General features: G+C 50.9%; 2 protein-coding genes and 1 pseudogene across 2 annotated transcripts; 2 read left to right on the top strand and 1 right to left on the bottom strand.

The window, feature by feature from the left end:
- Positions 1–13078: 13078 nt before the first annotated feature.
- Positions 13079–40927, top strand: LOC135326334 (olfactory receptor 14A16-like). The gene is made up of 3 exons (XM_064504215.1): positions 13079–13107; positions 39651–39714; positions 40046–40927. Exons 1-3 carry the CDS (start codon positions 13079–13081, stop codon positions 40925–40927), a joined length of 975 nt encoding a protein of 324 aa, XP_064360285.1.
- A 22329-nt stretch (positions 40928–63256) lies between these two features.
- On the top strand, positions 63257–63979 carry LOC135326333 (olfactory receptor 14A16-like). The gene has a single exon (XM_064504213.1). The coding sequence runs from the start codon at positions 63257–63259 to the stop codon at positions 63977–63979; it is 723 nt and encodes a 240-aa protein (XP_064360283.1).
- Positions 63980–64926: 947 nt separating this feature from the next.
- Positions 64927–70576, bottom strand: part of LOC135326332 (olfactory receptor 6E1-like) — a 6300-nt pseudogene continuing 650 nt past the window's right edge.

The following is a 70576-nucleotide window of genomic DNA, read 5'->3' as shown; positions in this document are numbered from 1 at the left end:
AAATGTCCAACAGCAGCTCCCTCAACGAGTTCCTCCTCCTGGTGTTTGCAGAAAAGCGGGAGCTGCAGCTCCTGCACTTCTTGCTCTTCCTGGGCATCTACCTGGCTGCCCTCCTGGGAAATGGCCTCATCATCACAGCCATAGCCTGCAACCACCACCTCCACACCCCCATGTACTTCTTCCTCCTCAACCTCTCCCTCCTTGACCTCAGCTCCATCTCCACCACTGTCCCCAAATCCATGGCCAATTCCCTGTGGGACACCAGCACTATTTCCTACTCGGGGTGTGCTGCCCAGCTCTTCCTGTTTTTCTTTTCGGTTGGAGCTGAGTATTCTCTCCTCACAGTCATGGCCTATGACCACTATGTTGCCATCTGCAAACCCCTGCACTACGAGGCCATCGTGGACAGCAGAGCCTGTGTCAAAATGGCAGCAGCTGCCTGGGCCAGTGGTTTTCTCTATTCTGTGCTGCACATTGCTAACACATTTTCAATACCACTCTGCCAAGGCAATGCCCTGGACCAATTCTTCTGTGAAATTCCTCAAATCCTCAAGCTCTCCTGCTCAGATGCCTACCTCAGGGAAGCTGGGCTTCTTGTGGTTAGTATGTGTTTAGGCTTTGGGTGTTTCATTTTCATTGTGCTGTCCTACGTGCAGATCTTCACTGCTGTGCTGAGGATCCCCTCTGAGCAGGGCCGGCACAAAGTCTTTTCCATGTGCCTCCCGCACCTGGCTGTGGTCTCCCTGTTTGTCAGCACTGGCATGTTTGCATACCTGAAGCCGCCCTCCCTCTCCTCCCCAGCTCTGGATCTGGTGCTGGCTGTTCTGTACTCGGTGGTGCCTCCAGCAGTGAACCCCCTCATCTACAGCATGAGGAACAAGGAGCTCAAGGAGGCACTGAGGAAAATGATTCAACTGGTACTATTTCAGCAGCAATAAGCTGCCCACCTCTCTTCACAAGTCATTTCCAGTTTATCTCAGGCAGCTCTTTTGTTTTGCACATTCTATCTGTGTTACTCATGTTTGTGCACAAATGTTTGAATGCATCCCACTTCTCCAGAGATACAAGCCCGATCTGTCTGACCCGGAGGCCTTCTGTAAATCTGCCCATCACTGTGTCAGAGCTGACCACTCACGCAGCTTCTCTGTAATAAAAGGGGATTTTCTCAGTACTCTGCCTAAATGATGGGCTCTTCTTCCCATCTGGAGCCAAGAATGCACTCAGGGAATTGCGCCTGAAAAGGCCCTGTTGCTGTGCCTGGGTTTTGCATGGGCTAAGGGGCATCAGCTCGTAGAATGATGTGTTAGGGAAGGAGGGCTGGATTCAGCTGTCCCTTGCGGGTGGCCAGTGCCCCTGGAGGGGGTGAGTGGTCAAGAGGTATCTGCCGGGGACTGTCCCACATATTACAGGGCTGGTGACAGATGCCCATCCTGCTGGAAGGGGATATGAAGCCACCCAGGGAGCACAGAGGATCTGCAGGGCCAGCATGTGCCTGGAGTGGGCAGGCTGCTCAATCCCTGGGGCCGCAGGAGGTGCCGGAGGGGCTGCAGGCAGCCAGGTTAAGGATCTCTGGTCATGAGAGCAGTGGAGACCTGGAGTGCCTGGCCTCCATTGCCTTGTGCCATTGCTGGTCCCCAGGTGTGGGGCTGATGGGGAGGCTGACACCCCTCTCTGCCCCCCAGCAGCTGCTGTGGCCTGCAGAGGGGCTGTGGCTGTGGGGTGAGTGCCCAGAGCTCTGCAGCCCCCTGCCACAGGCACTGCTGTGGGGCCACCCCAGCCTGGTCTGCTGTGCTGGGTGGGCTGGGGAGAGGGCAGGGGAGGTGGGGAGAGCTGGGGAGGTTCTGGTCTGGTCTGGAAAGGGCCCAGGAGAGGAAAATGCCATCAGGCAGCTCCTGCATGTGAACAGCAGTGTGGGAGCACACAGCCATGGGCTTGCAGGCAAATGCAGGTCTGCTGGGAAAGGCAGCAGGACATGGCAGGTGCAGGAGAGAAGAGCCCAGGTTGCTCCCTGTGTTGCATGGACACAGTGGGGAAGCTGCTGCAGGGCCGTCGTCCCAGAGCAGCCCCTCACATCAGCCCTTTCCAGCACTGGCTGCTCACCCCAGCTGTGGGGTGGTCCATGGCCAGCTCCATCCTCCTGCAGGTCTCTGTATCCCAACAGAGGGTAAAAGACCAGCCTTGCATGGCCTCTCTTCTGCACCAGACACCAGCGGATCCTGGAGCATACCACTGGCTGGGCAGTGGGTGGGGGATCATTTAGGAGTCATTTAATGACAGCAGTTGCCATGTCCAAGGCATCTGGTTGCAGCTCCAGCCAAGCTCTGGCTTTCCTCACTCCATCCCTTTGTGCACGGACAAGGTCTCTTCCTGGGGGCAGGCTGCATGTGGGGGTGTGCAATGCCGAGTGCAGGACAATGACACCTCTTGGGGTCCCCTGGGGGGCAAGTGGCCTTCAGGCTTGCCTGTGCCCTTGACTCTCTCCACCACAGGCTGTCCTACACTGTCCCATGCCTGCTGCTGTGTGCCTGCACACTGTAAACCTGCTTCCCCACCTTGCTCTCACTCCAGGATCTCCCTGCCTTTACTGGTGTCTCTCCATCCTCACTGGCTGTTTCTTGAAACACAGGGCCAGGGGCTGATCACAGACTCCCTCTGGGTGATCGTTGGCAGCACAGCACTACTCCTCGAGTGACATTTATTCACATTAATGTCCAACCTGAACCTCCCAAGTTGCAGTTTGTGGCTGTTCCCCTTCTCATGCTGTTTCCCACTACCAAGAGAAGCTCCTGGGAGCCCCTCATGGGGACACACTGCTGCAGCTGTGGCCACCCCAGTGCTGAGTTGAGGGGGATAATGGCTCCTTTTGTCTGCTGGCCAAGCTCTTCCTAATGCAGCCCATAGACCTCTGGCCTTATTTGCAATGAGCATGCCCCACTGGCTCGTGTGGGATTTCTCACGATGGCCAGGCCCATCATGTCAGGGTCACTCCTCAGCTGGTAAGGTCCCATGCTGCCTTGATGCAGGGAGTTATCCTTCCCCAGCTGCAGGACTTGCCCCTTTTCCTTGTAAAACTTCAGGAGGCTTCTGTTGGCCAAACCCTCAGGTTTCTAAAGGTCCCCCAGACTGAAGCTCTCTTGTGTCAGCTGTGAATGTGTGTGTGTGCAGATGGCTCCCCCTGACTTGTGGTGTCTCTAAGTAGACAACAGCATGAGGGATTGCAGGATACCACCACCAACTAGTAAAAGGAGGTTCTAGTTCAATGGAATTCCTGGCTGAAACAGGAATTACCAGGGCAATAATCTCAGAAACACCAAATGAGGGTGCAAGGCAAACAAACCCAGGGCCTGTGGGAAAAGTGTAAACAGAAATGTGCTGTTTTTTTCTGAGAGGGTATGAGGATGATGTGACTGCAAGGCAGGAAAGGGAGGGTCAGATACTGGTGTAGGGACACTTGAGGTTCGTGAGGGGTTAAACAGAGTAGGTTTAATGAACTGGGAGCTGCATGGGGGGGTCACTGATGGGAGGCTGCTGGACGCACAGGTCAGACACCCAGACAGGACTCACTCTGTGTATCCTAAGGGCCTCTTTTATCTCCTAGAACTATTTCCTTCTCTCAGCTGAGCTAACCTTGAGCAGCTCCTGCCTGCAAAGCAGTGAGACATTGTTGACAAAACGGAATATGCATGTCCTGCCTTGAGGGGTTTCGGTCAATGTGCAGAGAGCACACGCTGGGGCTGCGATCACATACTCTGCCAGTCCCCTGACTCCTCACCAGATCTCCCGCAGATGTTCTCACTGCACTCCACCCCCTGACTGACAGAGACGTGGTGTTGGTGCCACCAGTGTGTAGGCAAGGTTTGGACATGCCTTTCAGGCATTAGTTTAACTGACAGCTAAGGTGTACAAGCAACTAAATTATAGCAAATATATGTAGTAAATTATAACATACATGCATGCAAAACTAATCTGCCCAGAAGACCAGGAGTTTAATGCATTCTCCCATTGTCCTAAATTCGACAGTCATGATGACAGTCACTGCCAGGGGTTGTCCCACACTGATTCTTTGGATTTTGCATCATGTAGTCCTTGGAGTAGGCTCATTATCTTCTGGACGTTGGGTTTGATGTGATTAATGCAGGTTCATCAGTGTCCCAACTGCTGCCAGAGTACAGGGTTAGGATGGAGAGCAGCAATGTTGTGGCTCCACTCAGCATAGTCATCAGGTCTTGGTTCTCTGGGCAAGAGTCTCCTGGAGGGAACATGGACTGGAGCACTTTCCCCTTTGATTAGTACCATGCGGGTGTCTCCTGGCCCATCAGCAATGATTTCCCCCTCCAACTGTTTGGGTTTAGTCGGATCATGCACCCTGTATAGCCAACACCACCTGGATGCTGAGTGGGCTGCAAGAATCTCCTGCCTGGACAGTGGGGACCCCTATCTGCTCAGATATCAGTTGGGCTGTTGGGTCTCCCTGTGCACATCGCAGGGGTTGGGATCTGGTGTAGTGGATCGCAATTCTCACCCCCTCGAGGACAGCTCAAGTCAATGACACCTGCAACGATGTCCACCCTCACCCCAGAGAGCTAAACTATTGCAGGGCACCAAGCGACCATAATGCTCCTGAGGTATGGTGACCACCAACCGCACACTCACAAGGTGACGGCTCTCCAGTTCCAGGGTTATTTCTTTGTGTGGCAGTCGCAGACCCAACCCTGCACTCCCGGGCTTGGCTCGCATGGGGAGGCAGGCTTAGGGGTGCAGCCGTTGCACTCTGAGCACACGTGGCTGCTCCATGGATTCCCCTTGGAAATGAGCATACGGGATAGAGCCATGTGGTGGGTGGGTGGTCGTTGAGGCAGGCAGTTGTCTGATGAATGCTTTTACTCCAACCTGTGAAGGTACCAGCAGAGGACAATTTATGCAGCTGCTCTTTGAGCAGCCTGTTCATTCGCTCTGTCAATCCTGCCCTTTGCGGATGGCAGGGTATGTGATGTGTCCAGGCTATTACCCACCCTGCAGCCCAATTCCAAACATCATTCCCTGTAAAATGAGTGCCCGGATCACTTTGGCTTTCCACTGGGGAACCATATAACCCAATCAAGTCTTCTAATGCCTTAATGGTGTGAGCCTGGGTAACTGTGGCACAGGAGTGGGTGTACAATGGACCAGAACATTTATCTGCAGCAGCCAGGACATGTCTGTGCTGCTGTCTCTCTGCTAAGGGTCCAAGATCATCAATTTGCCACACCTCCCCAGGCTTTTGTCCTCTGTGGATCTAACGCTTTTTGGTCGGCAACTGATGCAGAACTAAGCGGGCACAACAGGGGCAGCACTGCCTGGCCTCTGTTTGTGCCACTGGCAGCTCCCCCTCCATGCACGCTACTGGTGGGGCAGTGGGTGTCGTGGATCTCCCTTGCGCTTTCCTGGGACCCTGGGGCAGAGATCCCATCCTACCAACCTCTTTAGCAAAATGAACCGCCTCTGCCTCATCATCCCACAGCCTGAACAGCCACTCTAACAACCCTTCATGGGGCTGCTGCCTGCAGCGCCCTGCACATCCTGCAGTTCTGATGCTTTAAATCACCAGTAGTTGTGGTCCCTTGCAGACTGGCTGCATTCGGTGCAGTGAGCAGCTGCTCTGCCACCGGCCAGGCAGCTGCCTCCTGCTCCTGCTCTGTGTCTGACTCCGAGCTGGGTGCCTTGTTGGGGTCCCAGATATTGCCATCCCAAGTTTCTGGATCCCAATGCACTTTTAGCACCTGTGCCTGCACCGCCAGGGGACAGACAACTCACCCACCCCCCTGTCACCACCGGCAATCTGCAATGCAGGTGGCCAAAACGGCTTGTTGGTGCTCCAGCTTCTCAGCTCCATCTGTGGTTGCAGTTGCAACCTCCTGGGTAGGTTGGCGAGCCTCCTTAGCAGCTTTGAGATCACTTTCCAACTGCCCATTTCCCTGGTGCTGCATCAGTAATGCCTTGTCCAGGGTGCGGAGAGCAGTCAGTAGGCTCCACCCCAGATCCCCTGCTACCTTTCACACTGCCAGCCCTGCTTTTTCCAGCTGGAGCTAGGAAACCAGTTCCAGGAGCCACTCTGGGGATGCTGCCAGCTCACCCTCTAGCTCTGGCCATGCGGTGGGGCAACCCACCCACCAGCTTGCAAGCCCACCGGGTGCCAACCGACCCATAGCAGCCACCCAGGAGCGTGGCTCCCCACCTACCCCTTGTCCTTTTGCCTCCAAAGAGGCATCTCCACAGCAGTCTCCTGCCAACTACACCAAATGTGACCACAAGGTGGGCAAGAGAAGGTTGGATACTGGCAGAGAGAGACACTCAGCGTTCATAAGGGGTTAAACACGATAGATTTAATAAAGGATTTACACTCCAAGCTGCATGTGGAGCCCCGGGAACCGTGAGGAGAGGTTACTGGAAGGAGACTGCTGGAAGCAAGGTTTGGATGCATGGGTTGGACGCCCAGGTGGAGCGCCACTCGTTGTATCCTAAGGTCCTCTTAAATCTACTAGAACTATTTCCTTATCTCAGCTGTGCTAACCTAGAGAAGCTACTCTCCGGGAAGCAGCTAGACGTTGTTAACAAAAGGGAATATTCATGCCTGGCCCTGATGGGAATTTGATCAGTGTGTAGTTTCACATGCTGGGCCTGCTGCCACGTACTCTGCCAGCCCCTGACTCCTTGCCAGGTCTTCCACAGGTGTTCTCACTACAGTGGGGAATGGCCAGTGCTGGAAATGGCTGGTACAAGGGGCTGGGTGTGTGAGGAGTTTACTGGGACAGCTTCTCCTCTCTGTTCATGCAGCAACAAGCTGAGCTGGATCTTTGGTCTGAGGCACCCTGCTTGAGGCCCCCCACAAGCTGAGGATGGCCTACAGACCCAGTAGATCTCCTCTGCATGTTTCCTGACAGCCCTGCAGAGGACACGGGAGAGGGCTCGTCCTCCCAGGGCTCACAGCAGGACATCCAATCCTCCAGCTAGGCATGGAGCCTTGTCTGGGTGTGACTTTTGGGGTAAGCACCAGTGCACAGGGTGGTGGAGACTGTCACAAGTACATGTGGGGACAGCAGCAAACTGATGTAGCTCCCAGGTCCAGCTTCTTTCAACGCAAGCTCTGACAAAGGGTCCCAGGCTTCTTTTTGGTGCCACCCATCAGGATAGACAATGTCATGATGAGCTGGGAGGGTGGGGAGCATTAATCCTTCTTCAGCCACTTCCCAGGCCATGTGGAGGGCCAGGACAACGAGGGCTTCTGGCTGTGCACTGTGAGCTCACTTTATTGTACCCACACTCTGAACATTGCCTTGGATTAAATGTCAGCTTTTTTCTCTCCAAGACACTTTCAAACCCAGTTCCACTTTCTTTTCATCTCTCCCAAAACCTCCTCTGATCCTGCTGGCCATTCCCACACCCCTCCCCTGTTCTCATGGAGCATTTCCAAGGGTGCTAGTTGTGTCCAGGTGCACTTCCAGATCCCGCCCCTGGTATTTCACAGAGGGTGACTTGAATCACTCTCCAATCTTCCTTCCGCGTGACAGCTGAGTCTTCACTGCCTCTCCTGGGATTGCAGAGTCCTCCTTTGCCCACAGATACCTGGGTTTAGCACTTTACCTTTAGGTGACTCCACCTTGGAGGATCTCTCCCTTTGTGAGGCTCCCCTCACTGCCCGCACCAGGCACACACTGTCCCAGGAGATCCCCTGGGCTCTCCTGGCAGCTCCAGCTTCCCCTCCAGAAGGACAGGCATCTGACACTGGGCCCTAACATGTGGCACAGCTCTTGGTATGCAAATTGGTGACCATTCATCCCCTCCGCTGTCACTGGACACCGATGGGTGAGTCCTAAACCCAGCCCTTGGTCTCTAAGAGATCGTTACATGATTATGAGCTTTTTGCTCTTCAACCCATGGAGAACCCCATCAGCAGCAGCCCATTTTGGCATGATTTCCCTGGGACTGTTCTTGACACCAGCTTTGGAGGAAGCCCAGCCTTCAGGCACTGCACCAGGAAGAACCGACTTTATTACAGAGATACTGTGGGGGAGTCAGCTCTGACTCAGTGTAACACACAGTTTTACATGGGCACCAGGTGAGAGAGAGCAGGCTCAGTAAAGGTGGAATGAATCCAAGTATTTCTGTAGCAATATGATAACAAATACTACTACTGTACTACTGATAGTAATAATAATAGTAATAATAAAACTAAAGTGAACAAACAGCACACAGTCCTGGTAAGGGATACAGTGGGAGTCATTTGTGGAGAGTAATGGCAATGTTACCACTACGGAAAAATGTCCATGAAATCACTTTCCTCAGGGCATCTTGGAGCTCCTTGTTCCTCATGCTGTAGATGAGGGGGTTCAGTGCTGGAGGCACCACTGCGTACAGAACAGCCACCACCAGATCCAGAGCTGGGGAGGAGATGGAGGGGGGCTTCAGGTAGGCAATCATGACAGTGCTGACAAACAGGGAGACCACGGCCAGGTGCGGGAGGCACATGGAAAAGGCTTTGTGTCGTCCCTGCTCAGAGGGGATCCTCAGCACGACTATGAAGATCTGCACGTAGGACAGCACAATGAAAATGAAACACCCAAAGACTAAACACGCACTAACCACAATAACCCCAGCTTCCCTGAGGCAGGCGTCTGAGCAGGAGGGCTTCAGAATCTGGGGAACCTCACAGAAGAACTGGTCCACTGTGTTGCCTTGGCAGAGTGGTATTGAAAATGTGCTCCCAGTGTGCAGGAGAGCATGGAGAAAACTACTGCCCCAGGCGGATGCTGCCATTTGGACACAAGCTCTGCTGCCCATGAGGGTGCCATAGTGCAGGGGTCTGCAGATGGCAACGTAGCGGTCATAGGCCATAACTGTGAGAAGAGAATACTCGGCTGCGAACAAGAATGCAACAAGGAAGAGCTGGGCAGCACATCCTGAGTAGGAAATGGCCCTGGTGTTCCTGAGGGAATTGGCCATGGATTTGGGCACAGTGGTGGAGATGGAGCCAAGGTCCAGGATGGAGAGGTTGAGGAGGAAGAAGTACATGGGGGTGTGGAGGTGGTGGTCACAGGCTACGGCTGTGATGATGAGGCCATTGCCCAGGAGGGCAGCCAGGTAGATGCCCAGGAAGAGTGAGAAGTGCAAGAGCTGCAGCTCCCGTGTGTCAGCGAATGCCTGGAGGACGAAGTCATTGAGGGAGCTGCCGTTGCACATTTGGCTATCTCCAGGCATGGGGGAACTGTCCAAAGGAGAAAAGACATTGAGAAATTAGGACAGAATCTTCAAGCAAAAAATCCCCCAAATGTTGCAATTCTCATACAACTGCCCACATTGCATCTCTCTTTCCTAGAGGATCTTTGTGCAGCTCCCTTGCTTCAGTTCCACTTTGCAGTGGCTGAATGTGCTGCTGTGAGGAGCAGAGGCTTCTACCCGTGGGCTCCAGAGGAGTCAGTCCTGCTGTGCAGCAGTGGGAACAGTGGAATAGGGGTGACTAGCTCTGATACTCACCATTTCCGTCAGCTGAAATACACTCGTCACTCGTAGAAGGGCTTTTCAGTGTCTTCACTCCCCATTCTAAAGAATGAGGTTTGAGGAACAGAGCTTTAGGGATTTTTTCTTTTCTCTGAGATGTCCTTGTCACCCCTGGGCAGTGTTCCTCAAAGGCAGAAATCCTTGGCATTTCTACTGTGAGTCCTGAGAAAAATGGATTCATTGTCCCTTGTTGCAGCGTGAGGACAGCTAGTCTGTCTATTAGTCTTGTTCCCAACTGTCCTGTGCTCCCCTCGTTGATCTGGTGGATGATCGCACTTATATGTTGCCCTAAAAGGAAACCAGCCACTGCTGAGAACAGAGGACTCCACTTTCAAAGTGCAATCTCCAAATTTCTCTCCCTTTCTCCAGGCACCAGAGGGAGGTCTCCACACTCCCCTTCTAGCCAAGGACACACTGGGCTCTTTTCAGATGCCCATATACAGCCTCCCACCATCATCTCCATGCTCTCTGCATCTCTGTACTGTCTTCACAGCCTCTCAGATATCACAGATACGCTATGAGACAGCAGTGCCTTTCTGGAGGGCAGCTCTCAGCCTGGCAGGACACCACAGGGAAACAGTCAAAGGACCATTAGGACTGAAGATGGGCTCTCCTTAAGGGAGGATCAGCTCATTTCCCAACCCCACAGACTGCATTTCCTGGAGCTGCACTGCTTAGGAGGGGGCTGTGGACCCCCCACGTCCATGCAGACCCCTCTGTTGCCCAACTCGCAGTGGTGGTGTCTGAACTGCAGCTGAAAACCCGTCCACCCCAGAAAGCCCAAGGGAAGAACAGGAGCAGCATGGATAGGAGAGGAAAGAAGAGGCAACACCATGATCCTGCTGCCAAGAGAGGCAAGGAGAGAGACAGAGGGACACTTGGGAAAGCCTTCACCTAACCCTGCTGGGCATGCCACCTGGCAGATGGTGACATTGCAGGGCAGCAACTCTCAGCCCCTTTGCTGGGCAGCGCTAAATGGGCCCCTGGCAGGAGAGATTCCCCTCTCCTCTGCTGGAGGTCTGGCTGCAGAGGACGTGACTCATGGCCTGGACTCCATGGCTGTCAGGGCAGAGGCTCTGCTGGGCGGGAGCAGAGACATGGGGGGCTTGCTCAGTGCAATGTGCTTGCCCTGGAGGGACTGACCATGACTTGCCCAAATCCATCCTCCCACGATGATTCTGTTAGCAGTTCCCTCTCCTTCCCTGCCTGTCTCTGCTGCCTGGAGCAGTCCCTGCTGGCACCTTTCTCCATCCCAACATCTTTTCCCAGGCAGTGCTCACAGACCGCGTCACACCTTTTGTGTGCTCAGATCTGCCCAACAGAAACCTCCCGGGACAGTGCACTGTCCAGAGGCGTCTCTGTGCCTACAGCTCGTAAGGAGCAGGTAACATAAACCCCAGGGAGACCACACAGGTGATGCCAATGCTGTCTGTAGGAGGAGGTGGGGTTGAAGGGGTTTGCTGAGCTTTCTCCCAGACCTCCTGATCTCTGAGAGGGGAGGTGTGTGAGTCCCAGTTCTTTCCTAAAAAAGAAAACTCTCCTTTTTTCTCCCTGCCAAAATTAGGGAGAAAACAGAAAGCAGAGACACCAGAAGGAGAGCTCCTTCCCTTGGGAGTAGCCCTTCTCTTAATCTGCCTCTTGAAAAGACCCCTTGGACATGTCCTGTGCATGAGCTAGAGGTGGGAGCATCCTTGACCCACAAATGAACCTGCCTGGCCAGGGTCAGTCCTCCCACCCAGAGCTTCTCCCTGCAGCACCATGGGGAGCTCCCCAGGCAGGCTGAGTGCTGACCCTTGCAGGCGGCAGAGTCACTGCCCTGGGCACACAGCACCCTGGGGCACAGGGATGCTGCTCTGACTCACTGCCCTGTGGAGACCTGGGTGCCCACCCCAGCAGCACACCACTGCAGGATCTCTGGAAGAAGGTAGCAGAATGTCCTGTCCCTGTGATGGTGTGTCAGGGAATCCCTGCTCTGAAGCCCCTCCTCCTGCTATGCCCTGGATAACCCAGGAGAGAAAGCATTAAAAATCCAGTCAGCCATGGTCTGGACTAAGTTCAGAAGACCCCTCCAGGAACCTCAGTAGCTTTGCCCTGCAGCCAGAGACTTACCGTGTCAAGGGCTGTGAAGATTTCTCCCACAGTGAGCTCTCCTCTGTCCTCCCACTCCACACTGCCTTCCACTTCTCGCTGCCTTCTCTCAGCTCATGTCAGCAGCAGCAGGCAGTGCCCGCAGCCCTGCTGCTCTTGGCAGAGGAGCTGCTCCTGCACACAGCTGTGTCTGGGCAGTGCTGCCAGGTTGCCATGAGCTCCCTCCATCCCAGGAGCCTGGCCCCACTCAGGAGCAGAGGCCCAGCTGCAGACACCAATGCCTCTGTCCCTTGTGCTCCCTCCTCCTGGGAAATGTTCACTGCAATAAACTAAAATAATCACCGATGGTCCCTCTCTAAGCACTGAAGGAAGACTGATTCCAGCATTGCAATTTGTCTCATCAGAGGATGGTTATTTGCAAGAGGTGGAAATGTCCCACTCTGGAAGCCCCTTCCCATGTCTTCACTGGGCAGGACACCTAGACAGAGACGAGAAGGGATTCATTGATGCCATGGTTCAGGTATTGATTCGGATGAGTCAATCTGGGCATCTCATGATGGTTTAGAAGACTCTGGGCTGCAGTGGGATTCAGATCCCTCCCATTATATCCACAAACACACAGGAGCTGAGATTCCCCTTGCCTAAGCTGAAGTGTGCACAACAGAGAGATCTGTCCATGAGCTCCTTGCCTAAGCTCCCATTGGAATCAGTGGAGATGGAGAGTGGGAGTCAGTTGCCCACACACAAACACCTCGAGACATGTGAAGAGACAGAGATGGTTCAAGGCATGTGCCAGTGTCCGCTTCCTTTGTTGGAGTGACTGTGACACTCATCCTTTTGGAGCCTCCGGTGGGGGCCAGATGGGGAATTTCCTGGGCCATCTCAAAGGGCACTAGATGCCCACTACTGTGAACCAGCTCAGGCAGCAAACCCCTCTCCTGCCATTCCTGCACAGCCCAGCTCTGTTTTGCCCTGGCCTTGGACACTGCAGAGTTTGCTCTCTTAGTGGGAGCCTCCTTTCACCATCACATTGCCACCTGCTATCTCTGCCAGCATGTCTCTGCTCTGAAGTGGGGCCATTGCACACACGGTGTCTCTGGCTCTTGGTAACAGGTTTCACCATGACCAGTCTGCGCTCTGTGCCACAGCTGAGGCTCTGCAGCCCAAATATATGCAAATGCATGCATCCTGGGGTACACACAGGAACAGCTGGAAGTGCACAACCTGTCAGAGGTCTGAACCATCACTGGAATGACTGAGACATGGTGGGATCCCTCACAGGATTGGAGGGTGATGCTTGTAGGGTACAATCTCTTCAGGAGAGACTGTCAGGCAAGATGAGGAGGGGGGATGTCTGTTGTGTGAAGGGGCAGCTCGGGTGTGTGGAGCTCTTGCATGGGATGGACAAGGGTTTGGGTGGGTGCTTGTGGGTGAGCATCACAGTAAGAGTGACATCATGATGGAAGCTAAAGACCACCTAATCAGGTAAGGGGGTGGATGCAGTCTCCTATAAGCAGTGTGAGAAAGTCTGTCGATCACAGGCCCTGGTTGTTGAAGGGGACACTTTAATCCCCCTGACATGAACTGGAAGGGCAAACCACAGAGTGCAAGCAGGCCAGGAGGTTTCTGGAGGGCATCAAGGATAACTTCTTTGCACAGCTGCCAGATGAGCCAATAAGGGTGATGCCTTCTTGTATCTGGAAATTTGAGACAGGGAGGAACTGAGCAGGGATGGGATAAGAAGTGTCAGCCTGGCCTACCATGACCCTGAAAATGTGTAGTCCCAGATCCTGAGGGGAGTGAGGAAGGACAGTAGCAAAGTACAGACCCTGGACTTCAGAGGAGCAGACTTCCTGGGCTGTTCAGGGGACTGGTGGGGGATGCCATGGGAGGCAGCTCTCAGAGGCCCAGGAGCTCAGCAAAGCCAGCAGGTCTTTAAGGACAGACCTGCCAAGCACAAGGATGGGCCATCCCGCTACTCGCTAAAACTAGCAGACACCTCAGGGGACCAACTTGGCTAAACAGGGAACTCATGGCTTAGCCCCAGGGTATTAGGGCAGCATACAGCAGGGGGAAGAAGGGAGAGGCAAAAGAGGAATTTAGAAATATTGTCCCATGTCATAGACATGGTGTTAGGGAAGAAAAAGCTCCCCTAGGATTGACCCTTGCAGGGGATGTCAAGGGCATGGAGATGAGCTGCTACTGCTCCAGTAAGAATGAAAGAACAAGAAGGAAAATGTGGCCTCACTGCTAAATGGGACAGGGAATCTTGTAGCAGCAGATGCAGAGAGGTCTGAGGAACTCAACCCATGGTTAGCTTCCCTTTCCACAAGCAAGGTCTCCTGGGCTGTTGTGCCTTGAGTCAGGACTCCAGAGGAGAAAAGCAGCCAATGGTGGATGAGGTTAGTGAGGGATTCCTTGTGAGAACTCAAACTACACAAGTTGTTGGATGGTTGGGTGAGCTGCATACGAGGATGCTGTGAGAGCTGACTGCTGTCACTGCAAGGCCACTCACCACCATTTCTGAAAGGTTGTGGAGATGGGGTGAAGTCCCAATGACTGGAGAAAGGCAAATGTTGCATCCCTCTTCACAAAAGGCCACAAGGGCAACCTGGGGAGCTGCAGGCAGTTCAGCCTCACTTTGGTGAAAAGGACCTGAGGGTCCTGGTGGACAGAGGCAAAGCATGAGCCAGCAGTGTTGCCTGGCAGCAAAGAAGGCCAGAAGCATCATGAGCTGTCTGACCAGGAGCACAGCCAGGAGGTCGAGGGGAATGATGATCACCTTCTATTCATTAGACCACCTCGAGAATACTGCATCCAGTGTTGGGTTCCCAGAAAATGAAAGAGGATGATAACTGGGAGCAAATTCAGCCAAGGATCCTCACAGTAGCCAAGGAGCTGGAGCACTTGCTCTGAGAGGAAATGGGGCTGGTTCAACTTGCAGAAGAGATGGCTTTGGAGGGATCTCACAGCAGCCTTCCAATGGCTACGAGGAGGTCATCAACAAGATGGAGCTAGGCTCTTCACCAGGGTGCATGGTGGGAGGACAAGAGACAATGGGCATTGGCTGAAAGAAGAGACATTCATGCAGGACATAAGGAAAAGCTTTTCCACTATGAGGATGGTCAAGCTTTGGAAGTGGTTGCCCAGAGAGGCTGTGCAGTCTCCTGCCTTGGAGGTTTCCAAGACCAGACTGGAGGAAGGCCAGAGCAAGCTAGTCTGACCGCAGAGCTGACCTTGCTGTGAGCAAGGAGATTGGGCTAGAGACCTCCTGAGGTCCCTTCCACCCTGAAGGAGTCTGTGATTCTTTCCACTCTCGATCTTCTCTTGTTGACGTCAGGGAAAGGACGCTGGTTCCCTGTGACAGTGGAATTAGGCCACCTTTCTTGTGCTCCTCCAGGCAGAATTGTTCAGATGCAGGGCTTCTTGGCAGGAATCCCCAAGACAGCCCTGATCCATCCTTTGTTTCACTTTTAGCTTCCTTTTTCCACCCCTTTTAAGTCTGTCTCTTTTACCATCCTGATCCCTTCCCATACAGCCCACCCCACGCCTGCTTACCCTTAACTCATTGGCACTGTTTTTTTGTTTTGTTTTGTTTTATTTTCATACAGAGGCACTTCAGTCCCGAAGGCTCTTGAGAAAGTCGGGTGATTCAGACAACAGATACCTCATAAAGATTTACAAGAGAAGTGTCAAGTCCTGTGCCTAGTGGGGGAATAAACCCGTCCATGGGGAGAGGTTGAGGGACCTGGGCTTCTTCAGCCTGCTGAAGTGCAGGCAAAGGGCAGTAGAGTAGGAGCCTGTGACTGCTTGAAGGGTGGTTTCAGAGATGATCAAGCTTATCTTAGGAGTGGGAAACAGCATGAGAAGGAGAAAAAGCCACAAGCAGCAGCTTGTGGCGCTTAGATGTGACATTAGGAAAAGAAAATGTCACTCATAGAGTACTGCTGTGGTACAATAGGTCACCCAGAGGGACTCCACGATCAGCCTGGCTTTGTGTTTCAAGGAAAAGCAAGTGAGGACAGGAAGACATCAGGAGAGGTCGGGAGACCCCGGGGTGAGAGCAAGGTGGGGAAGCAGGTTGGGTGTCTACAGTCTGCAAGGATACAGGCACAGGTGTGGGAAAGCATAGGACAGCCTGTGGTGGAGATGGCCAAGGGCACTGCCAAGGCTGAAATCTCCCGACATAGATAGGTCTTTCTCCTCTTGGCTTTGGATGGAGTCTCTGCCACTAAGCCCATGAGAAGGCACCATTCCTTAAAGCACTGTGGCCTTGCTGCCTCCTTGTCCCTTGGGAGCCCAGCAGGTGCCGTATCATGGTCCGGCACTCGGCGTTGCACACACCCACCCACACACTGCCCCCAGGAAGAGCCCTGAGCAAAGCATGATGGAAAGCATCACCCTACCCAGGGGCTGGCTGTCAGTGCCTGGCTGCTCTGCTTGATAACACACATCCAGGCTGACTTGGCATCAGAGCCACCTGCACATTGCCTTTGCCTACCTGCAATCAGGGCCTCCAGCTTTCTGCTCTAATCAGACCCTGGGGAGGCTTTCTTGGTAATTGCCCTCAGTAGGACCTGTTAACGCTCCAAGAAACTTGGGATTTGCTTCTGACTGTAACTTGTTGAGAGATTTCTTCAGTCTCTTCTCAGCATCTGCAGTTCATGGGCTCAGAACCAAATACACTCGAGGGGTCATGAAAATACCAAAATCCCTAAGGACCAATGCCTGCTTCCATAATTTCCTTCAGTTCTTCAAGTCTTGTGTGGCTAATTGGGAAGCTTTCAGGAGAGTACTGAGATTAGGCAGATTTCAATGAGCACCTGAACAGGAAAAAATGTCTGCTTCTGAAGCTTTCTTTATTCTTCAGTTTTCAGAATAAGCCATACCCACGTTCTCCAATTCACACTGACCCACTGGATGCCTGAATGAAGTCTGGACATGTAGGAAAAACAGTAGTTTGGATAGGAGACACGTATGGACAAATTTCCTCCCCAGCTCCCCAGCCCTGCCAGTTCCCAAATCAGCCACTGGGAACTTAGATCACCCTGGTTAAGATCTAAGGTTTTTCCTCTCAAGTCTGTAGCTGAAGGTTACAGCTCATGTGCACCAATTCCCACCTGCTTTCCTTAGAGAACTAGCTGCAAAGAGACACAGAAGGGTTTGTCTTAATTGCGATCAAAGAAAAATAAAGTTTGAAACAGTTTAATAAAAGATAAAAGACCCTCCTCAACTCTATGCCAAGTCCAAGCTGCCTCCAGTAAGCTCCACTGCCCACAAGACATAACCTTCCTTGAAATGTTTTCGACAGATAGATAGGAAAGGATAGACAGGAAACAGAACAAAGGAGCTGGCTAAAGAGACAGTGAGACTGCTGAAAGCTGAGGCAAGCTTCAGACTCCCAGAAGCTCAGTGCAGCAACTGGAGAGTTGAGAGGCATCGGAATGATAAAGAGCAAGGGGAGGAGGAAAACTGGGAAACTATGGAAAGTGTGTACACCCAGAGAGTCTGATGCGGATGACTTTAGAAATGACCAAGTTAATCAGGTCACATGCAGATATGTGAGAGATCACTGAGATTACATCCACAGCCTAATAGACAGAGCAGTGGAAACACAAGGTGAAGGGCAGATCGATATTTCTTCTCCTGAGATTAACACCCTTCCTGAAGATTTCCACTCTTTCATCACAGGAAAACATTGACATTAAAATTAGTCAATCATCTGAGCTGATGAAAGTGGGCTCATATTTTTTCTAATGTTGAAAAGAGTTCTTCCCCTTTCCAGGCAGAGCTCAGGTGTCCAACCACAAGCACCCAGTGGCACTTGGAGTGGCCCCGGTGTCTATGAGGCACCTGCCTGGGCCTGGCAGCTCTCGCAGGGGACCTGTGGGAGATCGGAGCCCCTGGGAGCTGCAGAGGGAGCCTGGGCAGAGGGGACCAGGGCACCTGCAATGGCATCACATGTCCATGACCCTGTGACTGCATCCCAGCCCAGCTCTGAAAATCACTTCCCCAGTTCAATAAGAACACAAAGATGTTTCAAAAGCTGAAAGATGTAACAAAACTTTTTTTTGCTTTAGATAATTTTTTAAATTTCTTTCTTCTTTCATTTCTATTGACAGTTCCTGAAGATATCTTTTATAATAACGCCTACACTATTAAAAATACTATTTTTGTGTCTTGCAGAAGTCCAGCGCCCCTCAAACCACTCCCTGCCCAGAATCTTCCTTGCCATATCTCACTTTCTGCACACAGTGAGTTGTAGCATGAGGTGTCGCCCGCTCACAGCTGATAGAGGAAAGCAGGCTGACCAGCTTCAATAAAATGCCCTCATTATCGATGGCCTAATTTGCACAAATCTCAATGTACCTGTGTTACAGTGACATCTTGAAGGAGTCCCTACACATCTAGCCATGCTCTCTTTTCATTCCCTGTATGGTCATGAAGTGTGACTCCATTTCAGGTGACAACAGGGATGGGAATTATCTGATCTGATGGTGGATGCCTGCAGTGCAGATGTCTCTGGCTAATGCAGTTGTCTGGACTTCCCTTTCTAGTCAATGGAAAGAAAATAGTTGTCCCACTGAGAGGTCTGGAGATGCTTCTCCTGGTGACCAGCTAATGCTCCAGAAAGGTTCTCATGGTTCTTGGGTCACATTTCCCAGCGTCACACAGGAACACAGCTACACAGGGCATCTCAGGCAGCAGTGGCCTCTGTATGTATCTCTAAAGGCCTGAATGTAAAGTTCCCGTCATTGGGTGAAACCTATGCCAGAAATAGCTCTATGCAAGAACTGAAACAAATCTTTGTTTTCAGAATTTCAAACATATCAATTCTAATGAATAATTTCTTTCCTTCTGATTGGCAGCACCATATGCATACACTACAGTAATTACTCTATGTGAGTGTATATATTTATATAAACGTACAGTTATTCAATGTGATAAATTTCCTACCAACACTCTGAATGGAAAAACCTTGTTCTGAGAAACTACTGCATTCAAATTGACATGTCTCCTCTCTCTTCTTCTGCCTCTCTGTCCTCTCTTCCTCTGTCTAGTCTGTCTTTACAGAGGCCTCATGGCCCCTCTGCCCCACCAGAGAAGTCTGCTGTTGGATCCTGCCAAGCAGAGCCCAAATTAGCTGAATCACCTACCAGAATGTCACCCAGACTGCTGTGTCCTCTTATCCTTACTACAAGGTCTCCACTGGCTCATCACCTGCTCCAAGGCAAAGGTCTCTGCACTCCAGCCACCCCTTTGCACAGAGCACACCTGCACCTCCTCGCCACCCCAGCCTGCCTTCCTCAGGACCTCAGTTTCATGAGGACAAGAAGAGAATCACACCACCTCTCACCCCACCAGAGATGATATACAGATAGGAGGATGGGGAGAGGCAGGCAAAGGGGACATGGCTGCAGTGTTGACTGTGAGGTCACTGCCACTGCAGCTGCCTGATTGGCCCTCAGCAGATGTGCTGGCCAGCAGGCTTTGTGATGTCACCCAGCACCTCAGAGAGCCCACCCAGCAGAAATGACAGCCCTGGGGAGGGGAGGGGGCGATGCAGGTGACAGGGACCCATCTGGGTGCTGATTGTGAGGGCACCTCTGCTGCAGCCACCCCACCAGCCTGCAGCTGGCAAACTGGCAGGCACGGCTCACGGCCTCCCTGCTCAGGACTAGCCCTCTGCAGCACACCTGCCACCAAGCAGCGCACAGCTCCTCACCTAGGTCTTCTCTGAGCCCAGCGTGCTGCCCCCGTGTCCCAGAGACACCGTGGACATTATCTGGAGGCTTGCTTTGGCACCTCAACCTTCCCAAAGTAGCGCATGATGGATTATTACCAGCCAGATGGGTTTTTTACAGTGTGCAAGGCCTGCTGGGACAGCCCTGCACCACTCCAGAAGGAACTGACCCTCACTTGCTTTTATCCACACCTCACTGCCAAGAGGGCACCTTTGTCCAAATCAGCCTCAGATCCACACTTGGGATTTCATCTCACAGGGCGTTCACTTGCAAAGAAGAGTCCACGAGTGAGCTAAGACCCAGGCTGTGTCGGAGCTGATCAGGCAGGAGCTTCAGAACCTGCAGGCCTCAACCAGCTCAGTGACACACTGCAAAACGTGCTCAGGTGAGTTGGACACCTGAACTGTCAGGTCAGAAATGACTCCCCTAGAGCAGAGAGGAGCATGTGGAAAGGTGAGGAACATAATTCTGAGGAGGTTTGCAAGTTATCTGCACAAAACAACTTCAGCTTTGCAAGCTGATTCTCAGCTATGATCCCTGAAGTATTTCCTGCTGACTTGCAGGCAAGTGCTTGAGCATCACGACTCACTGTAGTCACTGCGCATCTGGGAGAAGTGTTTTCAAAGGCCAATTATTTTCTGGAGAAATACTTTGTCTTTGGAAGTTTCCTTATTTTGGCCATTTTAAAAGCTAATGATTGTAGCACTGCCACTTGAAAGAGTATCTCTGAGCGCTTCACTGTGGCAAGACCATTTCCTTGTTAACTGTGTGGGTGAAAAAAGTCCCACATGATCTAAACTGCTCTCTGTGGCCTCCCGCTGGATGTCAGCCCTGGATGTCTGGTGCCAGGGCAGTGTGCAGGGTGCAGGGAGCAGCAGGGAGCCCCAAAGCAGTGAGGCCTTCAGCAGGAAGAGCTCAAGATCCTCTCTATAATTCACTGGATTGGAAGGGAGTTACTCAAATGGTTAACTAAGGGCTAATTGGACTACTGCATTATAAGCAAAGAGTTTCTAGGGTCCTGCCACATGAGAAGAAAAGAGTATCTGCACCAGTTAGCTCTATGGGCAGTATCCCCCCCTTAGCCTTTGCTAAAAGGAGAGAGAGGCAACTGCTATGCCTCTAGCCTAAAAAAACACACTTCCCACCTCCAGGAATCAAGGAACAGAGATATCATTCATATCTTGGAGAAGAATCTCCGAAGTCTCCTGGTGTCATGATGGGGCAGATTTTTCTGCAGCACACAGACACTGGAAATCAGAGATTACTACTGTCACTGTTCACACCAGCTCTTAATTCATTTAGCGGCATAAAAATTCTGGCTGGACTCCCTCATCGACTGCTGGAGGGTTGTAAGCCTATACTCAGGAAGCAGTACAAAGTCAAACTCCATGTCTGCATTTACAGCCAGGTGCCTGCTGCAGGCCTATATGCTGCTGGGACAGGAGTGACCTCAAAGTCAATTCCCAGTCCCAGGGCAGGGCTATGGCCAGGCAGGGGCTGCTCTCTGCGGGGCTGGGCTGGGCCCCAGCATGTCACTCCGCAGGGCTGAGGAGCCCCGGGGCCCCGGGGCAGCCAGGGCCAGAGCAGCTCTGGGCCTGGCGATGCTGGGCAGCGGAGGTGTGGGGCCAGGAGGGGGTGGGGAGATGGCCCTGCTGGGCTCCCCCCAGCACTGCCCCCCACGGCTCAGAGAAACAGGCTTGGGGTCAGCAGGGTCTTGTGGGGTGGTGATGGCACCCCCACCTCTTCCCAAGCTGCTCCCCCAAGCAGGCTGTCTTTTGGGTGCAGAGGTCTGACCCCATTTGCAGGAGGACAGGGGCTGTGGGCATCGGAGGACAAGATCTCTGAGCCCAAAACATGCTCTGCCACGTTGGAAGCATAAAAGGATCCAGCGAGGAGGAAGAGAGGTTCTCCCAAACAAGTAGATGCCCTGGGGTTATTACAAGGTGAAGGTTTCATTTCCTATATGGGCATTTCCAGCAGGCACTTGAGAGCCCCACAGGAGGTGCAGAACACCGCAGCCTCCAGGAGACAGGACCTCTTTCCTGCCAGAGCCAGATCCCAAAGGGGGACCCACTCCCAGGAAACCTGGCCATGGATTGCCCCCTGCCATGAGGGGATGGAGTTGGCCCCAGAGGAGCCTTGGGGCTCAGGGCAGCCCCTTCCCCAGGACCCAGGAGTCCTGGCTGCCACATTATCCACTGAGCCAGGTGGGACCCTCAGGCAGGGCTCTTGTGGCAGCCCCAAGCGCTGTCCAGCCACCTCCTCAGCCCAAGACGTATAGCAGTTTTTGCAGTTAACAGTCTCTGGGTGACACCTTGGGAAGGAGCTCCCGAAGCCCTTACCCTTGGTGGAGAGCTTCAGGAGTGCTGGGAACAAGGAACTGTGGTCCAGGCTGATTGTCTGGGTCCAGCAGTCCTCCATCTCACTTGACCTCTTGCCCTCAGCTTACCTCTCCAGCTGGAGAAAAAGAATGTTCTTCCAATCTTGTCAAATCTCCTCTCCAACGTGTCCCTGCTCCTCTGCCTGTCGATGAGTAGCCCCAAAACAGCCCCACTGCCTCTTGTCCCCACCCTTTGCCAGGGAGCATCCCCAAAGAGCAGTGGTGGGGAGCGTGTGAGCAGTGCCCAGCAGCACCCAACCCTCACAGGGAAGTGAGGACACTGCCATGGCAGCACCGGGGAGACCTCCCTGTGATGCAGCACTTCCAACTGTGACCTCAGCTCGTGTCATCTGGGGGCTCAGTAGGTCACCGCCATGGAGATGGCACAGGCAGGGCAAGAACAGAGAGATTTCCCTCATGTTCTGGAAAGCAGTCACCTCCCTTCGCCCCAGGTATTTTCCAAAAATTTCTGATAAATCCTTCAAGAACATCTCCAGATATTGCCAAAGGCTGTGAAATATCTTAAATGGGGCATTGGAGAGGTCTCTTCTGCGTGCCTACACTGACAGGTCTCTGCCCTGGGCAGACCTGTGTAGTGACCTGGGATTGGAGGGTTGGTTTGGGGTTTGGGCTTTTTCAAAGACAGGAGAAAAGTCATGTGGGATGAAACAGCACAAAGCGTGGCCACAAGCTGAGATGCTTTGGAGAGCCTCGAAACTGATAACTACTGTGGGTTGCTCTTTTTGTAGAAACAGGATGTAGGACCGTATGGGGAGAGGATGCAGCCTTCCTCCTTGAGGCACCAAAGCAGGCTCTTTGTTTTTAAAAGTCCTCAGCAAGGTTTCCCAGTCTGTGGTGCTTAAGATAGAGATGATACACCAAAAAAGAGCAAATGTGCCCTTAGCACACATCATCCTGAGAGCTTTATCTGGAACCCTGGTGCCTGCCATGCTTCATAGCCATGATCTCTGTAGCGCACAAACATGGTGCTGACAATTAATAAGAAAGAAAAAAAAATATATATATGGAAATGGAAAAAATATGTGAAGTTTTGGAAAAGAGGATTTTTTTGTCAATTATCAAATTGAATTATTTTTGGAGAAGATTTCAACTTACGACTAGAATCTCCTTTTGGGGCTTGATTCATTTGCCCACACAGAGAAGCTGTTGCTGCCTGAGATGCCCTGGGATAGCTGTGTTCCCACGTGGTGCTGGAGATTTTGGAGGGGGCTCCTACATAACCTTAGCTTGTCATTAGGAAAAGTATCTCAAAAGAACTCAGTTGAGACAACTTATTTCCCTCCATTGACTAGAAACAGAGGTGCAGACAACTGGGTCAGACAGAGACATCTGCAGTGGCGGGGTCTGACGTGGGGTGAGATCAGCCTCCTCCCTGTTGTCCCTGAAAATGAAGTCACACTTCACTGACCATGCAGGGAATGAACAGGGCATGTGGCTAGATGTTTTAGGGACTCCTTTAAAAGGTCACAGTAGCACAGGTATGTCGAGATTTGTGCAAATTTGGCCATCCAAAAATAGACGAAGCGGGTCCCCCTGCTTTCCTCATCAGTTGAGAGAGCCCGACACCTCAGAGTGTGACGTGCTCTGTGCAAAGAGTGAGGGGTGGCATGGACAGCATGAGCAGGGGATGGTTTTCTGAGCACTGGGCTCTGTGTGAGACACAGAAATCTTTTTTTAACAGTGTAGGCCTGATTATAGCAAAAATGTTTTGAAAATGACATTAAAAATGAAACGAGAAAGAAACTGAAATAAAGAGATTTTAAAGCAAATAAATGCATGGTTATACTTTCCAGCTTTTCATTTTTCTGTGCTTTTATTGTCTTTCTTGATTTGTTGTGTTTCAGTATACTAGTCTTCTGGGGCGATTATGCATTATCTTTTTGTCTGAAAAAGAAAGTGATTTTTCAGAACTGGGGTGGGATGCAGTCACAGGGTCATGGATTTCTGGTGCCACATCAGGTGCCCTGGTCCCCTCTGCCCAGCCTCCCTCTGCAGCTCCCAGGGGCTCCGGTCTCCCACAGGTCCCCTCTGAGAGCTGCCAGGCCCAGGCAGGTGCCTCAGAGACACCGGGGCCTCTCCAAGTGCTACTGGGTGCTTGTGGTTGGACACCTGAGCTGTGCCTGGAAAGGTGAAGAACTGTTCTCAACATTAAAATATATATATATATATATATGTATGAGATCATTTTCATCAGCTGAAATGACTGAATAATTTTAATAATATGTCAGTGTTTTCTCATGATGATGTAATCAAAAATTTAAGGAAGGTCACGGATCTCAGGAGAAGAAATGTTGATCTGCCGCTTGACTTGCATTACCACTGCTCCGTCTGTTATGCTGTGGCTCTAACCTCACTAGTGTTTCACCTATTTCCACATGCTCTGATTAAATTGATCATTTCTAAAGTCAGCTTTGCATCAGACCATCTGGGCATATGCACTTTCCATAGTTGTCCAGTCTTCCTCCTCCCTTTGCTCTTTATCATTCAGATACTTCTCAACTCTCCAGTTGCTGCTTTAAGCTTCAGGGAGTCTAAAGCTTGCCTCACCTCTCAGCAGTTTAACTGTCCTTCAACCAGCTCCTTCACTGTGTGTCTATCCACCCATTCCTATCTATTTGGGAAAACATGTCAAGGAAGGTTATTCCTTGTAGATTGTGGACCTTGCCGGAGGCAACTTGGACTTGACATACAGTTGAGGAGTGTGTTTTATTTTTTATGTCACTGGATCATGTTCATTTTTCTTTGATAGCAACTAAGACAAATCCTTCTGTGTCTGTTTGTAGCTAGTTCTCTAAAGAAAGCAGGTGGGAATTGGTGCACTTGAGCAGTAACCTCCCGCTACAGCCTTGAGTGGAAGAAGGTTAGATTTTACCAAGAGTGCTCTAAGTCCCCAGTGGCTGATGAGGGAAATGGCAGGGCTGGGGCAGAATCTTTTCCATGGATGTCTGACCTCAAGGATGCTGCTTTTCCTACATGTCCAGACTTCTTTAGGAGACACTCTGGATCAGTATCAGTTGGAGAATGTGGATATCACTCTAGTTTATAAGGTGAAAAATAAGGAAAACTTTAAAAGCAGAAATCCTTTTTTTTTATTTTGGTACTCATTGAAATCTTCCTCTTGTACATAGACTCCTGAAACCTCTCCAATTAGCCACAGAAGAATTGAAGAGCTGAAGAAAATTATGGAAAGAGGCATGGTTCCTTAGGGCTTTTTGAATTTTAATGAGCCCCATGGTGTATTTGGTGCATGAGCCTTCGATGCTGAGAGGAGACTGAACAAACCTCTCAAGAAGTTGAAGTCAGAAGCCAAGTTTCCAAGTTTCCTGCAGTGTTAATGGGTCCCACTGAGGGCCATTACCAAGAAAGCCTCCCCAGGGGCTGATTACAGCAGAAAGTTGGAGGCCTGATTGCAGGTAGGCAAAGGCAATGTGCAGGTGGCTCTGATGCCAGGTCAACCTGGATGTGTTTTACAAACAGAATGGCCAAGCCCCACAGCCAGTCCTGGGGTAGGGTGATCCTTTTCCTCACACTTTGCTAAGGACTCTTCCTGGGGGTAGTGTAAGGGTGTGGGGGGGTGTGCACTGCCTGGTGCAGAACAGCGGTACGGCACCTCCTGGGCTCGCTGGAGGCGAGGAGGCAGCACGGCCACAGTGCTTTAAGGAAATGTCATCTTCTCATAGGCCTCTGTGGCAGAAACACCAGCCATAGCAAAGGGGACAAAGACCTCAGTTCTGTTGGAGGCTTTCAGCCTTGGCATTGCCCTTGGTCATCTCCACCACAGGCTGTCCTACACTGTCCAAAAGCTGTCCTGTTTCTCTGCAGCCTGTAGACACCCAACCTGCTTCTCCCCCTTGTTCTTACTGCAGGATCTCCCCATCTTTACTGATGTCCCTCTGTCATTGCTGGCTGCTGCCTGAAACACAAAGCCAGGGGCTGATCATGGAGTCCCTCTGGGTGTCCTGCTGCACCACAGCACTACCCTACAGGTGACATTCTTGTTACCTAAAGGGCAGTCTGAACCTCTCCAGATGCAGTTTGTGGCTCATTCTCCTTCTCATGCTGCTCCCTCATCTCTGAAAACACCCTGTCACAGGCAATCACAGACAGCTACTGTACTGGCCTTAGCCTCCCCTTCACCAGACTAAAGAAGCCCAGATCCCTCAGTCTCTCCATAAAGGCCATGTGCTTCAGGCCCCCAGTCCCATCTTAGCAGACCTCCTTTGGGCCCTCTCCAGTTGCTCCCCATTCCTCCCGCACTGGGCAGCCCACACTGGGACACACTGTTCCAGACATGGCCACACTGGTGCTGAGTCAAGAAGGCGATAAGAAGTGCCCTTGCCTGGGTGGCCATGTTCTTCCTAATGCAGTCCTGTATGCAGCTGGCCTCACTTGTGGTGAGCACGCATCACTGCCTCATATGGCATTGCTTGTAACGTCCAGGGCCTTCTCCTCAGGGTCACTCCTCTGCCGGTCAGGTCTCTGCCTGTCCTGATGCATGTGGTGTTCTGTCCTGCTGATGAGCCTTTCAAACAGGACAGCATGTGGGGTATACCCCTGCATACCCTGCCTTTATCTGGCTTGCTTTTTCTGCTCACTGGGACCTCCCCTGATCTCCACAAGCTTTCCAAGATGACAGAGAGCAGCCTTGCTGTCATAGCAGCCAGCTCTCTCCATGTCCGTGGGTGCCAGCCACCCAGTCCCATAGACTTGTATGGGTTGAGTTCTAGAGACTTAGGCACTGTGCGTTCATATTCTCCTCAGGACTCCTGACTCGAAGCACAACAGCTCAGGAGACCCTGTGGGTGAAGGCTGCAGCCAGGAAGGACTTGACTTGCCCACACCTATCTACATCTGCTTTTACAAGAATCCCTGCCCCTTTCAGCAGGGAGCCCACATCTCCTTGTTTATTCTTTTACTGTCACTGAAGCAGTAGAAGCTCATCTTCCTGTCCTTCACATCCCCTGCAAGTGTCTCTGTCCCAGGGGAGCTTTGGCTTCCTGAGCACCAGTGCTGCTTTGATGGACAATGTTTCCAAATTCCTCCTTTGCAGCCTCTCCCTTCTTCCCCGTTCCATAGGCTGCCTCATTACCCTGGAGCTCCCGTGGGAGTTCCCTGTTTAGCCATGCTGGGCTCCAGAGATGTCACATTTTACAAACTGTTCATTTGGAGGATTCTTGTGATTGTCGGGTGCTCTCCTTAATGACCTAGTGGCTTTCCTGAGCTCCTCTGCCCTTCAGAGCTGCCTCCATTGGTCCATCCCATGGAGGAGCTCCATACATCCAAGATGCCCCTTCACACATAGGGCATCCCCCTCCTGATGTTCCCTGGTGGTCTCTCGTGAAGAACTTGCACACTGCCATTGAATGACTCCATCATGGGAGTGATCCCACCACATCTCAGCTATTCCAACCATGTGGCACTCCTGTGACAGCTTGTGCATCTCCATTTGCTCCTGCCTGCATCCCAGGCTGCATGTGTTTGCATATGTGTTGGCTTCAGCACCTCAGCTGTGGCGCTGACTGAAGATTTGTCACAGGAAAACATGTTACCAAGGACCTCATGTATGCGAAGACTTTGACTGCAAGCATTGACATGCTGGCATGGATAGCAGGTGGCAATGTAATGGTGAAAGGAGGTTGCCACTAAGAGAGCAAACCCTGCAGTGCCCAAGGCCAGGGAGAAACAGAGCTGGGCTGTGCAGGAATGCCAGGAGAGGGGTTGGCTGCCTGAGCTGACTGTGCAGCACCTTTGGGCCTGTGGCAGACTTGAACCAATCTCCAGGAAGGACAAGGTGCAACTGCAGAAGCCCCTGGGCCTGGGCAGCTGGTGATCCAGCCACCCTGAGGACACCATTAGCCCAGTCCCTGTTCTTATCCTATTGGGGGGTGAGAAGACATTCAGAGGGAGGAGAGCTAGAAGGGTTGGAGAGGGTAGCGACTAGAGCGGAGACCTTGCTGTGATGTGCCCCTCCCATTTATGAAGCATACTTGGATGCAGACAGTGTAGACTGCCTAAAGACAGTGGTGGGATTCATTTGTTTGGGCACAGGCAGGAATCTTAAGATGTCCTGGGACACTGGCACAGCAACCACTCTGAAGGGGCATAGTTTTCCTGTAGGTACCATACTGTATCTACTGTTGACATGTGGTTGTCCTGGACACCCCAAGCATCTGAAATGGCCCTGCAGGCCTATTTCCGTGTCATTAAATGAAGTGTCTGCACTGAAACCACAATAGCTATTTTTAACGTTGGGCTCTTCAGCTGTCTCAGCTTCCTAGTGAGATGAGCTTTAGTTGTAGTAGGCATCCAGGGTCATTTGAGATGACCAAGAAGATTCTCCACCTGGCCCCCACCTGATGCTGCAGAAGGATGTGGGTCTCATAGTCACTCCATCAGAGCAAGCAGACATCAGCACATGCTTCGGACCACCTCTGTCTCTTCACATGTCGCCAGGTGTTTGTGTATGGGCAACTGACTCCCACCCTCCATCTCCAGTGATTATAATGGGAGCTTAGACAAGGAACTCATGGGCAGATCTCTCTGTTGTGCTCACTTCAGTTTTGGCAAGGGGAATCTCAGCTGTGTGTTTGTAGAGTTCACGGGAGGGATCGGAATGCCATTCCAGCCCAGGGACTTCTAAACCATCATGAGATGCCCAGATTGACTCATCCGAATCAATACCTGAACCATGTGTCCATGAGCTCCCTTCTTGTCTCTGTCTAAGTGTCCTGCCTAGTAAAGAGATGGGAATAGGGGCTTCCAGAGTGGGACGTTTCCACCTCTCGTAGATAGTCACCCTCTGATGAAAGAAATTGCAATGTTGGAATCTGTCTTTCTCCACTCTTTAGCAAAAGACAATAGGTGATTATTTTAGTTTACTTCAGTGAACACTTCCCAGGAGGAGGGAGCACAAGGGACAGAGAAATTCAGGCCTTCAGCTGGGCCACTGCTCCTGAGTGGGGCCAGGCTCCTGGGATGGAGGGAGCTCATGGCAACCTGGCAGCACTGCCCAGACACAGCTGTGTGCAGGAGCAGCTCCTCTGCCAAGAGCAGCAGGGCTGCGGGCACTGCCTGCTGCTGCTGACATGAGCTGAGAGAAGGCAGCGAGAAGTGGAAGGCAGTGTGGAGTGGGAGGACAGAGGAGAGCTCACTGTGGGAGAAATCTTCACAGCCCTTTGCACGGTAAGTCTCTGGCTGCAGGGTGATACTACTGAGGTTCCTGGAGGGGTCTTCTGAACCCAGCCCCGTAACATGGGGTGACAGGCATTTTAATGCTCTCTCTCCTGGATTACCCAGGGCATAGCAGGAGGAGGAGATGCTTCAGAGCAGGATTCCCTGCCTCAGTATCACAGGGACAGGGCATCCTGCTACGGGACAGGGCATCCTGGTACCTTCTTCCAGAGATACTGCAGCAGTGTTCTGCTAGGGTGGGCACCCAGATCTGCCCAGGGCAGTGATTCAGAGCAGCATCCCTGTGCCCCAGGGTGCTGTGTGCTCAGGGCAGTGACTCTGCTGTCTGCAAAGGTCAGCACTCAGCCTGCCTGGGGAGCTCCCCACGGCACTGAGGGGAGAAGCCCTGAGTGGGAGGAGCGACCCCTGCTAGGGCAGGTTCATTCTCCTCCCATTGAGAGGGTGCTGCATGGGTCAGGGTTGCTCTCAGCTCCAGCTCACCCCGAGAGCATGCCTGGAAGAGACTTTGCAAGAGGACACTCATGGCAGGCTTACCTGAAAGGGAAACCACTCTCATGAGGCTCAGATTTTGTTTTGTATCTTTGGCAGGGCACACATCAAAAAGGATGTTTTACGTTTAGGTGCCTGAAGGAGAGTTCTGCAGTGTTACTGTGAGGGATCAACAGGTCTGCAAGGATCCCAGAAAGTTCCTTCAAATGCCTTTTTACCTGCAGGCAGCAGCAATATCCCCTTTGTAGCTCTCATCATTCTCATCATGCTGTGTCTCACCTACCTGCTCCTTAGGTCCTGCCAACACAGAGATGCCCCTGGGCAGTGCCCTTTTGCTGGAAGGTTTCAGTAGGGCAGAGCCAAATGCCCAGTGGGTGGGATGGGGTCTGTGAGCACTGACAGGAGAGAGATGTGGGGACAGAGAAAGAGCTCCCAGTGGGAACAGTTCCAGGCAGCTAAGATATGGTCAGGGAGTGCTAGGAAAGTGCCCACAGAAACACTGTGGTAGGATGAATTCAGGCAACTCTCTTGTGGTCCTTCATTCTAGATGTCTTCCTCTGAGCAAGCCACCCTTTTCTCCTCTCCCACCCAACAGAGCCCTCCCTCTGCTCTGACAGTGAAGGGGTCTAGGGCATCTTTCACTTCCTTGGCAGTCAGATTTCCAGAAAGCAGAGCTGCCTCTCTCCTGCCACATGCCCATTTCCCACTGCAAGGCAAAGGCTCTGAGAATGACTGCCCTGGGAGGACACACTGTCTAGGAGGTGCAGTCTGGGGAAGGTGCCCCTCTGTCTCTCTTCCCTTGGCAGCAGGGTCACAGCATTTCTCCTTGTTTCTCTCCCTCTCCTTTCTGCTCTTGTACTTGCTGGGCCTACTTTGGTCTGTTTTGGCAATAGCCTTTCTAGAGATGGAATGTATCCCGTTCCAGTTCCCTGTCTGATCAAACAGGAGAGGAAGGCATCCCTAAAAGGTGATTCAGACCATTGCAGTCTGCCTCTTTCCATTGACGGCTGAGGAGTAGAAGATGACAACCTTTCTGAAACAGCTGTCACGGTTTGGTGCCACCAATCTTTGCCATTGCTCTTTCCTTAATGTACAAAGGTGACATAGGTAGGTCTTTATTGCAAAGCTGCCTCAATTTCTCTGTAACCATCATTCAAAATTACCATGAAATCATAACACAAGAGAGACTACAGCGATATTGCTGTAGGTGACTGGGCTTGAGCTTTTGCTCAAACAATTACTGCCAGCAGCTAAATTTCAGCAAATCTTCCAGATGAACCCAGTGCAGAGATCCCCCTATGCCAGACTAGAGGCAGAGAGCAAGACAGAGTATTTGGGATCTAGGACTAACCTGAGCCCCAAGTTAAAATGCCAGTGCAAACATGGGGTATTGCCCACCACTGGGCTTCCCATTTTACTCCCTGTATAAGAGCCACGTGCTATGCTCTGAGATGGAGTCTGGGGAGACAACACAGTTTGTGGAGAACCTCTGTTTCACTGCTTAAAACCCATCATCTCCTCCTCCTCCCTTGCATTTTTGAGGCATCCTCTTTATAGAGTCATCTGCTCCTTTCCTTGATATGTCTAAAACCAAATGCAAAGGTGGAGGGGAAAACGTCAGCATTTATTGCCTGTGTTTTCCCTGGGCTTCCTTCTGTTAGACGTGTCCATTTGTTTGAAAAAGAAATTAGCTACTAAATAAATTAGGAGATTTGAGATTGAAATAGGGAGTTTCATCTACTTCATTGGAGGTGTGTGTGAGCAGCTGGAGCCCGTACTCATTTTCCCTTGGCTCCCTACATAGTCAATGGAGACGAAGCAAGAGCTCTAGAGGTTGGGTCCTCCCAGACTATAACCAGCATGTGAAAGAAGTGTTACCAGTCTCTTCCAGACACTCTTCTCTCTCTGCCCTGGCAATATGGGAGTATGCTAACTTGCTCAAACTGAAGCGCCCAACTTCTGGACACCTAAAATATAACCCTGCTTCATGTTTTCTTTGTTCCAGATGCTTCCTGTTTCAAATAACCTGAAGGACAGCCTTTAGGTTTTTCGCATGAGATGATTCCCCCCTCCCCTAAAGGGAAAGCCACATCCAATGGCTGAAGGGAACGGTAATGAATTTCACTATTTAGAGTATTAAAGAAGGCAAGCTATACTTGTTCCCTATTTCCTCCCCTTTTCCGGAGAAAGAAGATGTGGAAGAAAGCAGGGGATTACAAAAGAGATACTCGATATTGACTTGTTTCGAAATCAACAGCCTCCCAGATGTTCTGAATCAAAAAAGGCAACTACTGAAAAGTAGAAGGAATAACTTTCAAAATGCATATATAAAGGGATGGACTGGCATCTGCAGATAACAGTAAGCATTTTTGCTGGGACATTAGTTTGGCTTTTGAAACACAGATGTGATGGAGGTTTGCAATGAGTCAAAGTGAACTGGGAATTTCCAAGGCATGGCATGAAATAGTTCACAATCTCTTTAAAATATTGTGCTCTTGGGAAAGAATCCTTTGTGAGAATTTGGAAAAGGTAGAAAGAAGAGAGTAAAATCTCTGAGGACTGTAAATGTGAAACGGAGAAATCAGGGTGCAATGAATGGTTGAGAGGAATATTCTGTCTGTGTTACATAGGAAGCAAGCAAGGGAGCAAAGAAGGAAGGATACACCCTCCTGTGCAGGCTGTGGAATTCTCACACTTGTTTCTTCCTGCTCCTCTCTCAGCAGGATGTACTGAAATTGGGCATGGGACCAGGAAATGAAACTGTAGTTGCTGAGTTCATCCTAGAGGGTTTCTCAGGGCTTCATCGAAGACTACAGCTGTTTCTCTCCCTGCTCCTTCTGCTCATATACCTGACAACTGTGATAGGGAGCACAACGATCATTTTCCTCATGTGTGTGGATCACTGCCTGCAAACCCCCATGTACTTTTTCATCAGCAATCTGGCATTCCTGGAAATCTGGTTTACATCCTCCACAACTATCAAACTGTTGGTGATTCTGAGCTCTGGTAGGAGGACAATCTCATTAAGCAGCTGCTTTGCCCAGTCCTATATCTATTTTGCCCTGGGTGGTACAGAGATGGGTCTCCTTGTTGTCATGTCCTTTGACCGCTACGTTGCCATCTGCCAACCTTTGCATTATGCTGCTGTCGTGAAGTGGCAGCTCTGCACCCACCTCGTTGTTGCTGCTTGGGTCATAGGCTTCACACTCTCGAGTTCCCGCCTGGTCCTGCTCTCAAAGCTGACGTTCTGTGGCCCAAACAAAATCCACCATTTTTTGGTGACAACTCTCCCTTGTTCAAACTGTCCTGCTCTGACACCAGCCTGCCTTGGAAAGTAGACTCTCTTTTCATATCATTTGCAGTGCTGGGTTCCTCATGTTTAGTCCTGGTGCCCTACATGTGCATCTTCCATTGTATTCTGCACATGCCATCAGCATCTGGGAGGAAGAAAGCTTTTGCTACATGTTCTTCCCATCTCATCACCTTAGCCATCGCATATGGAAGCTGCATTGTTCTCTACGCACAACCCTCAGAAGATGTTTCCTTGGAGACCAACAGAACCGTAGCTTTGCTGAACACTGTCCTGTACCCATTCTTAAATCCCTTCATCTACAGTCTCAGAAACAAGACTGTGAAACTGGCCTTGAAGGAAGCCATTGGCCGAGCAAAGGTTCAACTTTTCCCCCAGTCATGATGTTTCTCGAGATAGCAATTTTAATTATGTATCATATAAAATATCTCACACACAGAGATATGTAGCTACGAAATACAGGTGCCTCAGGAGATTTATTTTCTTGTTGGATTGTAGTAGTGAAAGGAAGAAATGTGAATTGTGTGTCTCAGTCACGGGGGTTATTATAAACAAAATCTGAAAAATATTAATAAAATGCTGCAAATGTACTTCTTAGGACTGGGGCATAGACTGCCAGTGGATGCTGACACAGGGAAGCTTTCATAAGTCATCTCAGGAAATTTAGCTGAAAACTCTGGGGACAATGTCCCCGGACTGCTGAGAAAAGCTCAAAACATCTTCTCTCCCTGAATAACAGAAGATGCTAAGCACAAAAATTCAGCTCCAGCCTGGGTCCTTCTGCACTGCAGTGGAGGATGTGGTGGCCCTGGTCTTCCCACCCATGCCCACAGCTCCACCAGCAACGTGGGATTAGGGTATGCAGGCAGACAACTAAAACTGGATCAAAATCAGTTGGAGAATGTGGATATCACTCTATTTTGTAAGCTGAAAAATAAGGAAAAATTTAAAAGCAGAAATGCTTGGGTTTTTTTGTTTTTTTGATACTCATTGAAATTTTCTGTTAAATGCACCCCAAAACCTCTTCAATTAGCCACACAAGAATTGAAGAGCTGAAGAAAATTATGGAAAGAGGCATGGCTTCTTAGGGCTTTTTGCAGTTTAATTTCCCCTCGGGTGTATTTGGTGCTGAGTCCATGAGCCTCCAATGCTGAGAGGAGACTGAGCTAAGCTCTCAAGAAGTTGAAGTCAGAATCCAAGTTTACAAGTTAATTGGTCCCACTGAGGGTCATTACCAAGAAAGCCTCCCCATGGGCTGATTAGAGCACAAAGCTGGAGGCCCTGATTGCAGGCAGGCAAAGGCAATGTGCAGGCGGCTGTGATGCCAAGTCAACCTTGGTGTGTGTTATCAAGCAGAATGGCCAAGCCCTACAGCCAGCTCTGTGGTAGGGTGATCCTTTGCCTCACATGTCGCTCACAGCTCTTCCTAGGGGCAGTGTCAGATTGGGGTGGGGAAAGGAAGGGGGGTTGCGCAATGCCTTGTGCAGGACAACAATTCGGCACCTCCGGGGCTCCCTGGAGGTGAGGAGGCAGAACGGCCACAGTGCTGTAAGGAAACATCTTCTCGTGGGCCTCAATGGCACAGGTGCTCACCGTAGCAAAGGGGACAAAGACCTCAGTTCTCTTGGAGACTTTCAGCCTTGGCATTGCCCTTGGTCATCTCCATTGCAGGCTGTCCTAAGCTGTCCAAAAGCTGCACCTGTTTCTCTGCAGGTTGTAGACACCCAACCTGCTTCTCCCCCTTGCTCTCACTGCAGGATCTCCCCACCTTTACTGATGTCCCTCTGTCCTTGCTGGCTGCCGCTTGGAACACAAAGCCAGGGGCTGATCATGGAGTCCCTCTGGGTGTCCGGTTGCACCACAGCACTACCCTACAAGTGACATTCTTGTTACATGAAGGGCAGTCTGAACTTCTCAAGATGCAGTTTGTGGCTCTTCTCATGCTGCTTCCCACTACTAAGAAAAGCTCCATCCTGTCTGAAAACACCCTGCCACAGGCAGTCACAGGCATCGACTGTATTGGCCTTAGCCTCCACTTCAGCAGGCTAAAGCAGCCCAGGTCCCTCAACCTCTCCAGACAGGCCATGTGTGCTTCATGCCCCCAACCCCATCTTGACAGACCTCCTCTGGACCCTCTCCAGTTGCTCCCCATTCCTCCAGCACTGGGCAGCCCACACTGGGACACACTGTTCCAGACGTGGCCACAGCAGTGCTGAGTTGAGGGGGATAAGAAGTGCCCTTGCCTGGGTGGCCATGCTCTTCCTAATGCAGTCCTATATGCAGCTGCCTTCATTTGTGGTGAGCACGCATCACTGGCTCATATGGCATTGCTCGTAACATGCATGCCCTTCTCCTTGGTTCACTCCTCTGCTGGCCAGGTCTCTGCCTGTCCTGATGCATGTGGTGTCCTGCCCTGCTGATGAGCCTTTCAGACAGGACAGGATGTGGGGTATACCCCTGCATAACCCGCCTTTACCTGGCTTCCTTTTTCTGCTCATTGGGACCTCCCCTGATCTTCACAACCTTTCAAAGATGACAGAGAGCAGCTTTGCTGTCATAGCAGCCAGCTCTCTCCATGTCCATGGATGCCAGACATCCAGTCCCATAGACTTGTATGGGTTGAGTTCTAGAGACTTTGGCTCTGCGGGTTGGTTTTCTCCTCAAGACTCTTGACTCAAGGCCCAGCAGCTCAGGAGACCTTGTGGGTGAAGGCTGAAGCTAGAAGGACTTGACTTCCCCAGACCTAGCTACATCTGCTTTTACAAGAATCCCTGCCCCTTTCAGCAGTGAGCCCACATCTCCTTGTTTATTCTTTTACTGTCACTGAAGCAGTAGCAGCTCTTCTTCCTGTCCTTCACATCCCCTGCAAGTGTCTCTGTCCCAGGGGAGCTTTGGCTTCCTTAGCACCATCCCTGCTTTGCTGGACAATATTTCTAAGTTCCTCCTTTGCAGCCTCTGCCTTCCTCCCTTTCCCATAGGCTGCCTTACTGCCCTGGATCTCAGGTGTGAGCTCCCTGTTTAGCCAAGCTGGGGTCCAGAGGTGTCTACTAATTTTACAAGCTGTTCATATGGAGGATTCTCATGCCTGATGGGTGCTTAATGACCTGCTGGCTTTCCTGAACTCCTCTGCCCTTCAGAGCTGCCTCTCTTTGTCCATCCCATGGAAGAGCTCCATACGTTCAAGCTGACCCTCCTGATCTCCCCTAGTGGTCTCTCCTGAAGAACTTGCACCCTGCCATTGAAGGACACCAGTCACCAGTGATCCCACCACATCTCTGGTCTTCCAACCATGTGGCACTCCTGTGACAGCTTGTGTGTCTCCATTTGCTCCTGCCTGCACCCCAGGCTGCATATCTTTGCATATATGTTGGCTTCAGCACCTCAGCTGTGGTGCCCACCGAAGATTTGTCACAGGAAAACATGTTTCCAAGGACCTCATGTATGCAGAGGCTTTGATTGCAAGTGGTGACATGCTGGCATGGATAGCAGGTGGCAATGTATTGGTGAAAGGAGGTTCCCACTAAGAGAGCAAACCCTGCAGTGCCCAAGGCCAGGGAGAAACAGAGCTAGGCCATGCAGGAATGCCAGGATAGGGGGTTGCTGCCTGAGCTGAGTCTGCGTGTTTGGCCTCTGACAGACTTTTTGAACCAATCTCCAGGAAGGTCAAGGTGCAACTGAGGAATTCCCTGGGCCTGGGCAGTCTCTGATCCAGCCACCCTGAGGTCATCATTTGCCTGGTCCCTGTTCAAATCATCTGGCAGAGTGAGGAGACGTTCAGGAGGAGGACAGCTAGAAGGGTTGAGAGTGCAGAGACTAGAGTGGAGATCTTGGTGTGATGTACCTCCCTTCTATGCAGCACACTTAGATGCAGACAGTACAGACTTTGCCTAAAGGCAGTGTTGGAGATTTATTTCTTTGGGCATGGGTAAGAAACCCAAGATGTCCTGGGGCACTTGCCCAGCAACCACTCCAAAGGGGCATGGTTTTCCTTTAGGCCCCATGCTGTATGTGATAGAGACATGTGGTTGTGCTGGACACCCCAAGCATGGGACATGGCCCTGCCTATGGCCTATTTCTGTGTCATTAAATCAAGTGTCTGCACTGAAGCACAATAGCTGTTTGTAACATTGGAGTCTTCATATGTCTCAGCTTCATAGTGAGTGGAGCTTTAGTAGTAATAGATGGCATCTAGTGTCATTTCAGATGGCCAAGGCAATTCCCCACCTGGCCCCCACCTGATGCTCTAGGAGGATGCAGGTCTCACAGTTGCTCCATCAGAGCAAGCAGACACTGGCACATGCCTGGGACCACCTCTGTCTCTTCAGCTGTCCCCAGGTGTTTGTGTATGAGCAAATGACTCCCACCCTCCATCTCCAGTGATTATAACGGGAGCTTAGACAAGGAGCTTCCATGCAGACCTCTATGTTGTGCTCACTGCAGTTTTGGCAAGGGGAATCCCACCTCCTGCATGTCTGTGCAGTTCACAGGAGGGATCTGAATCCCACTGCATCCCAGGGGTTTCTATACCAGCATGTGATGTCCAGATTGACTCAAATAAATCAACACCTGAACCATGTGTCAATGAACTGCCTTCTTGTCCCTGCCTAGGTGTCCTGCCTAGCTAAGAGATGGGAATTCAGGGCTTCCAGAGTCACCGTCTGATGAAATAAATTGCAATGTTGGAATCTGTCTTTCTCTACTCTTTAGAAAAGGACAATAGGTGATTATTTTAGTTTATTGCAGTGAACATTTCCCAGGAGGAGGGAGCACAAGGGACAGAGAAATTCATGCCATCAGCTGGGCCTCTGCTCCTGAGTGGGGCCAGTCTCCTGGGATGGAGGGAGCTCATGGCAACCTGGCAGCACTGCCCAGAGACTGCTGTGTGCAGGAGCAGCTCCTCTGCAAGGAGCAGCAGGGCTGCAGGCACTGCCTGCTGCTGCTGACATGAGAGGAGAGAAGGCAGGGAGAAGTGGAAGGCAGTGTGGAGTGGGAGGACAGAGGAGAGCTGCTTGTGGGAGAAATCTTCACAGCTCTCTGCACAGTAAGTCTCTGGCTGCAGGGCAATGCTACTGAGGTTCCTGGATGGCTCTTTTAAACCTATTCCATCCCAAGACTGATAGGTTTTTTAAGGGTCATTCTCCTGGCATCTCCCATTTGGAGGAGGGGGAGATGTTTTACAGCAGGGATTCCCTGCCACACCATCATGGGGACAGGACATGCTGCTACCCTCTCCCAGGGATGGCTGCAGGGCTCTGAAGCCGGGGCGTGCACCTAGGTCTGCCCAGAGCTGTGATTCAGAGCAGTGCCCCTGCACTGCAGAGGAAGGTGAGAAAAGGGCTACATGAAAGGGAAGGAGCTTTCCTTCCAGGGCTTTCAGTTTCCTTATTTTGGCAGGGAGAAAAAAGATTTTGCTCTTTTGGCAAGGAACTGGGACTCACTAACCTTCACTCTCGGAGATGAGGAGGTCTATGAGAAAGCTCAGCAAACCCCTTCAACCCCACCTCCATCTACAGCAGCACCGGCACTACCTTTATGGTCTCATCAGGGTCTATGTGTTTAGCACCTGCAAGCACAGGGATTTCCCTGCCCAGGTTTCAGTCCTGGAAGGTTTCTGTAGGGCAGAATTGAGCACACAGAGAGTGGGACAGGGTCTGTGAGCACCGACAGGTAAAAGATGTTGGGACAGAGAAGGCTCCAGGCAGCAGGGACAGTGCCAGGCAGCAGAGATGGGCAGGGAATGAGAGGGAACGGTGAACAAAATCAGCATGGCAGGATGGGTTTGGGCAAGTTATGGTCAATCCCTCCGATGCAGACACCTTCCTCTGAGCACTCCCCCATGTCTTCTCTCCCACCCAGCAGAGCCTCTGTCCTGACAGTCGTGAAGTCCAGGGCATGAGCTGCCTCCTCTGCAGCCAGACCCCTGGCAGAGGAGAGGGGTCTGACAGCTGCCACGGGCCTGTTTTGTGCTGCCCAACAAAGGGGCTGAGAGCGACTGCTCTGCAAATGTCACTGTCTGCGAGGTGGCATGCCCAGCTGGGTAAGGTGAAGGCTTTCCCAAGTGCCCCTCTGTCTCTCTGTCTCCTTGCCTCCTTCAGCACCAGGATCATGATGTTGCTCCTTTTTTTTCCCTCCTGTCCATGCTGCTCCTGTTCTTCTCTCGATCTGCCTGGGGTTGGGAGGTTTCAGCTGCAGTTCAGACACCAGCACTGCGAGTTTTAGAGCAGAGGAGTCTGCATGGAAATGAGGTTGCCCCAGCCCCCTTCAAACTTGTGCAGATAAAGGAAACACAGTCTGTGGAGTTGGGAAATGAGCTGACTCTCCTTTGAGGAGACCCCATCTTCAATCCTAACAGTCTTGACTGTTTCCCTGTTGGGTCTTGCCAGGCTGTAAGCTGCACTCTAGAAAGACACTGCTGTCTCGTAACATGTCTGTGATCTCGTAGCATCTCTATGAAGCTGCAGAGATGCTGAGAGCATGGAGATGGTGGTGGGAGGCTGTACATGGGCATCTGAAAAGAGCCCTGTGTGTCCTTGGCTAGAAGGGGAGTGTGGAGACCTCCCTCAGGTGCCTGGAGAAAGGGTGAGAAGGTTGGAGATGTGCACTTTGAAACTGTATTTGTCTGCTCTCAGCAGGGGCTGGTTTCTTTTGGGGGAACAGCATGCTCCAGCTCAAAGAGGTGCAAGCACAGGACAGGTAGGAAGGAGACTACTAGACAGTCGAGATGTCCCCACTCCAAGTGACAGTGGATGCTTTCCTCTCAGGACTCACAGTAGAAATGCCAAGGATTTCTACTTTTAAAGAGCACTCCCCAGGGGAGACAAGGGCCTCTCAAAGAAAATAAACAATATTAAAAAAATCCCTGAAACTCACTTCTGCAACCCTTGTCCTTTAGAATTGGGAGAGAAGATGCTGAAAAGCTCTTCCACAAGATGAGTGAATTTCATTTGACAGAAATTGTGAGTCTCAGAGCTAGTCACCCCCATTCCCATGTACCCCCTGCTGTACAGCAGGACAGACTCCTCTGGAACCTATGGGCAGAGGTCCCTGCTCCTCATGATACACTCTGCTGACACAAACCAGAGCTCAAGCAAGAGAACTGGGCAAAAGGCCTCCCAATAAAGAGAGAAGAAATATGGGATTTTTAATAAGAGAGGAAAAACATTATTTATTTATTTTCCTTTAAAAGTCTCTCCTAACTTGTCAATGTCTTTTCCTCCTTGGACAGTCCCCCATGGCCAGGGGGAGCAAATGTTGAACAGCAGCTCCTTCAACGAGTTCCTCCTCCAGGCATTTGCGGACACACGGGAGCTGCAGGTCTTGCACTTCTCACTCTTCCTGGGCATCTACCTGGCTGCCTTCCTGGGCAACGGACTTGTCATCACAGCCGTAGCCTGCGACCACCGCCTCCACACCCCCATGTACTTCTTCCTCCTCAATCTCTCCCTCCTCGACCTTGGCTCCATCTCCACCACTGTTCCCAAATCCATGGCCAATTCCCTGTGGGACACCACAGCCATTTCCTACTCAGGATGTGCTGCCCAGCTCTTCCTGTTTGTCTTTTCACTTGGAGCTGAGTGTTCTCTCCTCACAGTCATGGCCTATGACCGCTACATTGCCATCTGCAGACCCCTGCACTACAGGACCATCATGGGCAGCAGAGCTTGTGTCCAAATGGCAGCATCCGCCTGGGCCAGTGGTTTTGTCAACGCTCTCCTGCACACTGCTAACACATTTTCAATACCACGCTGCCAAGGCAATGCAGTAGAGCAATTCTTCTGTGAAGTTCCCCAAATCCTCAAGCTCTCCTGCTCAGAATCCTACCTCAGGGAACTTGGACTTATTGTGGTTATTGCCTGTTTAGTCTTTGGGTGTTTCATTTTCATTGTGCTGTCCTACGTGCAAATCTTCACTGCTGTGCTGAGGATCCCCTCTGAGCAGGGCCGGCACAAAGCCTTTTCCATGTGCCTCCCTCACCTGGCCGTGGTTTCCCTGTTTGTCAGCACTGGCCTGTTTGCCTACCTGAAGCCCCCCTCCCTCTCCCCCCGAGCTCTGGATGTGGTGGTGGCTGTTCTGTACTCGGTGGTGCCTCCAGCAGTGAACCCCCTCATCTACAGCATGAGGAACAAGGAGCTCAAGGAGGCCCTGAGGAAAATGATTCAATGGGAATGATGTCAATGCCAATAACTGTCCCATGTGCATCTGCTCATCTTTCCCAGGGTATTCAGCCTCAAGGATACATATTTTTCATTTCTTTCTTTCTTACTTTTCTCTGTTATATTCATGTGAAAATGAAATGTTTAGGTTCATCTTACTTCTCAGTAATCCCTTTCTTGTATTTGACCCAGAGGCCATGTTGAAGCAGGAAGCCAGGGTTCCCCCTTCATCAGCAGAGAAGACGGAACCTCAGCACCTGCTAGTCTGAGCTCCCTCGGAAGCCCCCAAGGCAATGGGGAGAGTTTCTATTTGCATTGTCTCTTTCAGCACTGACACCAAGGGAGCTCAGAGGCACAGAGTCAGGCTCAGATGAGTACAGGCGGGAGGAGACCATGGGTCCCATGTCCATTAGGAGAGCTCAGCTCCCCTGGCCACAGTCAGGGTGTGATCTCACACCGCTCTCCTGCAAGAGTGGCAGCCAAGTGTCACTGTGCGCTCGTCCCTTCCCTCTCCAGTGCTCCAGCACCACAAGTGGAGGGGGAGTGGAGGGGAGGGGAGTCAGGCAGCAGCTTGTGGGGACAGACCACGTGCTTGGCAGTATCATCCCCCCACTGCTGCAGCAGGCATTTCCTCACTGCAGCCTTTGCGTGGGGGCTGCGGCTTTCCTGGAGACACATCACCACACAGCAGCAGGAATTGCTCTTTTTAGAGTTGTTCTCTCATTTCCATGCTGGCCTTCTGTGCTCTGTTCTGTGGATATGACCCAGGAGTTCTCATAACCTGGTGGTGGTTGGGTTGTGTTTCCATGTGCATGTGTCCTGGAAGTACAGGCAGGAGCAGGCACTGGGCACTCTTATGTCAGACCTGGCCTCCAGAATAACATTTCCATAATAAAAGTGGATCTCCCCTGTGACTCGCCTGGAATCTGGCCTTTCTTCAGAAGATGGAGTCAAAAATACACCCAAGGGATTGCACCACTAAGGGGTTGGTGTTCTTGTGAACTCCATGGGTTCTAGGGGACGAGCTCAGAGTCCCTGGGTGATCTGTTAGGGACTGAGGGCTGCACTCAGAGCTCATTTCTCGGTGACCAGTGCCAGTGGAGATGGGGAATGGTCTCTGAATTGCTTGCCCAGGGCTGTCCCACAGGTGACAGTGCTGATGAGAGATGCCCATCCTTCTGTAGGGGAATCTGAGCCCCACGAGAGCCCAGGGGATCTCCAGGGACACTGTATGCCTCGGAGTGGGCAGTGAGTGGAGCCTTACAAAATGAGGGATGGTCGATGTTGCAGTAACCAGAAGGGAAAGCATTAAATCCAGGTATGCAGGGGGAAACGAGGGCTCTGCAATCCCTAGAGAGGCGGTGGGGACCCAGGAGGCCCAGGGAAGGGACACGGGAGAGTGATTCCTGCACCCTCAGTGAAACACCACAGGCTGGAGCTGGTGCCCACCCAAACACATCTCCTGCCATTGCAAAGGTCCTGGGTCCCTCTGAGCACCATCCATGAGCACAGAGAGGTGCCAGCAGTATCAGTGGTGGTGATCCCTGTCCAGCTGGGTCTGCTTCCTGCCCCAACCAGCATGGCCTGTGGCCCCACAGCAGGGCTGCTCTGTATGGGAAGCGGAGCCAGGAGCCAAGGGTGCTGGTAAGGCAGACGGCAGGGACCCACTGATGAGAGGTGTCATCTTGCAGAGCCTGGATGAGGAGCAGAGCAGGACTGGGGAGGGTACCCGGGGTCAGCCACAGTCCAGTGATGGCCAGATGGGACTGCAGGGCTCCAACCAGCCCTGCTTTGTGTGGGAGGTTGGACTGGAGACCTCCGGAGGTCCCTTCCCACCAAAACTCCTCTGTGATTCCGTGAATTCTCAGCCTCCGCTCCGGCATGGTGGCATGGTGGACAAGAGCACCTGGGGCAGAGCAGAATGAGCCTGGCTGGGAGAGCCTCGGGGGAAGATGCAAAGGTCCCTGGCTCAGCCCTGGGCTTTGGAAAACTCCCTCACACACCCCAAGAGGCTCCATCTGCCTCTTCCACCCTCCCTGTGCTCCCCTCCAGTCGGCGAAAGTGGAGTCCAGCATCACCTGGGGACTCTTCCACAAGGAGGAGAGGGAGGGCCTTCACCAGCCCCAACCTTTGCTATTGTTTGTGCCTAGGTTTGCCCACTTACCCTCACCATGGTCATGGCTGCACTGAAGCCCATGAGTATCCCAATGCTCCTAACCTCGAGCAGGCATCCACCCTGAAAATGGAGCCTGGCCGGCCACAAAGGCACCACCCATCCGTGCAGCCGAGGGCAGGGGTCTTCACCCCAATTTCCCTGCTCCTCCCCTGCTCCCAGCACCGCTGCTGCTGTGCCCATGTCAAACCCTCCTGCTGCCAGACTGCTGAAGGCCCAAGGCAGCTCCAGCTCCCTCCAGGGCTGTGCTGGAGCCTTTCAGGAGCAGGCTGAGGTGGGGCTGGCACTGCCAGGGTGGGTCAGGAGAGGGCAGCTCCCCTCTGCCACGCTGGGGCTGCAGCTGAGGCTGGGGCTGGGCATATGAGGAGCCACTCCAGGGGATCCTCCACCTCTGCCCTGGCAGCAGCACCAGTGCTCAGGGTGCCAGGGTGGAAGTGCACAGAGGCTGGAAGGGTGAAGGGCTGCCCAGGGGGAGCATCAAGACCATGTCTGTGCAGGGATGGAGTGAGGAAAGCCAGAGCTCAGCTGGAGCTGGCATCACAGACCTCAGACATGGAAAGGACTGGGGTATTATTAAATGGCTTAAATGATTCTCCAGAGTGTGGGAGGTCTGAGCACCCAGCCCCTGCCCAGTCCCGGCTGAGCCCCACGTGGGGGTCCGCAGACAGTCATGCTCCAGGATCTGCTGGGCTCTGGTGCAGAAGAGAGGCCAAGCAGGGCTGGCCTCTTCCCCTCCATCGGGGGACATCTCCATGTAACAGGTTCAATCTCAGGTCAGGTGGGGTTTCCCCCAAATACCCCTTGCAGGCGGGGAAGCCCCAAAGGGCAAGCCTGACTCAAAAGGTGGGGGAAGGCAGACAGCTGAGACTGTTGGAGCCTGACCATCTCCTCCATGGTCACCAGTAACTGTGACATCAGAGACTGTGACATCACAATTGGGCAACCAGGTGAGCACATGAGGTGGGGCAGCACAGGCACACCTGCCTTGGAGGCCAATGGGCACCAACGTGCTTTTCTTTGCTCTAGCAGGGGTGATGACCTGAGGGACTGCTTCAAAGCAGTTTCCTAATAGAACAAGGAAACCTGCTTTTCTGTCTCACCCAAGGCTGGAGCTGGTCATTTCTGCTGAATTTCATGACCTCTGGCCACCAGCAGTCCTGCTCTCAGATCACCTGGATCTAGAGAGGGCTCCTCTGGCTTCTCTCTCAAGGAGAAGGATGGACTGCATTTTGTGTCTTTTCTGCTGGTGGAGGCAGTGGGTTCCTAGGATGTGTCCTGGCTCCCAGAGCTCTCCCCTGGACACACTGGCCAGCGTGCTCATTGCTGTGGCTTTACTGACTGTTGGTCATCCTCTCCCTCTGGTCGTTCCCAGTGGAACCATCTCCTTACCAAGTTTGCCAGGCTGTCAGCAAAGATGCTTCTGCCCTGCTCGTTCAGGCTGACCCTATCTCTTCTGAGCAAAGAGGGCCCCATGGTCGTAAAAACCAAAGTCCTGTTGCTGACACCAGCTGTGCAACAGTTGTTGGCCCACAGGATCTGTCCCCACCTCCTCAAGTCCTTTGCCATCACCAGCACCCAATATTGACTTGCCACAAGACATGCAGACACCCATGCAACTCGTAATTCCAGAGATGCCAAGGTAGATGCTATGGCGGCTGTTAGAGTGATTATTGCTCCAGGGTTAGCAGATTGGATTCACCACAGAAGTGGCCATCTGGGTGGAGATAGGGCCACCCAATGGACTAGTGTTCAAGGTCTTCACACCACCATCATGGCATAAAAAGGGACAAGACAGCGTTGCCCCCGTTGTACCCACTTAGCTCCATGGTGGTTGCAGACCGAAAAGCTGTATATTTGCAGAGGACAAAAGCCTGGGGAGGTGTGGCAAATTGGTGTCCCCTACTGGAGAGCCAGTGGCACAAATATGTCCTGACCACTGTAGATTCCTGCTCCAGTTTATTGTACATCCACTCTTGTGCCACAGCTACCCAGGCTCACATCATTAAGGCATTAGAAGACTTGACTGAGTTTTATAGTTCCTTGGTGGAAATCCAAAGTGATCAGGGCTCTCATTTTACAGGGAGTGGCATTTGAAATTGGGCTGGAGAGAGAAGAATAACCTGGATTTATCACAGCTTACCATCCACAAGGGGTGGGATTGACAGAACACATGAATGGGCTGCTCAAAGAGCAGCTGTGTGATTTATCTCCTACTGGTACCCTCACAGCTTGGAGTAAAGACATTTGTCAGGCAATGCCTGCCTCAGTGACTGCCCTCTGCATGGCTCTACCCCATATGCTCATTTCAAAGGGGACTCCATCGAGTGGCCGCGTGTGCTTAGAGTGCAGTGGCTGCACTGCCAAGCCTGCTTCCCCATGTGAACCAGGCCCAAGACTACAGGGTTGGATCTGTGATTGCCACACAAAGAAACAACCCTAGAGCCAGACAGCCATCATCTTGTGAGTATGAGGTTGGCCATTGCCATACCTCAAGGGTATTATGGTTGCATGGTGCCCTGTACTAGTTTAGCTCTCTGGGGAGTAGACATCATTGCAGGAGTCATTGACTCAAACCATCTTGAGGAGGTGAAAGTTGTGATCCATTACACCAGATCCCAACCCCTGTGATGCACATAGAGACCAAATAGCCCAGCTGATATGTGACCGGATAGGTGTCCCCTCTATCCAGGAAGTAGATTTCCTCAGGCCTACCCACCAACTAGGTGTTTTTGAGTCTACAGGGCATGCTGTGTGGGTGCATGATGTGACTAAACCCAAACATTTGGAAGGGGAAATTATTGCTGAAGAGCAGGAGATACCCACCTGGTACTAATCAAAGGGGAGAGTGTCCTAGTCTATAGTCTGCCTAGGAGGCTCTCACCTGGAGAACCGTGACCTGATGAATATGCCGAGCAGAGGCACAATGTTGCTGCTCTCCATCCCAGCCCTGTATGCTGACAGTAGCTGTGGCACTGAAGAAACTGCAGTAAGCACATCAAACCTGATGTCCACAAGATAATGAGCATACTTCAAGTACGACATCATGTAAAATCCAAAAAATCAGCATGGGACAACCCCTGGCATTCACTGTCATCATGGCTGTTGAATTTAGGACTATGGGCAAAACACAATATACTCCTGGTCTTCTGGGTGGATTGGTTTTGCATGCATATATATTATAATTTACTATATATTTACAATCATTTAGGTGCTTGTATACTTTAACTGTTAGTTAAGCCAATGCCTGAAAGGCATGTCCGAACCGTGTCTGCCCACTGGTGGCACCAGTACTACGTCTCTGTCAGTCATGGGGTGGAACGTAGCAAGAACACCTGTAGAAGACCTGGTGAGGAGTCAGGGGACTGGCAGAGCACATGATTGCAGCCCCAGTGTGTGCTCTCTACACACTGACCGAAACCCATCAAGGTTGGACATGCATTCTCTGTTTTATCAACAATGTCTTGCTGCTTCGCAGCCAGTAGCCACTCAAGCCTAGCACAGTCAATGTAAGGAAATATTTCTAGTAGCTAAAAGGGGCCCTTAGCATAGACAAAGTGAGTCCCGCCTGGGCGTCCAACCTGGGCATCCAGCAGCCTCCAATCAATGATCCCTCCGTGTGGTTCTCGGGGCTCCCTGCACAGTTTGGAGTGTAAATCCTTCATTAAAGCTCCTCTGTTTAACCCCTCATGAACCTTGAGTGTCTCTCTGCACTGGTATCCAACCCTCCCTTTCCTGTCTTGTGGTCACATATAGCCAGTTGATCTACTCAACTGATATAGACAATTATCTAAAACCAGGACCACCCTCCAGTCCCCATTGTGTTGAGATAAATTCAGCTTTCTTTGCAGCGCTGTGGTCAATCATGGTCATGTGAGGGGCCTGCTGTTTGTAACTCTGCACCCTTTCACTGAAGCCACTGAGACAGGGTTTTCCAGAGACCCCATGGCAGCATTTTTTTCCTCTCATGTTTTTTTCTGTTGTTCTCATGGCCTTGCACCTGCAAACCCTAACATACAAGGAACATGACAAGCCTTGGCCAACCTGCAAAACAGTGCTGAGGCTTTCACAGCCCCTGAGCATTGTTTTTCCTAATGCAATTTTAAAAGAAGAAGGCAACAGAATAATAAACATGCTGTTCCCAGCATCCCAAGATTTCTGTGGCTGGGTCACTGAAGCAAGGAATTCTGAAATGACTGCACGTTGAGCTGTTTCGATGTGAAGTGAGTTCTCAGTAGCCCAAAATCAAGACCTACAGCCTCTAACAGAACAAGTTAATCCCTCCTGAGACGACTGTGCTGGCCACCAGAATTATTCACTCCAGCTTATCTGGCATCCTGCAAGAGTACAGCTTTGAAACCTTGGCATATACAGATGCCAAAAGGGCAATCATCAGCAGAGAGTTTGAGTGCCATGGTCAGGAGAGAATATATCTATCACCAGGATGAAGGGTCACTGGGAGAAACAGTATCTTCAGTCACATATATCCCCCTGCAGATGGAGACAACTGCCAAAGACTTCTACAGGAGACCAAAATAACTAGCACTGCAGTGAGCTACAAATCCCCCATGGTTTCGCAGAAGATGTAAGTCCTGGACTTCTAGCTCCATTTCCCCACACACACCCTCCAATACATCTTTCTCTGCAGAATTTCTCTTCATCTGCATGAAGGCTGTGAGCGCTGTGCTGAAAGAGCTCCCTCGAGCATGTGCACCAGCTCCCCATGACAAGAAGTGGTTGAGTGCAGACAGCGATGCTGTTACTCAAAATGCTGTGCACTTGGGCTGGGGCAAAGCTTTTGGCACAGTTTCCATCACAGCCATCAGTGCAGCAATGTATAAAAAGTAGGTGTGTGGCTCTCTCTAAGGCCATAAGCAGAGTCGTGTTTTGAAGGAGCTTGCTGGAGACTGGCTACAGACCTGTGTATGTGGAGAATCATTGCCTCAGAACTGGACAACATGGCAGAGGAAGTGCTCTGAGACCTTGCTAAGCCTTCCAGACTCCAAGCCTTCACAACCAGATAGCAGTGACCTCTCTTTCTTCCTCACTGAAACATACGCGGCCAAACTTGAAGCTACATTTTAGTCCCTATTTGCCCACCAGCAAGCTTCCCTCCAGATTTTCACATCTTGTTGGCTGTAGTAGCGCAGTCTTTTCACACGTCAGAGATCTTCCCCTCATTCACTTGCTGTCATGCCAGCAATTGCTTTTTTCCCCTTGGGCAACCTGCTGTCTACTCCATGATACACAGCTTATGGAGGAGGGCCCACATCACTTGGATTTTCAGCAGTGTTTAACAAAATGGAGAAAGTAGCCTTTGCAACTCTCAAATCCCAATGCTTAGAGAAGGCTTCTTGGTTGCATGGGTGAATAGTTCAAGAAGTCTATGAAGCGTACTCAGGCTGGGGATTTCTATGCATATGACACCCTGGGTGATTAGTGTTAGGTCCTTATTTATTCATTTAGTTATTTCTTCAGAAGCAGACTAACAACAAAGGGGCCAGCACAGCCTTTGGCATTATCTGCTAGGGAGGTTTAACCTTGAAACTTTGTGTTCATAAACAGCCACAGAAAGTCCATGAGACTCATAACCCTTTTTATGTCCCGTTCTCACTGAGGTTTCCTTTCCACCCCTTCTTCATCCCATGCTACTTCTAGTGCTAACTCCAGGAAAGAAATATAATTTTGGACATTTGTTCCAGTTTCCTGTATTTGTTACATATCATCGAAAATGCAGCCCTTCCCTCTTTCTGGGAGTTTGACCACAGGCATGAAATGCTGATGATGGTCGACATTCAAGATCTTTTCATGACACAAACTGCATTCCCAGCTTTTACATTTGAGATGCTTTTCCATGTAGACTGTGCAGCTCTCTCACAAAATCATAGACAAACCATTTAAAGTCTAATAGCCACGGCCTTGTGCTGGCCAAGACCTACATATAAGCTTGCAGTTAGGACACCTTATTCTTGTGCCTATGCTATCTGCACAGTTTTGCAGCAGGCGGAAATGGCAATAATGTAGCTATGGAGATGTTTGTGCAATGTCTGACAGAGCTCAAAAGAATTTCTCGACCCAAATACCTTCCTGTCATTCCTAATACGAGAGTAATAGCCATTGTGTAAAAGGAGAAAACAGGTCTTGAGATATTTGCAATAGGTATTTAGCTGAAGAATCCCCCAGTTTTATATTTTTACCCGTGGATATGATGAAGATGGGTATAGTAATGTGCAGCAGATCCTGAGACAATGAAGTTTTGCTCACCACGACTGTCCTGCTCATCGACTGGCAGCAAAACAGTGATCATTGACCCTGCTATTTAGATTAACGAAGTAGTGCTACTTTCCTTAGATAGTTTTAAATGGAGGGTAGTTCATATGGCACTACCTGTCCAAACCCAGCCACTTTTACAATAAAGGTTGGCAGATGATAAGTCTGACCAAAAAAAAAAAAGGAAAAATCTCCCTTTGACTCTAGGGGATCACTGACCCAAACACTTGTAAAATCTTTGTGTTCGTATTGCTTAGATTAATAGTGGGGAAATAGAAAGATGTGTGCCAAAGCTGGTCCTTCATGCTGCAACCCCAAAGCCTAAGCCTATAGTCATCTCTGTCCCCTTTGGCGATCACAAAGTAATGGAGAAGAGGGACCTTGACATCAAGATCAAGTAGCTGCAGCACCTCCAAGGCCTGCACTGTTAAAGGATGCTGAACCTGGTGGACTTTTGGATCTGGGGGATTCCTCCTCCCTGGTCCACTGGATGGGAGACTGCTGCGGTTCTCTGCTCCCTGGTCCTGCAGCAGTGAGGCTGCACATGTGCTTCCAACAGGCACACACACACTCTGTACAGACATGGTGGGCCACCAAAGCATCAATTCAGCCAGGGGCACAGTACCTTTACAGGCACCACAGAGACACGAGCAGCACTCATAAACATGAACCATACAAATGGCCTGGTCCTGTTTTTGCTCACCAGCTAATGAGACTCAAAGCTTGCAGGAGACCTCACATGCACCCTTGCATGGGTGTCCCTGGCAGCTGGCTGCCTTGAGGGCTGCAAGCCTTCCACACATGTACTCACACAGAATAGAGAACGCTCACTCAGAAAGTAGCTAGGAAAAGGATTTAATACGACGCTAAGGCAGACGGCAGTGACCAGGCACACAGCTTGGCCAGGCAAGTGTACTTGCCAGCAGCTTGCTTACACAAAACTGGCCCCTTTTATTCCCTCTCCCTCCATTTTCCCATGCTTTTTCTTCCATAATCCAGCTGATCCCTCCCTTTCGCCAGCTTTATCCCCTTTGCAATAAACAATCCGTCACTAAGTAGTTTTTTCCTCATTGGTCCCAGTTTTACTATGTATGTACTCAAGCACATATGTAGTAGACAATTTAGTCAGTTATCTCAGCCTCAAGCCAGAGCCTAGTTGTCTGCCTGCATACCCTAACCTACCCACGTTGCTGGTGGAGCTGTAGGCCTGGATGGGAAGACCAGGGCCACCACATCCTTCACTGCAGTGCAGAAGGACCCAGGCTGGAGCTGAATTTTTGTGCTTAGCATCTTCTGTTATTCAGGGAGAGAAGATGTTCTGAGCTTTTCTCAACAGTCCTGGGACATTGTCCCCAGAGTTTTCAGCTACATTTCCTGAGATGACTTATGAAAGCCTCCTTGTGTCAGCACCCACTGGCAGTCTATGCCCCAGTCCTAAGAAGTACATTTCCAGCATTTTATTAATTTTTTTCAGATTTTGTTTATAATAACCCCCTGTGACCAAGACACACAATTCACACTTCTTCCTTTCACTACTACAATCCAACAAGAAAATAAATCTCCTGAGGCACCTGTATTTAGTAGCTACATATCTGTGTGTGTGTGATATTTTATACGATACATAATTAAAATTGCTATCTCGAGAAACATCATGACTGGGGGAAAAGTCCAACCTTTGCATGGCCAATGGCTTCCTTCAAGGCCAGTTTCACAGTCTTGTTTCTGAGACTGTAGATGAAGGGATTTAAGAATGGGTACAGGACAGTGTTCAGCAAAGCTACAGTTCTGTTGGTCTCCAAGGAAACATCTTCTGAGGGTCGTGCATAGAGAACAATGCAGCTTCCATACGCGATGGCTAAGGTGATGAGATGGGAAGAACATGTAGCAAAAGCTTTCTTCCTCCCAGATGCTGATGGCATGTGCAGAATACAATGGAAGATGCACATGTAGGACACCAGGATTAAACATAAGGAACCCAGCACTACAAATGATATGAAAAGAGAGTCTGCTTTCCAAAGCAGGCTGGTGTCAGAGCAGGACAGTTTGAACAAGGGAGAGTTGTCACAGAAAAAATGGTGGATCTTGTTTGGGCCACAGAACATCAGCTTTGAGAGCAGGACCAGGCGGGAACTCGAGAGTGTGAAGCCTATGACCCAAGCAGCAACAAGGAGCTGGGTGCAGAGCTGCCACTTCACGACAGCAGCATAATGCAAAGGTTGGCAGATGGCAACGTAGCGGTCAAAGGACATGACAACAAGGAGACCCATCTCTGTACCACCCAGGGCAAAATAGAAATAGGACTGGGCAAAGCAGCTGCTTAATGAGATTGTTCTTCTACCAGAGCTCAGAATCACCAACAATTTGATAGTTGTGGAGGATGTAAACCAGATTTCCAGGAATGCCAGATTGCTGATGAAAAAGTACATGGGGGTTTGCAGGCGGTGATCCACACACACGAGGAAAATGATCGCTGTGTTCCCTGTCACAGTTGTCAGGTATATGAGCAGAAGGAGCAGGGAGAGAAACAGCTGTAGTCTTCGATGAAGCCCTGAGAAACCCTCTAGGATGAACTCAGCAACTACAGTTTCATTTCCTGGTCCCATGCCCAATTTCAGTACATCCTGCTGAGAGAGGAGCAGGAAGAAACAAGTGTGAGAATTCCACAGTCTGCACAGGAGGGTGTATCCTTCCTTCTTTGCTCCCTTGCTTGCTTCCTATGTAACACAGACAGAATATTCCTCTCAACCATTCATTGCACCCTGATTTCTCCGTTTCACATTTACAGTCCTCAGAGATTTTACTCTCTTCTTTCTACCTTTTCCAAACTCTCACAAAGGATTCTTTCCCAAGAGCTCAATATTTTAAAGAGATTGTGAACTATTTCATGCCATGCCTTGGAAATTCCCAGTTCACTTTGACTTACTGCAAACATCCATCACATCTGCGTTTCAAAAGCCAAACTAATGTCCCAGCAAAAATGCTTACTGTTATCTGCAGATGCCAGACCATCCCTTTATATATGCATTTTGAAAGGTATTCCTTCTACTTTTCAGTACTTGCCTTTTTTGATTCAGAACATCTGGGAGGCTGTTGATTTCGAAACAAGTCAATATCGAGTATCTCTTTTGTAATCCCCTGCTTTCTTCCACATCTTCTTCCTCTCTGTTTCTCCAGGAAAAGGGGAGGAAATAGGGAACAAGTATAGCTTGCCTTCTTTAATACTCTAGATAGTGAAATTCATGATGGTTCCCTTCAGTCATTGGAAGTGGCTTTCCCTTTAGGGGAGGGGGGAATCATCTCATGCGAAAAACCTAAAGGCTGTCCTTTTGGTTATTTGAAACAGGAAGCATCTGGAACAAAGAAAACATGAAGCAGGGTTATATTTTAGGCGTCCAGAAGTTGGGCGCTTCAGTTTGAGCAAGTTAGCATACTCCCATGTTGCCAGGGCAGAGAGAGAAGAGTGTCTGGAAGAGACTGGTAACACTTCTTTCACATGCTGGTTATAGTCTGGGAGGACCCAGCCTCTAGAGCTCTCGCTTCATCTCCATTGACTATATAGGGAGCCAAGGGAAAATGAGTACGGGCTCCAGCTGCTCACAGACACCTCCAGTGATGTAGATGAAACTCCCTATTTCTATCTCAAATCTCCTAATTTATTTAGTAGCTAATTTCTTTTTCAAACCAAAGAACACGTCTAACAGCAGGAAGCCCAGGGAAACCACAGGCAATAAATGTTGATGTTTTCCCCTCCACCTTTGCATTTGGTTTTAGACATATAAAGGAAAGGAGCAGATGACTCCACAAATAGGATGCCTCAAAAATGCAAGGGTGGGTGGAGGAGATGGTGGGTTTTAAGTGGTGGCACAGAGGTTCTCCACAAACTGTGTTGTCCCCCCAGACCTCGTCTCAGAGCATAGCACGTGGTTTTTATACAGGGAGTAAAATGGGAAGCCCAGTCGTGGGCAATACCCCATGTTTGCACTGGCATTTTAACTTGGGGCTCAGGTTAGTCCTAGATCCCAAACACCCTGTCTTGCCCTCTGCCTCTAGTCTGGCATTGGGGAATATCTGTACTGGGTTCATCTGGAAGATTTGCTGAAATTAAACTGCTGACTATAATTGAGCAAAAGCTCAAGCCCGGTCACCGACAGCAACATCACTGTAGCCTCAGTGAATCAGAGGTGACAGTCCCAGCTTCCCATTTTCTGGAGAAGTTCCAACATTCAAAGGGTTGTGTCTTCTTAGTCTGCTGGATGTCACCTAAAATTATTCTTCTGCTGAATGTACTCTCTTAGAGGAACCTGCAAAGTTGCTGAGGGGTTACAGCAAAGCAGCTTGTCTGCTCACCATGGGGGTAACCCTCTGCTGAACCCTTTCTTCAGGCTTTGATTAGTGGAAAGGATTTGCTGTGTTCAGGTCCCACATAGCCAAAAATGGAGCTAGCATACGCGATATTGACTATGGCAGTGTGAGACATGCAGATGAAGAAGGCTTCTTATGGCTTCCAGCAGAGGGTATTCTCGGGACAGTACATCTAGTGCAGGCATAAGACAGAGTGGTCAGTGTGAAGAAACTCAGCAACACAGTGGAGGAGGGAACAGAGCTCTCGTTTGAAGGTAGCTGGTGGCCATGGAGGCTGCTCTCATCAAAGAGATGAGGCCACAGAAGAAACAGTCTCTTTACTGGGGACAGGGGGTACCTTGGTACATAGGGCACAGGATTCCCATAGCTTCTGTGTCATTTCTCACAGCCTTTAGGGATGTCTCCAATGCCTCAAGGTGTCTAGAACAGAATCAGATGTCTATGCCTGGGCACCTGGCTCCCACCCAGAGCTTCCCTCTGTAATTAATAGACACAGGCCCCTTCCAAAGGAAAAGTATTCCATCCTCAGGTCGATGTCCAGAACTGATGGGTGGGTCACTTTTGAAATATGACAGTTTCTTCTGGTACCACGAGGGAGATACCAAAAGACTTGCTTAGGTGATGTCACATCTGCTTTCTCAAAACGTTTAGCCCCTTGGCTTCTCCCTGAATCTGGTCCCCACTAAATGCATAATGGTTCAGTCCCAGGTTTTCTTTTAGAGTGAGCCAGTTTGTTCCATCAAAGAAAAAAAAAAACTTTGGGACAGTTGTGGGGAAAGTGTATTCCGTTTATGAAGTGGGTACCTTCACACTACTAAAACCAACACTGCTGCACACTGCAGAGAGCAGTCTTTATCCTCTAAGTCCAGTGGTGCAGACCAACAGGGTCTGAGGCTAAGGCCAGTCCCCCTACAGAGCAGAGTGGCTGGGCCCACACTACAGGGACATGGCCTAGCCCTGCCTGGGACCCCTGAAGTGACCATCTGGCCCTAAGATAGAGTCATGCATGTGTGTGTGTGTGTCTGTGTCCGTGTGTGTTTCACGTGTGTGTTTTGCCACTTAGAATGTCTTAGCAGTCTAATCCAAGAATCATTACCAGCCAGATCTAACTATTCTAGAAAGAGAAATATAATAATTACAATAATAACAGTTTAAACTGTTATACACATACTTCTCAGTTTCCACCCCTTTCCTGGTGTTACGCTCACTCTTCCCCTGCTACCCTGGGTCCTAAAGTTGCTAGTTTCACTCTGGTGGTGTTGGTGGGTTGTTACGACGAGTAGTCATCATCTGGAGTCCTTCAAGAGGTTGAATATGATTTTGTCAGTTATCACCTTGAGTTATTTTTGGAGAAGATTTCAGCTTATGACTAGATTCTCCTTTTGGGGCTTGATTCATTTGACCACATAGAGAGGCTGCTGCTGCCTGAGAAACCCTGGGATAGCTGTGTTCCCACGTGGTGCTGGAGATTTTGGAGGCAGCTGCTACGGGACCTTAGCTTGTCGTTAGGAAAAGTATCTCAAAACAACTCAGTTGAGACAACTTATTTCCCTCCTTTGACTAGAAACAGAAGTGCAGACAACTGGGTCAGACAGAGACATCTGCACTGACAGGGTCTGGCAGGGGGTGAGATCAGCCTCCTCCCTGTTGTCCCCTAAAATGAAGTTACACTTCCTTGACCATGCAGGGAATGTCAAGGGAGTGTGGCTAGATGTTTTAGGGACTCCTTTAAAAGGTCACAGTAACACAGGTATGTTGAGATTTGTGCAAATTTGGCCATCCAAAAATAGATGAAGCTGGTCCCCCTGCTTTCCTCATCAGTTGAGAGAGCCCGACACCTCAGAGTGTGATGTGTTCTGTGCAAAGAGTGAGGAGTGGCATGGACAGCCGTGGGCAGGGGGTGGTTTTCTGAGTACTGGTCTCTGTATGAGACACAAAAATATCTTGTTTAATGGTGCAGGCCTGATTATAGCAGAACTGTTTAGAAAATGACATTAAAAATGAAAGAAGCAAGGAATTAAGAAAAATGATTTAAAGCAAATAGATGTTTTCTTATACTCTCCAGCTTTTCATTTTTCTGTGTTCTTATTGTCTTTCTTGATCTGTTCTGTTTCGGTATACTAGTCTTCTGGGGAGATTATGCATTATCTTTTTGTCAGAAATTGAAAGTGATTTTCAGAGCTGGGCTGGGATGCAGTCCCCGGGTCATGGACAGCTGGTGCCATTGCAGGTGCCCTGGTGCCCTCTGCCCAGCCTCCCTCTGCAGCTCCCAGGGGCTCCGGTCTCCCGCAGGTCCCCTGTGAGAGCTGCCAGGCCCAGGCAGGTGTCTCAGAGACACCGGGGCCTCTCCAAGTGCCACTGGGTGCTTGTGGTTGGACACCTGAGCTCTGCCTGGAAAGGGGAAGAACTGTTTCCAACATTAAAAAAGTATATATATATGAGAACACTCCAACAACTCCTTCACTGTGTGTCTAAGCAGCCTTTGTTATCTATTTATGAATCTCCCGACCTCTCCTGATATCTTCCTGTCCTCACTTGCTTTTCCTTGAAACACAAAGCCAAGGGCTGATCACAGACTCCCTCTAGGTGACCTGTAGCACCACAGCACTACCCTAGGAGTGACATTCTCTTTACCTGAAGTCCAGTCTGAATCTCTCAAGCTGCTGTTTGTGGCTCTTTCCCCTTCTCAGGCTGTTTCCAGCATCTCTGAAACCACCCTTCAAGCAGTCACAGCCTCCTACTCTACTGCCCTTTGCCTGCACTTCAGTGGGCTAAAGAAGCCCAGGTCCCTCAGCCTCTCCTCGTGGACAGGTTTATTGCTGCCTATGCGCAGGACTTGACACTTCTCTTGTAAATCTTCATGAGGTACCTGTTGTCCAAATCACCCGAGTTCCTCAAGATCCTTCTGAACTTTAGCTCCTCCTGTGTCAAAAGAAAAATAAAAGACAGAGAAACAAACAAAAAAGAAACCAATACAGCACCAATGAGTTAAGAGTAAGCAGGAGTGGGCTGATTGTAGGGGAAGGGATCAGGATGGTAAAGGAGACAAACTGAGAAGGGGGGGAAGAAAAAAACTCTAGGAAACTCAAAGTGAGGTAAAGGATTGATCAGGGCTGTCTTGGGGATTGAGGTGGAGGGGACCTCAGGAGGTCTCTAGCCCAATCTCCTTGCTCACAGCAGGGTCAGCTCTGGGGTCAGACCAGGTGGCTCTGGCCTTCAGCCAGTCTGGTCTTGGAAACCTCCAAGGCAGGAGACTGCACAGCCTCTCTGGGCAACCACCTCCAAAGCTTGATCATCCTCATAGTGGAGAAGCTTTTCCTTATGTCCTGCATAAACATCTCTTCTTTCAACTTATGCCCATTGTCTCTTGTCCTCCCACTGCACCCTGGTGAAGAGCCTGGCTCCATCTTCTAGGTGACCTCCTCGTAGCCGTTGGAAGGCTGCTGTGAGATCCCTCCAAAGCCATCTCTTCTGCAAGCTGAACAAGCCCCATTTCCTCACAGAGCAGGTGCTCCAGCTCCCCAACTACTGTGAGGACCCTCAGCCGAATTTGCTCCCAATTATCAGCCTATCTCTTGTTCTGGGAACCAGAAACTGGATGCAGTATTCTGTAGGTGGTCTAGTGAATACTGACTGGAAGGCAATCCTCATTTCTCTTGACCTCCTGGCTGTGCTCCTGCTCAGACAGCCCACGATGCTTCTGGCCTTCTTTGCTGCCAGGGAAAGCTGCTGCCTCATGTTTTGCCTCTGTCCACCAGCACCCTCAGGTCCTTTTCCACAGAGCTGCTCCCCAGGCACTCAGGCCCCAGCCTGTAACACTGTGGGGTGCTGGTTTCTCCCAGGTGCAAGACCTGACATTTGTCCTTGTTGAATTTCCTGAGGTTCCTGACAGCCCATTCCTCCTGTCTGTCTAGCTCCCTCTGAGTGGCAGCCCTCAAGCATATGTCTGCCCCGCCCACCTCCAGTTTGGGGTCATCCACAAGTATGATGAGTGTTACCTCCTGCATGTAACTAGTACTGATGATAAACAGGACAAGTTTCTGGAGGGATCAGTGGTGCTCCACTTCTCTCTGGCCTCTGGGAAGAGTGCTACCCATTCACCACTGCCCTCTGAGCCTGACCATCCAAGCAGCTTTTTACCCATCTGGTTGTCTACTCTTCTAGCCTATAACGCTCTAACGTGAATGCAAGAATATTGAGGGAGACAGTGTCAAACACCTTGCTAAAGTCTGGGTAAAAGACATTTACTCTTCTCCATCAACAAATGCAGTTATTTATTCATAGCAGGCAATCAGGTTGGTGTGGCACAATCTTCCCTGGGTAAATCCATGCTAAGTGTTCCCAGGCACCTTCTTCTCCTTCATGTGCCCAGAAATGTGATCTGAGAGAATTCATTTCATGACTCACTCCTCACCAAAGTGAGGCTGCACTGCCTGCAGCTCCCCAGGTTGCCCTTGTGGCTGTTTTTGAAGATGGATGCAACATTTGCCTTTCTGCAGTCATTGCGACTTCACCCCATCTCCACAACCTTGCAAAGATGGTAGCGAGTGGCCTTGCAGTGACAGCAGTCAGCTCTCACAGCATCCTCCTATGCAGCCCATCCAAACCCGCTGACTGGTGTAGTTTGAGTTCTCACAAGGAATCCCTCACTAACCTCTTCCACCATTGGCTGTTTTTCTCCTCTGGAGTCCTGACTCAAGGCACAACAGCCCAGGAGACCTTGCCTGTGGAAACAGAAGCTAACAAGGGCTTGAGTCCCTCAGACCTATCTGCATCTGCTGCTACAAGAATCCCTGTCCCATCTAGCAGTGAGGCCACATTTTCCTTCTTGTTCTTTCATTCTTACTGGAGCAGTAGCAGCTCATCTCCATGCCCTTGACATCCCCTGCAAGTGTCAGTCCTAGGGGAGCTTTTTCTTCCCTAACACCATGTCTATGACACGGGACAATATTTCTAAATTCCTCCTTTGCCTCTCCCTTCTTCCCCCTGCTGTATGCTGCCCTAATACCCTAGAGCTCAAGTGTGAGTTCCCTGTTTAGCCAAGTTGGTCCCCTGAGGTGTCTGCTAGTTTTAGCGAGTATCGGGATGAGCCATCCTTGTGCTTGGCAGGTCTGTCCTTAAAGACCTGCTGGGTTTCCTGAGAGAAAAGCCTCACCTTTATTGGCTCATCTGGCAGCTGTGTGAAGTTGTTGTCCTTGATGCCCTCCAGAATCCTCCTTGCCTGCTTGCACTCTGCTGTTTGCCCTTCCAGTTCATGTCAGGGGGCCTAAAGTTCCCCCCACAAGAACCAGGGCCTGTGACTGACAGACTTTCTCCCATTGCTTTTAGGAGGCTGCATCCACCTCCTGACCCTTCTGAGGTGGTCTGTAGCTCCCATCATGATGTCACCTTTACTGTGATGCTCACCCACAAGCTCTCATCCAACCCTTGTCCATCTAATGCAAAAGCTCCACACACCCGAGCTGCCCCTTCACACAACAGACATCCCCCCTGCTCATCTTGCCTGACAGTCTCTCCTGAAGAGATTGTACCCTGCAAGCATCGCCTTCCAATCCTGTGAGGGATCCCACCATGTCTCAGTCATTCCAATGATGTTTCAGACCTCTGGCAGGTTGTACATCTCCAGCTGTTCCTGTGTGTACCCCAGGATGCATGCATTTGCATATATTTGGGCTGCAGAGCCTCAGCTGTGACACAGGGAACAGACTGGTCATGGTGAAACCTGTTACCAAGAGCCAAAGACACCGTGTGTGCAATGGCCCCACTTCAGAGCAGAGACATGCTGGCATAGAGAGCAGGTGGCAATGTAATGGTGAAAGGAGGTTCTCACTAAGAGGGCAAACTCTGCAGTGTCCAAGGCCAGGGAGAAACAGAGCTGGGCTGTGCAGGAATGGCAGGAGAGGGGTTTGCTGCCTGAGCTGATTCACAGTAGTGGGCATCTAGTGCCCTTTGAGATGGCCCAGGAAATTCCCCATCTGGCCCCCACCGGATGCTCCAAAAGGATGAGTGTCACAGTCACTCCAACAGAGCAAGCAGACACTGGCACATGCCTTGGACCATCTCTGTCTCTTCACATGTCTCCAGGTGTTTGTGTGTGGGCAACTGACTCCCACTCTCCATCTCCACTGATTCCAATGGGAGCTTAGGCAAGGAGCTCATGGACAGATCTCTCTGTTGTGTACACTTCACCTTCAGCAAGGGGAACCTCAGCTCCTGTGTGTTTGTAGATATAATGGGAGGGATCTGAATCCCACTGCAGCCCAGGGCCTTCTAAACCATCATGAGATGCCCAGATTGACTCATCCAAATCAATATATGAACCATGGCATCAATGAATCCCTTCTTGTCCCTGTCTAGGTGTCCTGCCTAGTTAAGAGATGGGAATAGGGGCTGCCAGAGTGGGACAGTTTCACCTCTTGCAAATAACCATCCTCTGATGAGACAAATTGCAATGCTGGAATCAGTCTTCCTTCAGTGTTTAGAGAGGGACCATTGGTGATTATTTTAGTTTATTGCAGTGAACATTTCCCAGGTGGAGGGAGCACAAGGGACAGAGAAATTCAGGCCTTCAGCTGGGCCCCTGCTCCTGAGTGGGGCCAGGCTCCTGGGATGGAGGGAGCTCAGGGCAACCTGGCAGCACTGCCCAGACACAGCTGTGTGCAGGAGCAGCTCCTCTGCCAAGAGCAGCAGGGCTGCGGGCACTGCCTGCTGCTGCTGACATGAGCTGAGAGAAGGCAGAGAGAAGTGCGAGGCAGTGTGGAGTGGGAGGACAGAGGAGAGCTCACTGTGGGAGGAATCTTCACAGCCCTTTGCACGGTAAGTCTCTGGCTGCAGGGTGATACTACTGAGGTTCCTGGAGGGGTCTTCTGAACCCAGCCCCGTAACATGGGGTGACAGGCATTTTAATGCTCTCTCTCCTGGATTATCCAGGGCATAGCAGGAGAAGGAGATGCTTCAGAGCAGGTTTCCCCTCCTCAGTATCACAGGGACAGGGCATCCTGCTACTGGACAGGGCATCCTGCTACCTTCTTCCAGAGATACTGCAGCGGTGTGCTGCTGGGGTGGGCACCCAGGTCTGCGCAGGGCAGTGAGTCAGAGCAGCATCCCTGTGCCCCAGGGTGCTGTGTGCTCAGGGCAGTGACTCTGCTGCCTGCAAGGGTCAGCACTCAGCCTGCCTGGGGAGCTCCCCACGGCACTGAGGGAGAAGCTCTGGGTGGGAGGATCGACCCCTGGCCAGGCAGGTTTGTTCTCCCATCAAGAGGGTGCTGCATGGGTCGAGGCTGCTCACAGGTCTAGCTCATGCACACAACATGTCCAAGGGGTCTTTCCAAGCAGAAGATCAAGAGAAGGGCTACTTCCAAGGGAAGGAGCTTTCCATCTGGTGTCTCTGCTTTCTGTTTTTTCCCTAATTTTAGCAGGGAGAAAAAAGGAGAGTTTTCTTTTTTAACAAGGAAGTGGGACTCACAAACCTTCCCTCTCAGAGATCAGGAGGTCTGGGAGAAAGCTCAGCAAGCCCCTTCAACCCCACCTCCGCCTACAGACAGCATCAGCATCAGCATCAGCTGTGTGGTCTCCCTTGGGTGTATGTTACCTGCTCCTTACGAACTGCAGGCACAGAGACGCCTCTGGACAGTGCACTGTCCCAGGAGGTTTCTGTCAGGCAGATCTGAGCACACAAAAAGGTGTGACGCGGTCTGTGAGCACTGACTAGAAGAGATATTGGGACAGAGAAAGGTCCCAGCAGGGACTGCTCCAGGCAGCAGAGACAGGCAAGGAAGGAGAGGGAACTGCTAAGAGAATCATCGTGGGAGGATGGATTTGGGCAAGTCATGATCAGTCCCTCCAATGCCAACACACTGCACTGAGCAAGCCCCCCACGTCTCTGCTTGCACCCAGCAGAGCCTCTGCCCTGACAGCCATGGAGCCCAGGCCTTCAGCTGCCTCCTCTGTAGCCAGACCTCCAGCAGAAGAGAGAGGCCTCTCTCCTGCCACGGTCCCTTTTAGTGCTGCCCAGCAAAGGGGCTGAGAGCGACTGCCCTGCAATGTCACCATCTGCCAGGTGGCATGCCCAGCTGGGTAAGGCGAAGGCTTTCCCAAGTGTCCCTCTGTCTCTCTCCTTGCCTCCCTTGGCAGCAGGATCATGGTGTTGCTCCTTGTTTCCTCTGCTGTCCATGCTGCCCCTGTTCTTCTCTCAGGTGCTCCGGGGTGGATGGGTTTTCAGCTGCAGTTCAGACACCACCACTGCGAGTTGGGCAGCAGAGGGGTCTGCATGGAAGTGAGGGGTCCACAGCCCCCTTCTAAGCTGTGCGACTCCAGGAAATGCAGTCTGTGGGGTTGGGAAATGAGCTGATCCTCCCTTAAGGAGAGCCCATCTCCAGTCCTGCTGGTCCTTTGACTGTTTCCCTGTGGTGTCCTGCCAGGCTGCGAGCGGCCCCCCAGAAAGGCACTGCTGTCTCATAGCATATCTGTGATATCTGAGAGACCGTGAAGACAGTACAGAGATGCAGAGAGTATGGAGATGATGGTGGGTGTCTGTACATGGGCATCTGAAAAGAGCTCGGGGTGTCCTTGGCTAGAAGGGGAGTGTGGAGACCTCCCTCTGGTGCCTGGAGAAAGGGTGAGAAGTTTGGAGACCTGCACTTTGAAACAGGGTTCTTCTGCTCTCAGCAGTGGCTGGTTTCCTTTTAGGGTAACATATGAGTGCGATCGTCCACCAGCTCAACGAGGTGGGAGCACAGGACAGCTGGGAACAAGACTAATAGACAGACTAGCTGTCCTCATGCTGCAAGAAAGGACAGTGAAACCATTTTTCTCAGGACTCACAGTAGAACCACCAAGGACTTCTACCTTTGAGGAACACTGCCCAGGGGTGACAAGGACATCTCAAAGAAAATAAGAAATCCCAGAAACTCTGTTCCTCAAACCTCATTCTTTAGAACTGAGAGTGAAGATGCTGAAAACCCCTTCTACATGATGAGTGTATTTCAGCTGACAGAAATTGTGAGTGTCAGCGCTCGTCACCCCCAATCCCCCATTCCCAGTGCTGCACAACACAACTGACTCCTCTGGAGCCCACGGGCAGAGGTCGCTGCTCCTCGCAGCAGCACACTGCAAAGTGCAGCCCAAGCAAGGGAGCTGCACAGAGATCTACTCAGTAAAGAGAGAGGCAATGTGGGGGGTTCTATGAGAACTGCAACAGCTGGGGGTTTTTTTGTTTTTTTTGTTTGTTTTTTGCTTGAAACATCTCTCCGAACTTCTCAATGTCTTTTCTTCTTTGGACAATTCCCCATGCTCAGAGAGAGCAAAATGTCCAACAGCAGCTCCCTCAATGAGTTCCTCCTCCAGGCATTTGCTGACACACGGGAGCTGCAGCTCTTGCACTTCTCGCTCTTCCTGGGCATCTACCTGGCTGCCCTCCTGGGCAATGGCCTCATCATCACAGCCGTAGCCTGTGACCACCACCTCCACACCCCTATGTACTTCTTCCTCCTCAACCTCTCCATCCTCGACCTTGGCTCCATCTCTGTCACTGTCCCCAAATCCATGGCCAATTCTCTGAGGGACACCAGGGCCATTTCCTACTTGCGATGTACTGCCCAGGTCTTCCTGGTTGGGATCCTGTTTGCAGCCGAGTATTCTCTCCTCACAGTCATGGCCTATGACCGCTACATTGCCATCTGCAGACCCCTGCACTACGGGACCCTCATGGACAGTAGAGCTTGTGTCAAAATGGCAGCAGCTGCCTGGGCCAGTGGTTTTCTCCATGCTCTCCTGCACACTGCTAACACATTTTCAATACCACTCTGCCAAGGCAACACAGTGGACCAGTTCTTCTGTGAAATCCCCCAGATCCTCAAGCTCTCCTGTTCAGATTCCTACCTCAGGGAAGTGGGCCTTCTTGTGGTTAGTGTTTTTTTAATCTTTGGTTGTTTCATTTTCATTGTGCTGTCCTACGTGCAGATCTTCACAGTCGTGCTGAGGATCCCCTCTGAGCAGGGCCGGCACAAAGCCTTTTCCATGTGCCTCCCGCACCTGGCCGTGGTCTCCCTATTCATCAGCACTGTCATGATTGCCTACCTGAAGCCCCCCTCCATCTCCTCCCCAGCTGTGGATCTGGTGGTGGCTGTTCTGTACGCAGTGGTGCCTCCAGCAGTGAACCCCCTCATCTACAGCATGAGGAACAAGGAACTCAAAGATGCGCTGGGGAAAGTGCTTTCATGGCCATTTTTCAGCAGTGGTAACATTGCCATTGCTCTCCACAAATGACTCTCAGTGTATCCCATACCAGGACTGTGCATTTTTTGTTCACTTTAATTTTATTATGACTGTTGTTATTATTAGTAGTAGTATTTGTTATCATTTTGCTGCACAAATGCTTGGGTTCATTCCACCTTGACTGAGACTGCTCTGTCTCACCTTGTGTCTGCATAAAATTATATCTAATTAATAATAACTGTGTCAGAGCTGACTCCCTCACAGTATCTCTGTAATAAAGTAGGCTCTACCCAGTGCTGTGCCTGAAGGCTGGGCTTCCTCCAAAGCTGGTGTCAGGAATAGGCCCAAGGAATTGCACTCCAGAAGGGCCTGCTGAGTAGGGGTTGTCCATGGATCCAGCAGCAAAAAGCTCCTAATCATGTACTGATCTCTTAGAGAACAAGGGCTGGATTTAGGACTCCCCCATCAGTGTCCAGTGACAGTGGAGGGGATGAATGGTCTCAGATTTGCATAAGCAAAGCTGTACCGCATGTTTAAGCACAGTGTCAGATGCCTGTCCTTCTGGAGGGGGAAGCTGGAGAGGCCAGGAGAGCACAGGGGATCTCCTGAGACAGCAGGTTCTTTGGGTGGGCAGTGAGCGGAGCCTCACAGAAGGAAAGATCCTCCAAGGTGGAGTCATCTAAAGGTAAAGTGCTAAACCCAGGTATCTGTGGGCAAAGGAGGACTCTGCAATCCCAGGAGAGGCAGTGAGGACCCAGCTTGCACGGGGAAGGGAGACTGCAGTGATTCATGTCACCCTCTGTGAAATACCAGGGGCAGGATCTAGAGGCACACCTGGACACAACTAGCACCTTTGGAAATGCTCCATAGTCCCTCCAAGCACCTGCCACATTTGCAGTTCCCTGGAGGGATTAGAGGCTGTGATCCCCATTTGGTTTGGTCTGATTTCCACCCTGACCAGCACGGCCAGCGCAGAGTCACCCCGTGGCCCTGTGGCCTCACAGTCCGCTTGCTCTGCAGAGCAGCATCATCAGCTCAAGGCCCTGGAGGAGAACAGGAGAGGGGTGGTAGGAATGGCCTACAAGATCAGAGTAGGGATTGGGAGAGATCAGAAAGAAGCAGAACTGGACTTGCAATTGTCTTGGAGAGAAAAATGCTGACATATAATCCATGACAATGTTCAGAGTGTGGGTACACTAAAGCGAGCTCATGGTGCAGAGCCAGAAGTCCTTGAAGTCCTGGAGCTCCCCATGGCCTGGGAAGTGCCTGAAGAAGGATTAATGCTCCCCACCCTCCCAGCTCATAGTGTCATTGTCCCTCCTGATAGGCTGCACCAAAAAGAAGGCTAGGACCCTTTGTCAGAGCTTGCTTTGGGGGAGGCATGAGTAAGGAGCCACATCGGTTTGCTGCTGTCCCTCAGGCCCTGTCCCCAGCACATGTCCTTGAGACAATCTCCCACACCCTGCATCCTGGTCCCTACCCCAAAAGTCACCCCCAGACAAGGCTCCGTGCCCAGCTGGAGGACTGGGCATCTAGCTGTGAGCCCTGGGAGGATGAGCCCTCTCCTGGGTCCTCTGCAGGGCTGGCAGGGAGCATGCAGAGGAGGTCCTGGGCCTGTCTACTGGGCCTGTAGACCAACCTTCTCCCATGGGGGCCCTGAAACAGGGTCTATCAGAACAAAGATCCAGCCCAGCTTGTTGTTGCAAGAACAGAGAGGAGAAACAGTCCCAGGAAACTCCTCCCAGCCTCAGCCCCAGCCCCAGCCCCTTATAGCAGCCATTTCCAGCACTGGCCATTCCCCATGATCCTGGTGAGGGGTGATCCTTGAATGTGACCAGCTCCATCTGCCTGCTGTCCAGCCCTGCCTGGCCTCTCCCTGGGCCCAGACCCCAGAGCATGGCCTTCTGCTAACCCCGGGGGGGACATGGCTGGGGCTGGGCAGGGGCTGGGGATTGGTGGGAAATTGCTGGGCAGGAGGGCCTTGGGGGATGGGGCACTGGGGGCTATCATGGGAACCGTGCTGGGGAGATGTTTCCCCACCCCAGAATGCACCCTCTCCTGTGCAGTGCCTGTACAGTGGGGCCATGGGGCCATGCTCAAGGCAGTAGGGCTGGGCCAGAGCAGGGATGGAGCGCAGATGGGAGCCATGACGCTCCAGGAAGCTCCCGACAGTCGTGGAGGGGACTCTCTGCTGCTGGCAGGGTCGGGGGTCTCTCGGGGGCTGCAGCCACTGACACTGCATGCCAAGGCTCCCAGACCCAGGACAGGTGGTTGGAGTCAAGCACCGCAGCCTGTGTCACCATCGTCTCTCAGGAGCATTTCCAGGTGCATCGCTCCCTGCCCATATGTGGAGAGGAGCTGCTGGAGGTCTGCTGTTCTCACCCCTGCTGATTCTGGCTCTGCCCTGGCATCGGCCCAGAGGCTCTGCCCTAACTCATGTTATGTCTCCATATGTTCTCATCTGAGACCGTGTAGGGACCTGTAACACATAGCTCTGCTTTGAGCTGGCCAGAACAGCCCACCCACACAGTCCCAGGAAATCCCAGTAAGGCTGTGCTTGGAGACGAGGCTGTGATTGTCCTCAGTCAAAGTTGGCTGGGGGCCAAGGGGAGGAAAGGACAAGGGGCAACAAGGACAAGCAGCAGCAAAGGAAATTTCAAATGAGTTTATGGGAAAAAAAAATAGTAACTATGATAGTGAAGCAGCACTGGGGCAGGGGCCAGAAGATCTTTGAAATCTCTCCTGGAGAAGGCACTTATCAACCTGATCTAATTGTAAAGTTAGCCCAGCTCAGAGAAGATTGTGGTCCTGGAGATCTCCAGCAGTCCCTCCCAACCCAAATCCTCCAGGAGGAAGGGACTGGAAAGTGGAGTCCTGGGCAGGGGACACTGTTGTTCACTTGAGGCCTTGCTGGCATTTGTACTGCCTGGTCAACCCTGTGCTCAGAGTCACACAGGGAGTGAGTTCATCCTCAAAAGGAGTCTCTGCTCCATGGGCAACAGGAGTCAAACCAGTGCAGGAGACTGCAGAGAAGTTCTCAGGAACACGCCAGGCATTCAGCCCCTTCAACTGCTGAGGTGTCCCCAGACTGGTGCTTTGCATGCTGGGTCCTAAGATCTGACAAATCTTTAGAGCCCGAGCAGATCAGAGTCCCATGTCCTGGGCCCACGGGTTACAGGGCATCAGCAGGGCTGTACTGGCTGCAGGGAGGGAATCACTGCCCAGGGCAGGAGCAGATCCCCCTCTGCCCTCCCCTCTCTCTTCACACCCCAGAACAGAGATTGTGTTTCCCATGTTGACCCTCCCTGATTGGCTGTATTCCCAGCTGAGGGGAACACAGTCTTCAGACTAGGGAAATGTAGGAGAGCCCAGTCTGACCTAGAGGAGTGGGGTCCCACCACACCTGCTGGGTGGCCAGGGCTGCAGGCTGCAGACCCCACGCTGTTCCCTGCAGACCTCCTGCCTGGGGCTGGAGGGTGCCCAGCAGCAAGGCAGGCATGTCTGGGGGTCTGGTGCCATTGGGGTGGTGGCCTTTGGACCAGCCTCTGTCTGTAAGGGGCTCAGGAGCTTCTCTGCCTCCATGTTAGTGGCAAAGTTAGTGTCCCAGGTGGTTTGTGGCATACAACGACACAGACCTGAGGTAGGAATGGCCAATTATATAGCAATCAAGCTCAGCCACTCCTCTAAGTATCTCCTAGACATTGTGGCATCTCGTGATAGGTAGGAAGACATCTCCTGATGCCCAGCAGGCGGGCAGGACAGTCCAGCAGGACAGGCCCACCGCAGCTGCTGGCACGTAGGCAGGGGGGCACACCGTGTCTGCTGGCACGTAGGCAAGAAGGCACATGATCACTGGTGACTCACGTGCACACATTCTGGCCACAAATCATAGTTACCACATCATTACTTTCTGCCTTAAAGATTCTCTGCTGTCTTACACAGCATCATTCTATCTTGGTCCCCAACAGTCTATGAAGCCTACTCAGGCTGGGGATTTCTATGCATATGACACCCTGGGTGATTAGTGTTAGGTCCTTATTTATTCATTTATTTATTTATTCAGAAGCAGACTAACAACAAAGGGGCCAGCACAGCTTTTGGCATTATCTGCTGGTGGGCGGGGGGGTTAGCCCTGAAACTTTGTGTTCATAAACAGCCAAATAAAGTCCATGAGACTCATAACCCTTTTTATGTCCCATTCTCACTGAGGTTTCCTTTCTACCCCTTCTTCATCCCATGCTACTTCCAGTGCTAACTCCAGGAAAGAAATATAATTTCGGACATTTGTTCCAGTTTCCTGTATTTGTTACATATCATAGAAAATACAGCCCTGCCCTGTTTCTGGGAGTTTGACCACAGGCATGAAACACTGATGCTGGCTGACATTCAAGATCTTTTCATGACACAAACTGCATTCCCAGCTTTTACATTTGAGATGCTTTTCCATGTAGACTGTGCAGCTCTCTCACAAAATCATAGACAAATCATTTAAAGTCTAATAGCCATGGCCTCGTGCTGGCCCAGACCTATATATAAGCTTGCAGTTAGGACACCTTATTCTTGTGCCTATCTGTACATGCCTATGCTATCTGCACAGTTTTGCAGCAGGCAGAAATGGCAATAATGTAGCTATGGAGATGCTTGTACAATGTCTGACAGCGCTCAAAAGAATTTCTCAACCCAAATACCTTCCTGCCATTCTTAATACAAGAGTAATATCCATTGTGTAAAAGGAGAAAACAGGTCTTGAGATATTTGCAATAGGTATTTAGTTTAAAAATCCCCCAGTTTTTTTTTTACCTGTGGATATGATGAAGATAGATATAGTAATGTGCAGCAGATCCTCAGACAATGAAGTTTCGCTCACCACGACTGTCCTGCTCATGGGCTGGCAGCAAAACAGTGATCATTGCCCCTGCTATTTAGATTGACTAAGTAGTGCTACTTTCTGTAGATGGTTTTAAAATGGAGGGTAGTTCATATGGCACTGCCCATCCAAACCCAGCCACTTTTACAATAAAGGTTGGCAGATGAGAAGTCTGATCAACAACAACAACAAAAAATCTCCCTTTGACTCTAGGGGATCACTGACCCAAACACTTATAAAATCTCTGTCTTCATATTGTTTAGACTAATAGTGGGGAAATAGAAAGATGTGTGCCAAAGCTGGTCCTTCATGCTGCAACCCCAAAGCCTAAGCCTATAGTCATCTCTGTCCCCTTTGGCGATCACAAAGTAATGGAGAAGAGGGACCTTGACATCAAGATCAAGTAGCTGCAGCACCTCCAAGGCCTGCACTGTTAAAGGACGCTGAACCTGGTGGACTTTTGGATCTGGGGGATCCCTCCTCCCTGGTCCACTGGCTGGGAGACTGCTGCGGTTCTCTGCTCCCTGGTCCTGCCAGCAGTGAGGCTGCACATGTGCTTCCAGTAGGCACACACACACTCTGTACGGACATGGTGGGCCACCAAAACATCAATTCAGCCAGGGCACAGTACCTTTACAGGCACCACAGAGACACTAGCAGCACTCATAAACATGAACCATGCAAATGGCCTGGTCCTGTTTTTGCTCACCAGCTAATGAGACTCCAAGCTTGCAGGAGACCTCACATGCACCCTTGCACGGGTGTCTCTGGCAGCTGGCTGCCTTGAGGGCTGCAAGCCTTCCACACATGTACTCACACAGAACAGAGAACGCTCACCCAGAAAGTAGCTAGGAATAGGATTTAATACGACGCTAAGGCAGACCGCAGTGACCAGGCACACAGCTTGGCCAGGCAAGTGTACTTGCCAGCAGCTTGCTTACACAAAACTGGCCCCTTTTATTCCCTCTCCCTCCATTTTCCCATGCTTTTTCTTCCATGATCTAACTGATCCCTCCCTTTCGCCAGCTTTATCCCCTTTGCAATAAACAGTCCATCTCTAAGTATTTTTTTCCTCACTGGTCCCAGTTTTACTATGTATGTAGTCAAGTACGTGCGTAGTAAGCAGTTCAGTCAGTTAGCTCAACCTCAAGCCAGAGCCTAGTTGTCTGCCTGCATACCCTAACCCCACGTTGCTGGTGGAGCTGTGGGCCCAGATGGGAAGACCAGGGCCACCACATCCTCCACTGCAGTGCAGAAGGACCCAGGCTGGAGCTGAATTTTTGTGCTTAGCATCTTCTGTTATTCAGGGAGAGATGTTCTGAGCTTTTCTCAACAGTCCTGGGACATTGTCCCCAGAGTTTTCAGCTAAATTTCCTGAGATGACTTATGAAAGCTTCCCTGTGTCAGCACCCACTGGCAGACTATGCCCCAGTCCTAAGAAGTACATTTCCAGCATTTTATTAATTTGTTTTCAATTTTGTTTATAATAACCCCCCATGACTGAGACACACAATTCACATTTCCTCCTTTCACTACTACAATCCAATGCAAAAATAAATCTCCTGAGGCACCTGTATTTAGTAGCTACATATCTGTGTGTGTGTGATATTTTACATGATACATAATTAAAATTGCTATCTCGAGAAACATCATGACTGGGGGAAAAGTCCAACCTTTGCACGGCCAATGGCTTCCTTCAAGGCCAGTTTCACAGTCTTGTTTCTGAGACTGTAGATGAAGGGATTTAAGAATGGGTACAGGACAGTGTTCAGCAAAGCTAC

This window comes from Dromaius novaehollandiae, unplaced genomic scaffold (genome assembly GCF_036370855.1).
Source record: "Dromaius novaehollandiae isolate bDroNov1 unplaced genomic scaffold, bDroNov1.hap1 HAP1_SCAFFOLD_27, whole genome shotgun sequence".
Taxonomy (NCBI): domain Eukaryota; kingdom Metazoa; phylum Chordata; class Aves; order Casuariiformes; family Dromaiidae; genus Dromaius; species Dromaius novaehollandiae.
This window is presented reverse-complemented; position numbering and strand designations above follow the sequence as displayed.

Excerpts from the sequence above, each read along its gene's own strand:
- LOC135326333 (XM_064504213.1), top strand. The coding sequence starts at position 63,257 with ATGGCCAATTCTCTGAGGGACACCAGGGCCATTTCCTACTTGCGATGT.
- LOC135326334 (XM_064504215.1), top strand. The coding sequence starts at position 13,079 with ATGATGGAAGCTAAAGACCACCTAATCAG. Across the intron at positions 13,108-39,650 it reads GCTAAAGACCACCTAATCAG|AATTGGGAGAGAAGATGCTG; the intron begins GTAAGGGGGTGG and ends CTTGTCCTTTAG. Across the intron at positions 39,715-40,045 it reads AATTTCATTTGACAGAAATT|GCATTTGCGGACACACGGGA; the intron begins GTGAGTCTCAGA and ends TTCCTCCTCCAG.